Raw genomic sequence first — 72,089 nt, 5'->3', positions numbered from 1 at the left:
ATAACAATAGTTATCAGTCAAACATTTAGATGGCTCCATATGAGGCGTTATATGGGAGACAGTGTAGATCTCCAGTTGGTTGGTTTTAGCCCGGCGAGGCTAGGCTTTTGGGTACAAACTTGGTGTAGGATGCTTTAGACAAGGTAAAGGTGATTCAGGAGTGGCTTCGTACAGCGCAGTCAAGACAAAAGAGTTATGCTGACAAGAAGGTCCGAGATGTATCTTATGTAGTTGGGGAGAAGGTTCTACTGAAGGTTTCACCCATGAAGGGTGTTATGAGAGTTGGGAAGAAGGGTAAATTGAGTCCTCGGTTCATTGGGCCTTTCTAGGTACTTCGGAAGATTGGAGAGGTGGCTTATGAGCTTGTTTTCCCCCCCAGCTTATCGAGTGTGCATCCGGTATTTCATGTTTCTATGCTCCAAAAGTATATTGGATATCCATCTCATGTTTTGGATTTCAGCACGGTTCAGTTAGATGGTGATTTGAATTATGATTTGGAGCTAGTGGCTATTTTGGATCGTCAGGTTCGAAAATTGAGATCAAAGGATATAGCTTCAGTAAAAGTGTAGTGGAGAAGTCGGCCCATGGAGGAGGTTACCTAGAAGACCGAGTGGGAGATGCGGAGCAGATATCCTCACCTATTTGAGGCTTCAGGTATGTTTCTTGACTTGTTCGAGGACGAATGTTTGTTTAAGAGTGGGAGGATGTAACGACCCGACCGGTCGTTTCATGAGTTACCGCTCCGTTTCTCCCATTTCTGCTTTCTTATGTGTTGTTCAGCTACATTTCATCGTATCATGTCAGTTGGTTCGGGTTTGGAGTAGTTTTGGAGTATTATGAGACACTTAGTCTCTTAAGTTGGCCATTTAGTTGGAAAAGTTAACCAAAAGTTGACTTGTGAGTAAACAAACTCGGAATTTAGTTTTTATAGTTTGGACAGCTTCGTTAGGTGATTTAGGCTTAAGAGCATGATCGGAATGTATTTTGGAGGACCGTGGAAGATTTAGGCTTGAATTGGCGAAATTGGAAATTTAGCATTTTTCGGTCGGTAGTGGAAATCTTGATATCAGGGTCATAATGGAATTCCAAAAATTGGAGTAGGTCCGTAGTGTCATTTGTGACGTGTGTGCAAAATTTCAGGTCATTTGGAGTTGATTTGATAGGTTTCGGCGTCGTTTGTGGAATTTGAAAGTTTCTAAGTTCTTAGGCTTGAATTCGAGGTTGATTTGGTGTTTTAGTGTTAATTTGAGTGATTCGAAGGCTCGAATAAGTTTGAATGATGTTATGAGATGTGTTGGCACGTTTGGTTGAGGTATTGAGGGCCTCGAGTGAGTTTCGGGAGGTTATCAGACCAAATTCTTGGTTTTGAGAGTTGCAGATTTTTGTTGGTTTCTGTTGCAGAGGTTTGTTCTTTGCGTTCACGAGAGGGCTCTCGCGTTCGCGAAGGGATGTGAAGTGAGGCAAGTGAGTTGCTCTTCGTGTTCGCGATGTTGGTCCTGCATTCGCGAAGGTTGAGGCAGAGTGTGCATCACGAACGTATGGCAGAGCTCGCGTTCGCGTAGAAGGGTGAAACAGGCTTGGGTATCAGGCCATAAGGCATCGCGTTTGCGGCTAGAGGAACGCATTCGCATAGGCCAAGCTAGGCAAGGCATCACGTTCGCGAGGTAGAGTTCGCGTTCGCGAAAGAGGGAAAGATTGATCAGGGAATTTGTGCTTCGCAAATGCGAGGCTTTGACCGCGTTCGAAGAAAGGAGCACCTGGGCAGAAAGTATAAATAGAGGCGTTCGCGATTTATAGCCCATTTCTCACCATTTTTTAACGGTTTTGAAGCTTTTTGAGAGGGATTGAAGAGATATTGGAAGGGAAACATATGGAGGTAAGGTTTTTAAGCTCAATACTCGATTCTATGGTGATTTTTAACTAATTAGACATGAAATTAGTGGGATTTAAAGCGTAAAATTGGAGAATTATGGCTTGAAATTGGAGAGTGTAAATTAGGGATTTGAGGGGCCATTTAAGGTCTGATTTTGATGTTCTTGGTATGTATGGAATCGTGGGAGGATAAGAATTCTATTGATGTAATTTTTATCGGATTTCGAAACGTGGGCCTGGGGGTAGTGTTTGACCAGTTTCGGGATTTTTGATGTAATTTGATTATTTTTGCGTGAGCTTTGTTCCCTTAGCATATATTGATGTTATGGTTCAGATTTTGGTTAGATTCGGGGCATTTAGAGGTTGAATAGAGAGACAAGGGCATCATGGGCTAGAGTTTGGCTTGGCTTGAGGTAAGTAACGCTTCCAAACATAGTTCTAAGAGTTCGAAACCCCGAACTATGTGTTCTATGATTACTATTGAGGTGACGCAAATGCCAAGTGATGGGTATGTGGGCGTGCACGGTGAGAATTGCATCCTGGATCATTCCATGGCACCGCTTAGTAACTCTTTCTTGTTGATATTCCTGTTTCTATCATGTGATTAAGTAAATGTACTGAGAAAACATGCTAGATATCCTGTTAGGGCTTCACGCCGATACTGTTGAGACACAAGAGGTCGTTTCTTGCTATCATATCATTAGTTTCATTGATATTTTGTACTCAGTCATGTTCATGCATTTTATCTCATGTCTCAGTCTCAGTTATAATTATTTGGAACATCATATCATTTTTTCGGGCTGGTTCATTGTGAGTCCGTGAGTGTGAGACTGGAGAGTGATGACTGAGTCAGGCCAAGAGCCTGATTGTGAGTGACAGTTATGGGATCGGGCTGCATGTCGCAGTGGTTATGTTGATGATTATGATAGCGCTTGGGCTGTAGGAGCCTCTCTGGAGTCTATAACACATCCCCCAGTGAGCGCAGTTGATGATATTGAGGGATGGATCTTCTCTGGACATGGATCTTGTCCGAAGTATTTATACTTGGAGATGGATCTTCTCCACAGGGCTGGAATGCCCTTTCTCGATACTGGATGACTGCGGTCAGCAATATGTATATATTCCGGGATGGATCTTCCCTGGGTCGGATGGCCATATTCAGTACCGAGTGGTTGAGTACTTGTGAGAGGAGGTACATGGAACATTGATCATGCTCTCTGTGCATTGGTACATAGAGATCTCCTGACCTTTATAATCCGTACTATTCAGACTGTATTATTTACTGTTAAGTTTTTACTTGAACTGCAAGCTTGTTTATTTTTCTGTACAGTTTAATTGTATTACCTGTAGAGGCTTGGTTCGTCACTACCTGTCAGTCCATAGTTTGGACTTGTTACTTACTAAGTTGGTGTACTCATGTTACCCCCTTGCACCTTATGTGCAGATCTAGGTATCTCGGGTCACGGTAGCGGTTGCTGATCATATTAGTTGTGGACTTTCCTTGGAGATAGCGAGGTAGCTGCCTGGCGATCGCAGTTCCGCCTTCTCCTTCCTTATCTCCCTCTTAGTGTATTAGACTATGTTAGTCTTGTTTATTTCGAAGTTGTAGTATTTTGCTCATGACTTAGTGACACCCGAGGTCGAGCTTGTATTTTTCCGCTTTGTTAAACTGGATTTTACATCTTTATTAGATTTATGTTGAAAATTGGTTTATCTCAAGTTTTAAATGAAAATGTAGTTTGTTTTGGAAATGAGTTGGCTGGCCTAGTTTTATGATAGGTGTCATCACGATCGGGTCGTTTTGGGGTCGTGACAGAGTAGGACCCTATGGTTAAAAAGTCATTAGTTAGGGATTGGAGGCCATACACTACCATGGCTTTGAACTTTTCTTCTTTTCTTTTCTTTTCATTTCATTTTTATTTAAGAGAATGAGTAAAGAATTTGGAGGGGACTTCCCTCTTGGGTTGACTATTGATGCAGAACCATTTTAGTCTTTGCGTGGTTTGCTTTTGTTGCACCTTTTTTTGCAAGGTTGCTTTGAATTACACTTGTTTTCCTGTTTTTTCAAACAAAGAACAATTTGTCAGTTTAAGACAGTGGTTGGTTTTATGGCCTTGAGCATTTCAATCATTTGATCTAGGCCCAACTTCTTCGATAACGATCTCCATCGCTTGCTTGCTCTCTGGGGATTGGTTTCATTCCTAAATCTGGGGATCTTAACTTTTTCCAAAACTTTAACAATGATGGTTAATCATGTGGGACTTAACCTTTTCAACTTTATTTTGCCTTTTGTGGGCATTTGACTTTGATTTCCTTTCTTTTCAAGAGTTTCCGACTCCAAAGCATCAGCCATCATGGCCAGTCAAAGTCGACTCGATGCACCTGTAGAGGCTGGGTATCGTCTCGAATATCGACTTGTGTTAAACAAAAAATCCTGTAAACCAATCTTTCCATCTTTTCTTTATCGTAGTTTTGAAACACAATTAGACCGAAAGGGATTCAAAGAAAATCAAGCAATGAAACAGACAAATGAACTTTGCGGAGAGATATCCCTTTCAGGGAAATGAAAGAAGGACTTATCTGGAGTGCATGCGGACTTTAATGAACATGACATGCCTCTTGGACTGGACGCCCGATCTGTGTAAATCGTCCAATTCTCATAAATTCATCGTAACTCATACCTCAAAACTGAGAAACCTAGCCAGGACTCCGTCGATGCCGATGGCTGTGAGGATCCCCTTTTCGATAAGTGGTGCCCTGTGCGGGTTTTCACCAGTTGATCTATCTCATTTCTCTTCTCACCGTCGCCTTATAGTGCTCTTTGTAAGTTTTCACTAACAAGACTCTCTCATTTTCAATTGCTCTGCTTAGCATCGCCTTACGGTGCCCGTGTGGGTTTTTACCAATAGGACTCTTTCATTTTATTTCTCTCATTTGATTATATTAGATCCAAGTAACCATATCGTCCGATTTGAACATCTTTACCGATTGATCTTAAGGACTTGAACAGGATTTGGGTAAAAAGAATTTGAATTGAATTACAACTTTGGAACCTTTCAGGCAAGACTAATGCAGCCCCAGTTTCAACTTTGGGAAAATGTGGATTTTTGTTTTGGTGTGACTGAACCCTAGAGAGAGGCAGCCTACATATCCTTTCGGAATCAAGTCAAATGTAGTTCCAGGAAAACTTTGTTTTTGTTTTTCTTTTGTTTCTTTTCGCTTCATTTCTTTTTCATTTTTCATTTTTCATTTTTCATCATTTTTTTATCAACTTCTTGGTTCCAAAGAGGGTAATCAAAAAAGAGTAACTGGCTCAAAGGTTTTGCAAAGGATTGATAGTGTTTGGGTAGCGAGAAATGAAAGCCTTCGTCATCCCAATCAGAGAGTATTAAAATCGCATAAAAAAGGTCAAACATAATACCTTTTGACTGCATCAGCATTAACAGCTGTTTCGGGATCATTTCTTGTAATGTCTCCCAAATACAGTGCTCCTTTCGGCAACAGTTTTCTTACGATGTACAGACCTTTCCAATTTGGAGAAAATTTTCCTTTCGCTTCCTCATGATGCGGGAGAATACGTCTCAGAACGAATTGCTCCAGTTCAAAGTTTCTAGGCCACACTTTTTTATTGTAGGCACGGGCCATTCTTTGTTGATACAACTGCTCGTGGCAGACTGCGGCCATCCGCTTTTCATCAATCATGGTTAATTGTTCTAAATAGGTCTTGACCCATTCATCATCCTCAATCTCAGCTTCAACAATGATTCGAAGATAGGGAATCTCAACTTCTGCAGACATTACGGCTTCAATGCCATAAACCAATAAATAGGGTGTTTCCCCAATTGATGTGCGCACGGTTGTGCGGTATCCCAATAATGCAAAAGGCAGTTTCTCATGCCATTGTCTAGAACTTTGGATCATTTTCTTGAGGATCTTCTTGATATTCTTGTTTGTTGTTTCAACAGCACTATTAGCTTTGGGCCGATAAGGGGTAGAGTTATGATTTATGATCTTAAATTGTTCACATACCTCCCTCATCAAATGTCTATTCAGATTTGCAGCATTGTCTGTAATGATAGTTTTAGGAATACCAAAACGACAAATGATGTTGGAATGCACGAAGTCCACCACCGCTTTCTTGGTGATGGCTTTGAAAGTGACTGTTTCAATCCATTTTGTGAAATAGTCTATGGCAACCAGGATGAATCTATGCCCATTTGAAGCTTTTCGCTTGATCAAACAATTACATCCATACCACAAGCAACAAACGGCCAAGGTACTGACATAGGATGCAACTCTGAAGGCGGTGCATGAATCGGGTCACTGTGTATCTGACACTGATGGCACTTTCGGACAAAACTGAAGCAATCCTTTTTCATGGCCATCCAATAATAACCCGACCGAAGGATTTTCTTTGCAAGGACATATCCATTCATATGGGGCCCACATACTCCCGAATGCACTTTGTTCATGATCTTTCCAGCCTCTTGGGGGTCTACACACCTTAAAAGATTCAAATCTGGAGTTCTTTTGTACAAGACCTCTTCGATCAAGAAGAAACTGCTGGATAGCCTTCTAATGATTCTCTTTTGGTCTCTACTGGCTTGCTCGGGGTATTCTTTTGTTTTCAAAAATCTTTTGATGTTATGATACCATAGCTGAATATTTGGTTCTATTTCAGCTATATTGCAATAACCATGTCTTTCCCGAATTTGGATCTCCAATGGGTTAATATAGACATTACCCGGATATGGCAACATTACCGCCAAGGTAGCTAGCGCATCAGCTAACTCATTGTGGAATCGAGGGATGTACCCGAATTCAATCGACTTGAGCCGTTTGCTAAGATCTTCCACATGTTTCCTGTATGGGATAAGCTTGATGTCTCGAGTTTCCCATTCACCTTGAGCTTGCCGAATAATTAAGTCAGAATCTCCCGTGATTAACAATTTTTCAAAATCCAATCAACTGCCATATTCATACCCATAATGCAGGCTTCATACTCAGCGATGTTATTTGTACAGAAGAAACGAAGTCGGGCTGTAGCCGGATAGTGCTGACCAGTGGGCGAAATCAAAATTGCCCTAATACCGACATCTTTTGCATTTACATCTCCATCAAAGAACATTTTCCAAGCATTGGTGCCTTCTGGAATTACTTCAATTGAACTCACTTCCCCATCCGGAAAGTAAGTACTCAACGGTTGGTATTCATCATCAACTGGGTTCTCAGCTAAATGATTGGCGAAGGCTTGGGCTTTCATGGTCGTGCGGGTGACATAAATATGTCGAACTCAGTGAGCAGGATTTACCATTTTGCTAGCCTTCCTGTGGGCATCGATTTTTGGAATATGTACTTCAGGGGATTTAATCGGGTTATAAGATATGTGGTGTAGCAAACAGATAATGCTTAAGCTTCTGGGTGACCCAAGTTAGGGCGCAGCAAGTTCTTTCCAACAGGGTGTACTTGGCTTCATAACCAGTAAATTTCTTGCTCAAGTAGTATATGGCTTACTCTTTCTTCCCGGTCGCATCATGTTCCCGAGAACACAACCAAAAGAATTCTCCAAGACTATCAAGTACAATAATAAAGGTCTTCTAGGCTCAGGCGAAACCAACACCAGCGGATTTGACAGATATTCTTTGATTTTATCAAAAGCCTCTTGACACTCATCCGTCCATTTAATCACCGTGTCTTTTTTAGCAGCTTAAATATTGGCTCACATGTGGTAGTCAGCTGAGCAATGAACCTACTGATATAATTCAATCTTCATAACAGACTCATGACCTCTTTCTTGGTTCTCGGAGGTGGTAAATCTCGAATAGACTTTATCTTTGTTGGATCTAACTCGATACCCCTCCGACTGACTATAACCCCAGAAGTTTCCTAGATGGAACTCCGAATGCACACATAGCTGGATTTAACTTTAAGTCATACTTGCACATACGCTCGAAGAACTTTCTCAGATCCCGCACATGGTCGTCCTGTGTTCTGGATTTAATGATCACATCATCCACATACACCTCAATTTCATGGTGCATCATGTCATGGAAGATGGCAGTCATAGCTCTTATATAAGTTGCCCTGACGTTCTTTAAACCAAATGGTATGACCCTATAACAGTATGTGCCCCAGGGTGTGGTGAAGGCTGTCTTTTCTGCATCTACTTTATTCATTAGAACCTGGTGGTACCCAGCATAACAATCCACGAAAGACTGTATCTCATGTTTGGCACAATTGTCGACAAGAATGTGGATGTTCAGTAATGGAAAGTTGTCCTTTGGGCTCGCTTTGTTCAAATCCCGATAATCAACACACACTTGGGTTTTCCTATCCTTCTTCGGTACTGGGACCATATTAGCCAACCACGTGGAGTATCGGACCACTCGGATCACACCGACTTTTAACTATTTGGTGACTTCTTCCTTGATCTTATCACTGATGTCCGTCTTAAACTTTCTCTGCTTTTGTTGGACAGGTGGGCAACCATGATAATTTGGTAATTTATTTACTACCAAATCAACACTCGATCCTGGCATATCATCATAGGACCATGCAAACACGTCTTTGAATTCGATCAAAAGTTGGATCAATGCATCTTTAGTGCTTTCATTGGCGTGAATGCTTATCATGGTTTCCCGGATCTCTTCTGGACTACCCAAATTGACTAGCTTAGTTTCATTTAAGTTTGACTTAGGTTTATTCTCCAATTATTTGAGTTCTCGATTTATTTCCCTAAAAGCCTCATCTTCATCGTATTTCGGTTCTTGATTCATTATCTCACAGTTAGATAGCATGTTAGGATCTGGGCATGAAGTCCGCAAGTATGTCATGTTATTTAAGTCCGCATTATTAGAAATGAAAAGAGAAAGATAAGAAAAATAACAAAATCAGAAAGAATAATAGAATAAGATTTATAGATGATGAAATATTGATTTCATTTCATTGAATTTGAAGATAAGAGAGTTTACATCAGAATTTAAAAGGCAACAAACTAAAAATATTCGAGTTACACCCTGAAATAACTTAGAATGCAGAAAAGATGGCAAGACTGAACTACCAGGATTCCCGTCTGACAAGGAACGAAATAGCTTTCCAATTTTGAAGTTTAGCATTTGGCCCCGTGTATTGCACCTCAGCAGTTCTTGAGCCTTCGCCCGGTTGGACCATGTGAACCTCGTACAACATTTGCCTCATTGCTTCACAGATGTCCTCAATTTCCTCGGCCGTGAAGGCCTCTTCTTCTTCTTCTTCTTCTTCTTCTATATACCTTGGCTTGACAAACGTTCTGGCGAGGTTCGGAACTGGATGAGGTAGGGTCGACCCATTTTTCTTATGTTCATTGGCCAACTTTACGTCGGCCTCGGTAGCTTGAAAACCTCTGCCAAAGAACTTCTCGCTACAGTCAAAGTGACGGGTTCTGTGATGCCTTGTAAGGATACCCCGAGCTTTTACCCATGTTTGATAATTTCACTGGCAACCATGATTGATGCGTTCAATAAGCAGGGCTGTGGACACAGGGTTCCTTCCTTGTACTGGTGTCCGACCACGATTTCAAAAGCTTGGTAGACGATGTGTTCACTACACTCTCTAGCCTCTAATCATGGGACTGTCGGGTCCCTATAAATTGATTGTTCATCTTCTTCGTGGACCACTATTTATTGGTTTTCATATTCGAACTTGACCATTTGGTGGAGAGTAGAGGGCACGGCTCCCGCAGCATGGATCCATAGTCTTCCTAAGAAAAAGTTATAGGAAGTGTCCATGTTCAGAACTTGGAATGTTACTTCAAAATCTACAGGGCCAATGGTTAGGACCAGGTCAATTTTCCCTATCATATCCCGTTTGACACCGTCGAAAGCACACACACAAACGTTGTTAGGCCAGATCCTTTATGTCCCAATCTCCATCCTTTGTAATGTTGATAGAGGGCAAATGTCAAATCCAAATCCACCGTCTAACATAACACTTTTCACATAATATCCTTCACACTTGACAGTCAAATAAAGGGCTTTGTTATGGGCATCTCCTTCTGGAGGCAAGTCATTTTGGCTGAAGGAGATTCGGTTGACTTTAAAAAATCGTTCTGCCATTCTTTCCAACTGTTCAACCATGGTCTCAACCGGAACATACGCCTCATTCAGCATCTTTAGAAGCACTTTCTGATGTTCATTTGAGCACATTGGCAAAGACAAAAGTGAAACCTGGGAAGGAGTCTTTCTAAATTGATCAATTACAGCATATTCCGAAGTTTTCATCTTCCGAAAAAATTCCTCCGCTTCATCAGCACTAACTGGCTTCTTAAGTGGAAACCGTTTCTACTTGGTTTTGTTCAATTCTTTTGGATCATGATACTTCCCAGATTTGTTCATTTCATTTACTTCTCCTATAACTTCCTTTTCTTTGTATGTGACCATTGTCTTATTATAGTTCCAAGGGACGGCGGTGGGGTCTCTCATGGGATTCTATGGTGCACGGCTGATGACCAAAGGCTCATCCAAACCGGGTGAAATTATTGGCCTCCACGCTATGTACGTCCCTTTTGGTACATACATCTTTGGCATAGTCAGCGTGGCTTTCTTCTGTTCAAATCTTTTAGGAGGGCTTAACATGAGTTGTCCCCTCCCGGGGGCTCTTGGGACATAGAGAATAGCATCTTTAGCAGGTGCTACCCTTGTCTTTGTTTCTACCACCTTTTTTGCATCTCGGGGAGTGGAATGTATCTTCTTTTCATCTCTGACCTATTTTGACACGGTTTTAGGTTTCTTTTCTACATCAGCGATGGCAATAATAGATGTTAATACAGGGTCGAACTCTTTATCTTCACAAATCATCCCGATGACCGACTTGTTGGTGTGGGCCAGTAACGGGTTGTTGGTTATATTGGGGACTTCCTCGTCCCTTAACACTACATGCTTCTGTTCAATCAAGTTCTCAACTGCTCTCTTAAAGGTCCAACAATCTTCGGTGTCATGCCCTTTTGCCCCGGAATGATAAGCGCACCTGGTACCTAGCCTGTAAGATGGAGATTCTAGGTTCTATCTGTTTGGAGGTACAAGCTGTAATAGGCCCATTTGGACTAATTTTGGGAAGAGGCTGGAATATGACTCACCAATGGGTGTGAAGCTAGCTTTCTTGGGTGGTTTACAGGGACAGGTGTTATATTGGTAGTTATTCTCTGGTAGACATGGATTATATGGAGCTTGGTGAGGAGGGTTGTTTCTTGGAGGTGGAGCTCTATTCTGATTGTAATGTTGTTGTGGCCGAGTGTATGGCTGGGCATTCATTACTGCATAAGGATGACGGGTCATAGCATATGCTACATCCTTGTAGGGGTAGTAATACTACGGGGCCCTGGAAGGGGAACCAAAATAACCCAGGGGTTGACGAGAGTTTCTCAAGCTTGAAGCCATCATGGCTCCTTCTTCTTTCTTCTTCCGGTTTGCTAAACCTCTCGAACAGCTCTAGATGGCTTGGGAAGTGGCTCTTATAGCCGATTGACTCATGATGTGGCCTATTTTTCAGGCCGTTTTCTACCATTTCTCCATTCTTTATGGCCTCCGCGAATGGTTTGCCCATGACAGACATCATGTTTTGGAAATAATCGGCCTCTTGGGCCTGTAAGAAGACACTGACCATCTCGGCCTCATCCATTGAGGGTTTTACCCGGGCCGCTTATTCACGCCATTTGATAGCGTATTCTCGGAAGCTTTTCGAAGTTTTCTTTTTTAGGCTGGACAAAGAATTTTTGTCCGGAGCTATGTCCACGTTGTATTGGAAATGCCTTACAAAATCCCGGGCCAAGTCATCCCATATATGCCAATGGGAGATGTCTTGGTCCGTATACCACTCCGAAGCAATTCCAGTCAAACTCTCTTCGAAGTAGGCCATCAGAAGTTCTTCCTTTCTATCTTCCCCTCTTAGTTGATTGTAATATCTTTTCAAATGGGCGATCGGGTCTCCATGCCCGTCATATTTCTTGAATTTTGGCATTTTAAATCCAATGGGTAAATGCACGTGAGGGAACATGCACAGATCAACATATGACACGCTCTTCTAGCCACTCAGGCCCTGCATATTCTTGAGGTTTTGTTTGAGAGACTCATATTGTGGGTGGGGAGGATAGGAGTTTGGAGTAACACAAGCGGTGTCCAATTGGAATTGGGGTGCTTGGAAAGTGAAACTTGATGGTTTAAAGCTTTGTCGAGGCAGTGTTGGTTGCGCCACCGTAGAGACTGTTGGTGCAGTGGATACTGTAGAAGATACTCCCAAAAATAGTGCCTGGGGGCGAACCTCAGAAGGCATACTAGTGAAATTTGTCGACATGGTGGGGTACCCAAACGGGATGAATGGGTTGGTTACAGAAATAGGGACATTGGTAGTTCCGCTTGAACTTGGAAGCAGTTCAGGGAACTCGGGGATCGCACTGGGTGGTTCTTTTCCATTAGCCCAAGCATCCCACATCTCTATCATACGGCAATGCAATACTCTGTTTTCTTTAGTAGTTGCTGATTCTGACACTGGGATAACTAATACTGGGCTATCCTCGGAGGGATTAATGATTGGTAGGTGACTTTTTGATGTCATGGCTATACTTCCTTTAGATCTCATGAAATAAGGGTGCGAAGCCAGGTTACTACAAAATCAACCACCTAAAAATAGAATATGTTCTTAATAGTATACACAACAAACCGGTTAGTTTGAGACATTTAACATATAGGAAATCGCACATTGAGGGATGTAATGCACCTAAACAGTTAAACGTTTTTCTAAATGCTTTTACAATGGTTGTGTATTTCATCCCGGCCTTACTATTTCTTTTATCAACTTTCAAATCCTGAACCTTTTCTTTCTTTGCGCCCTTTTATTTATTCACTCTTTCCTTCTTTTTATTCAATTTTCCTTTTTTGTTTCTCTTCTTTCTTTGGTTTATTCTGGTTGTCTATAGCTATGATTGAATGAGGATTGCCTACGTATCACGACGCCGCATGAATCAGATCATTACGTAATTCAGGAAATAAATACGAAAATAAAAGAAAAGAAAATTTTGGATTTTCATTAAACAAAATATTTTTGGGGTTTTTGGATTACAGGGACTCAAAAGGATTGGAGACTATTAAAAGGAAACATATAGACTTAGAATAAACAACAACATAGATTTGAAAAAACATGAACAAAGTAAAGTACAAACTCGAAAACTAAAAACTTAAAAGTACATAAGAGTTTCTACTGGTATTCTGGGAGTCTGCGGGAAATTAGTCGGTCTTTGCGCGGGCCTTTGTGCAATATCTTCTTGGAGACGGTCTAAGTCATCTATCACCTAGAGAACGAAGGTCATCATGGCGACAAAAAAATATAGACCTAGTCATGTCTTCACATTCATGACATTTTATCTTTCTCTTGAAGCAGACGCCCAATTTACTATGCTCGGGCTTCCAACACTTGTGCGTCTGTGTTGTTTTGGTCCTGTAGTTGTTGCACGCTTTCTTCTAGTAGGCAAATCAATGTGTAGCAATGTTCTTTTTCTGCCTTAAAATCTTTTGTTTGCTGGACCATTTCATTTTCAAGGGCAAACAGCTTTTTCCTTAGAACAGTTACTTCTTTGTCATACTTCTGCTTCAACTGGTAGGCAAATTTGGCCAACTTTGTTTGAGCGTTTAGCAAATCCTTTTCGGCCTTTGTCAAGTCAGTTGCATAGTCATGTACCTTCATTCTCAGATTGTTGATGAGTTTTCCATCTTTCTCTCTCCTCACAGGCGTTTTGGCGGCTATCCTCATGTCCCGGAGTTGGACTCGGAGCGCCTCGTTCTCTCGGGTCAATTTTCTATTTTCACCTTCGACCACATGCGCCTGTAAGTCATTGTCAAATGTGAGGTTCCTCAACTTTTCATTTAAGGCATGGATGGTGGCTTTATACTTCTTTTCCTTTTCTCTCCAGGCCAATCGCTCTTGAACTTTATCATCAAAAGCTTGGATATGAGGCCTTTTGGCAGTCCTCTCAGGCTCGGGTTCTGGCTCCTCATTAATGCAGTTCCTTCTTTCAAATCATGTAGCATAGCCTGGATCTACTTCACCTTTTGCAAGATCGAGCACTTGGGTATCCTCTTTCAAGTATCGGCAACTATCCCAGATTTGTTGGACTAAAGCCTCAGGAATTGGGGCTTTGGGGTGTAGTTCAATAACTTGGACACTCATGTCTTCATCCTCAGGCACCATTTGATATTTTCCTATCTGCCTCAGGAACCTCTACGGCACATAGGGTTGGAAACTTCTCAAGCCCATCAATAGAAAATAATTCTTTGTGGCTAACATGTATATGACTTCCCTCATCGGGAGTCATCCCAAAGTCCACTCAATTTGATTTGCCCTTAAAGTTCTCAAGTGGACGATCCAAGCTTCGACCCCTTTCGGAGAGTCGTAATCTTTCACTCTTTCTTCATAGCTTTCAATGAAGTTGCTCTTACTTGGGCCGTAGTTCATATATTTTGGATGATGGTGAAGGTTAACCACATTTGTAGAAGGATATTGCAACCTTCGAAGAATGTCGCCCCCGACTTACACTATGTCAATGCCCGATAGATATCTGACAATATCAGTGGAGCAAGTGTGTGATCTTCCTTGGTAGTTAACACTTGCGCAATTTTAGCCATAAGGATATCAACTGTCCCTTTTTCACTTGGGAAGACCATGACGCCTAGAAATGCTACTATGAAGGCAAAGCGGCGATGAATCTTCCAAGTTTCTTTGCTTTACTTGTTGGTCCACCATTTTTCATGTGTTTCAAACCCTTATGGATGCCCATACCTGGAGTAGAGGAAGTAGAATGAACAGTAACCCTCGCTTACATGATTCTTTCTTATTTGCTTACTAATGTTCATGATGTCAAACAAACGGCGCACTGACATAAGCCTCGGGAATATAAGATGTTGATTTCTTAAGTCCCTACCGAAACCTGTATACCCAGCTATTTCCTCTAGGATGGGAGTGAGCTCGAAGTCCGAGAAGCGGAAGACATTGCGGACGGGATCCCAAAAAGTCACTAAAGCCTTGATTAGATTATTCTGGGGCTTGACTTTCATGATATCAGTGAGAGTACCCAGGTGTTCAACTACCCAGTTTTGCCCCTCTTGGTCCAAATCATACCACCACATTCGAAGCTATAGTGAAGCTTGTTCTACGACATTTAATGGCAGATTTTGGACGGTATTCATTTTGTACCTATGAGCGGGTAGGGTTAAGGTTGACTCTAGTTTGAAAGATAGACCAACAGACTTTTTGTAAGAACTATTTTCAATTTTTAAAGAGAAATCACCTAGAAGTGGCTACTTGTGCAACATTAACCAGAATGGTTATTTTTGCAATAGTGGCCCCTTCTTACTTTGGGTAAAGTTTTGAGGCCGAAGTAAGACACTTTTCTGGGAAAAGTGATGATTTATTGACAGACATGTTCGTTCTTAGCCAAAATAGCTCTTTGACAATGTAATGTGTTCTAAGGCTATTCCGACAAAAACGGCGCAAGACGTAACCGAAATTGGGTCAACTTTATTTTTTGACCAATGGACACATTTTATTTATTTGATTTGAAAAAATTGGGGTCGGCACCGATGAAGTTTACCTACGTATCTCACATCCGTCGAGAATCAGACCTGCGTAGTTCGGTCAGTTTTGATACAATTGAAAAATATGGTATTGACTTACTTCCGTTTTGAAATACATTTTTCTTTCCTTTTTTTTTAAAAAAAATTGGCAGACTTTCGAGGCATTTTTAAATACTGGGGTTATCAGAACCGGATGAATTCTTTATCCTACCTCACTTTTGATTTTTCTGTTGTTTTTCTTTCCTTAGCCGGTCAACAAACAAGCTGAAACAAATAAATGCACACATAGCAGGTAAGATGCATCATGATGGTCTTTTATTTCGGGTACACCTGTCCTAGACGGACCCAACCCATGTGTTGAGTCCCTTAAGTCAAATGTACGTGATTCAAACAAGCATTCCTACTAGGGATCCGTCATGAGGTTTTGTTATTCTAGGTTTAAACCTATGGATGTGTTCTAGACATGGCTTACTCAAGCGGACAACTTGAGCCGAAGTGGGAGCAACGTACCGGGAGCACGAAAGTCTACCCGGCCTAGTGGTTGATCCATCCTCGTTCTATTTGGTACGACCTCTAACAGAAAAGTGGGCCACACGAACGTGTGCACCATGTTTTTTAGAAGACTTAGAAGGGAGGCGTAAGAAGACAGTTTAATATAGTTCAAATAATATCAAAGCAGTAAATAAGCAGCAATTAGCACATTAGGCCCAAAAACACAGTAATATCAACAAAACAATAAAGCCAAGTACAGATTACATTACAAGCTCGAATTCTGAACCCTGAATCAGAGATTTTGGGTTCTTGTCCCCAGTAGAGTCGTCAGAGCTATCACGCCTTCTTTTTCCTGATGGGATAGGGAGTTTTTTCAATTAAAGTGACATTATTTGAAATGAGATTATTTATTTAATTCAGAGTCGCCACTTGGGATAATTATATGGTGTCCCAAGTCACCGATTTATTTTAAATCCCAAATCGAGAAAATTTGACTCAGTTTAAAAGTCTTCGAACCAGAAAAACTAAGTAAGGAATTCTGTTAACCCGGGGAGAAGGTGTTAGGCATTCTCGAGTTCCGTGGTTTTAGCATGGTCACGTAGCAATTTATACATGGCCTACTCTGTCTAATCACTCATTTTAGGACCTGTGTTTATTTTCACCTTTTACCGCTATTATTCACTTGATAATCCATATTTAAAGAATTAACTTAAGATGAGTTACGCGTACGTATACTCAATTCCTAACACTCAGTTTATTCTAAAAAAAGGTTTGGTCAAAGTTGCGAATACATACTTTGAATTTATTTGAAAGAAACATAATTATGATTACAATTTAAGAATCGCACCTAAAGTATTTCTACGAATAATTGATTAAGGCATTTTAATTAGTAAAACGTTTGACCATGGTCACGCGAACATATACCTTGGTTTATCTTTAGCATCACAAATATGTCACGCATGCGTATACATAATTGTAATAGTTAATTTAATTTAAAGTAGACCTAAAGTTATGATCATGTCTCTAAGCTAAATTCCCTATATAATGTAACTAGGTGTAAAGGTTCAATACTATGTGAGATATTCATTTGAATCAAATGATGCTAATAAATCGTATGATAACACTAATTCCTTATTGGCCTATTAGTGTCGAAATGAACATGGACTTAACGGAAGAGTTCAAACCCCATATGGTCTTGTGAGAAGTACTAGTAGGTCCATTTGACCCGGAGCTATTAAACGATCAGAGCATTGGGCTCATAGTCTTTCAATTTCAGGCCCATAAACAGGCCCAAATTCAAATATTCAAGGATTCAAATTGATAGCTAAATAATTTTCAGTCTACACAAAGGATTAGTCTTAAAAACCTCATCATATTTAAAACTAGTTTGAAGATTGTGCAAAAAATACTTTTTAGAACTGGGCCGCTTCGTTACTAGGCCCAAAAAAAATATAGATATTCTTTCCCAAAAAAAGGGTCTTTTCATTACTGGATCTAAAAACAAAACATCACGCCTACTAACTTTAAACAAAAGAGTGAATCTGCAAATTAAAAAATTCTGGAGAAAAGACATTATTACACACTTGATTTTAAATAAACTACTATATAACTTGGCATTCAAAATGTTCAAATTACTACTCTTATATTCTGATTTACACAATTGTGGTTCTCCTGCCTGCCTTGACTTCAAACAACAAACACATATTCTAGAAGATAACAATATTGAGCCATATCCTCGAAATTGTTTGAATGTTAAGTATAGTTCATTATGGACTTTATCAGATTCAAACTCAGAATCCAGCAAACAACACAAAACAACAAACAAAATAAATAGAAGGGAGTTTAACAGTTAAACATACTCGAGTTCATAAAATTAATCACAAAAATGGTTCGAACAAATCAAATCTCCATTTAAACATCCAAGTTAAAGATTACAGATGAACAAGACATACCTAATCAGCAGAAAATATTTGACAAAAGAAAATAAGTGTCTGGATTTGAGAAGAACGAACAGTAGGAAACCAAACAGCAGCAGAAAACCAGCAAGAATGAAGAACCATCAGTAAATGGAGTCAAGAAAACTCAACTTCAGATCCCAGAAAAGATAAAAGAAATATGCTTCTTTTTTTTTTCTCTAAAACTCTAAGGCTGGAATTCCAAAAAAGGTTTTCTAAAAATGAATATGCAAGGAGTGAGTCTCTGAGAATGCAGTCTCAAAATTAGTCTTAAGAGTCTGAATTTCAGAGAGAGTTTTTTTTGTCTAAATGAAAGAGCGTGTGTGCCCTTTTATAGAAAATGAGAGTGTCATTTTTTCAGAGAAATCACAACGTGTGAGGGATTTTTGAATAGGATAAGGCCAAAATCTGTTAGCCCTTTTTTAGGGATTAGGTGCTTTTTATACCAGAAAATGGACAACTGTCCCAACAACTGTCTATACAGATTTTTCATATATTTTTAGGTCCTTTTAATTTCTAAACTTACCCCTTTTCACCCAAATCTGACCTAATTTCAGTTATTTTATTACACTTTAATCCCTCCTAGGATCTTCTAGAACCTTCTAGGCAATATATACTTAGACTCCCCCACTGCATCGAAGAGTACCTATGTACTATGTTTCGGTTCACTGATAAGGAAAATAGCGTTAGGGTGGGGGTTTACGATGTGATATTAAAGTATGACCGGGGGAGATATATGCTAACTATGGGTAGGAAGCAGGAACCATTATGTAAAAAAATTCGGGGAACCAATTTACCCCCTAATATTTCTGTTCTTACCCAATCCCTTCATTTAAACATTCTCTAAATCCTCTCTTAAACCCTCTTTTTTTGTTTTGATTTTCAGACTTAAATCAGTTGATAATTAAAATCACTAAACTCAAAAATAATTAATCACTTCAACTAATAAGTAAAATAGGCATGGACATAGTGATTCGAACAAACCAAGCTTATGCAATCAATCTATCAACTAACTAAAAAAATAAATAAGAGAAAATTGAAGACTGATACACAAACACAGAATTAATTACTATTAGATCCTATTCGAGTTAACATGCTAAGATCAAACGCTTCAATAACTAACAAACCTAAATAAAACAAAATTAATTAAAACAATTTGAAAATCACAGAGTCATTAAGCAAAAAAAGGTTAACAATCGTACTAAAACGACTCAAGTAAGAGAGACAAAGGGGAAAAGAAAGAAAAAAAATCATGGAAGAGAAACAAAAACAGTAGTAAAGATCTTACCAACTCTGAGTCAACACGGATGAGAAGAGCTGTGACGCCTAAAATCCTCAATGCCTAACCATCAACAGGTCTTTTGTTTCAAGAGATCCGGCTTGAAATTTTTGGCTGGATCTTCTTGAAATGAAAAACTTGTGCAGGCTAGATGAATAGAGTGACTGAAACGGCCAATCAAAGGAGAAGAAAAAGAACAAATAAGAAAAACTAGGGTTTCAGTTTCTTAGATCTTAAATTGAAGGCGTTTGGCAGGGAGTTTAAGGAAATTGGTAGTAGGATAGTGATGAGGGGAGGCTGGAGATTGTGTGGTTAAATTTTGGGGTGGTTTGGAGTGTCCGCCGCCGTGAGCGATTTTCGGTGGGCGGTGACGGCGGTTGGCAACTGGGGTTTCTGTGAGTTGAGGGAGATAGAGAGTGAGAGATGGTTTTATGGTTTGGGGGGTCCGTTCGGACAATTATAAGGGTTTGAGTGGGTTAGTTCTCAGCCGTACGATCGAAGGAAATCAAAGGTTGGCATTGGTCGTTGCTAAACGGGGTCGTTTTGGTTTAATTGGGGGATTGGACCGGACTGGGTTATGGGAACTGGGCTGGATGGTTTGTGAAGGGGAATTTGGGTCATTTAGACTGGCTCAATCCAATTTAACTTCAAAAATAAGCCCCTTTTCCTTTCTTATTTTTTCTCTTTTTGACTTTAAAACATAATGAAATAAAACCTAAATTGAGTCCTAAATTAATCTAATTGGTAAAAACTAAAATTATTTATTTATTTTCTACAATTAATTAACTTAAAACTAAAGAAAAATACTAATTTTAAAGACTAAAAGTTTAAATATGTAAAAATAGTCATTTTTGTGATTTTACTTGATAATGTAATTTATTCCTAAATGCAAATAAAACTAAAATGTTATGCAATGAACTTTTAGACATTTTGGATATTTTCTTATAATTTTAAAATATTAAACATGCAACCAAAATGCAAACAACAATTAGCAAAAAATTCCTAAAAATTCTATAAAATTAAAATAATTAAAAACAAATCTATTTTTTTTGTGTGTGAATATATAGGAGTATTTTTCATCGAGCAAAAGTCACGTGGTCACAGAGGGCTATTACAGGAGATGGAGGACCCGTCACTTAAGTACATCTTTAGGAAGGCAAATGAAGTAGCAGACAAGCTGGCTAAGCAAGGAAGCTGCTCGGATGTTTTTGGAAGCCTAAATTTATTTTATTTCCCCTACTTTTGTTGTATCTACTTTTGAAAGAGACGAAGCGGGCACTATGTCGCCGAGACTTGTCTCCATATATAATAATTCTTAACTTTTTAAATTTATGTCTTCATTACCAAAAAAAACAGAATAACTTAAGGTCGAGTGACCAGAAAGAAAATGAAACAATAAAAAAAATAAAAGTATTTCTAATTAAAAAGCCTGAGGGAGCAAGTGTGGATAAAACCCCTGACTTTGGAGGTAAAGGTGCACTCATTAATCATTAAGCCAAAGTGCTCACTTGAGCATGAGTTCATGCATGCTTATTTAAAAATGAAATCTAAAAAATACAAGTGCTATACATAATTTAGGGAGGGAAGCAGGGATTTACGCGAATCCATCCCCTCCCATACAGATCCGCCTCTAATACAAATTATATTACTATATAAGTTTAGTACTATGCATTAATAAAGTGAAAATATTTTATACAATTAAGTTATTTAAATAATTATAAGTAAATTGATAATAATCTTCTATTATATGTTAAAATATACTATTAATACAAAAAAAATATTTATACTATTAGTGTATATAACTTAAATCACGTTTGAATAACAAGTTGAGAATAATCCCATTTCAACAGTGTGTGCCTGTCTGGTAAATAAAACAAACTCGTGGGAGTATAACGAAAATATCTTTCCTCGAGCATATAAAAAAATAACTAACTGATGACTGACGATCGACGACTGACGAAGCCATACGCTTCTGCTTACTGAGCACTGGCTTCGCAATTTCCGTCAAAGCCATTACTGCTACATCTTCACTTCCACATCTTCTCTCTGTTCGTTGTCATATTCTTCTCTCGTCGATGGCGTCTATATCGCCGTCGACACTCTGTCTCCACTGCGCATCCGCCGCATTCCACCACCAGCTCCAGCTGCCTTGCCTGCTCTTATCTCTGCCCAGCCACAAACTTGCTGCTTCCTCTAAATGTTTCCTACCGGTACGCCTTTCGGACTCTCGCGAGACCTTTCACCTTGCTGCAGCCAACACTTTGACGTCCAATTCTGTCCTGGTTTGCTTCCTTATCCAATTCTACAATCCTGATTGAACTCTTAGCTTAGGTTAGCTTAACTTAACTTAAGCAACTCTATTCTCTTTGAATGTACTTATATAGTAATTTGGCATATCTTCACCGGCACATACGAATTATAGGATTTGAAGTTTCTAGAAGGTTTAGAGTATTTGATAAACTTCTTAAGCACTTAAAACTTAACTCATTGTGAAGTGATAAAATGACTCTTAAATTATGTGCTGGTTATGATTATACTTATAATTTAAATTAAAAATTGTGATTTATTAATTAAAACCGAGACATGAACATGAAGTCGATCAATCATTAGCATTAAATAATTAACTATTAATGAACTTTAAAAGTTATCTCTATATGTGAAAGCTTAAAGCTACATAGTTACTTTCTGCATACGTGGATTTAGTTAACAGGCATTCATGCTTTTTGAAAAGTGCGTTAATAAAAAAGGCAAGTAAAATGTAGTGCTTCCTCTATCTAAAATTGACAATCCTTAACTCTTTTTTCAGTTATGCTAATAAAGTCAAAATGCATAAAAATCAGCTTGACCTTCAAATTTTGGATAGACTTCTAGTTGATATGGTAAAGGTTTGGCTATTCATTTACATGTGGTAAGTTAAAGCAGGGTGCTTGATATAAATAAAATTATGTTTTAAAATGATATTACTTGCCTGTTAGTCTTCTTCTTCTTCACTCTTCAACATTGTATTAGATGGACTTTTTGGAAAAATTCGATTTAATTCCAAGGCGGTAATATACATAATATAAAAATAAACAGAAATCAACAAGGTCAAAACCTTTGGCAATAATTTATTATATGGCATTCAAGGGATCCTTAAAAGTTTGAATAGTGATAAACTGAGTTAAAAAGTAAAAACTCAACAGAGCTTTGCATTCCCTTACCCTCGCTCCTAAGTCTAAAAGTTGTGACTTAAGGGAAACTGCATTCAATCTCATTTGATTGAGAGAAGAGCTCCATGTGAAATGTAGCAATTGAACTCAAGCAGTTTTAACGTTATTTCACAAAATTCTTGGCCAAAGTGAATATTCCCAAGGTTAGTACAATTTTGTAGTCATAGTTTCTTGGTATGTATTTTTATCCAGATTAATTTGAAGGTAGCCTCAACCTATGGATTGAGGTAGAGAAGAAAAGGTAAGGTTGCAATTTGGCATAGTTCAAATTTGAAATATGCGCAACATAACTGAATGTGGAGGAACCATGTAACTTTTTGCTATTACTTTCACTGAAAATGAGATAGGTATTTAGAAAAATAAAATTAGATATTTAGGAACTGCACTGAAAGCATTATAAATTATAATGGCATTTTATTTCAGAATGACCAGAATACGTTTAAATGTCTTATACAAAGATTTATTTATTTGACCCTTGGGAGCAGACATGGATTAAAATTTTGGGACAGAGAGATCAATATGTATTGGCTCCTCATGTGAATTTCTTGCTCACGAGTTGTTGCTTGAACAAAACTTGGTGCTAAATGTCTTGGATCTGTTTTTTTCCGAGAGCCCTTTTGTTTTCGAAAGTTAACAGTAAATGATTTGTCCCTTGCATCAAGAAGTTCCTTTTCCCCATGAATGTCCACCAAATCATAAGCTTTTCCACTTGTGGCAGCCCAGAAATGGTGTCTATACAGTAGGTGATTTCATGACTAGAAAAGAGGAGTTACATGTGGTAAAGCCCACAACATCAGTAGATGAAGGTACTTTTGTACTCAAATTTCATCTTTACTTGCTATACATGAAGTCTATCTGATACATGATAGTTCCTGCAACAGCCTTGGAAGCTCTAGTGGAACACAGAATCACTGGTTTCCCTGTAATTGATGATAACTGGAAATTGGTAAGTTCTGATTTGCAATATTAGCTGCTATATCCAGTGTAGATCCCACTTTATTGAGTGCAAGTACCCCCTATTCGATGACTCTTTCCCAGCTTATGTAGCACTTGTGAACATCTCTTAAACTAACTTCATACCTGAAAGCTAATTTGCCATTAAGTTTCAGTTGAATTAATATCATCAAAGCTGGGCATTAGGAACCTTTAACTTCTTTAAGTGTCTATCTTGTGCAAACTGAAGTTTGTTAAACACAGAAGATAATTTAGCATATCAAACCCATATAGATTACTATTGACACTGCACATAACTTTTGTTTATTAGACGGCTAAGCTAGTCATTTACAATGATGGAGGAATGTTCACGAATGTTAAAAATAGATCATCTAGTTACTACTCTGGAACTTTTAGGATAGTAGTTGCTGTGCATGTGATTGGGCATGACCATTAGGATAGATTTTTAATTTGCATCATATTCTAATCAACAAGCTCTTAGTTAATAATATGATAAACATACTAGAGACTAATTCATGTGCTTTAGCTCTCACACATTGATACATGCTTTTTCTTGACATGTTACATTAAAATATTTTAAGTCATAAAATTTGTAGATCTGTTATAGGCTTATAGCTACCATCCAAATTAATTAGTACATCAAAAGCTTTACTCGGGAGATGTTATCTTCTTCTCATTTAATGTGCAATCACATGTTTTCTTTTCTGGCTTATATTTGTGAATGGATTTTTAGGCTTATAGCTATCATCCAAATTAATTAGTACATCAAAAGCTTTACTCGGGAGATATTTTCTTCTTCTGATTTAATGTGCAATCACATGTTTTCTTTTCTGGCTTATATCTGTGAATGAATCATGTTTCAAACCACAAAGCAGGTAAGGAAAAGCTAATGCTAAAAATTCTTATGGCAACTAATATTTGTTTAATTCCTCTTCTCCTTTGTTTCGTTATTATAAGATGACAACATGAATCTGTTTTTAAAACATTGGTAAAGTAAATCTGATGCTATAGTGTCTTCTGGCAACAGGTGTCTGTAGAAAAGTTCTTTTGTTTTGACAGCTTATTACTTGAAATATTTTGACTGCATACCAATACGAATTTCTTCTCTAGCTTGTATGGTTTCCATCCACTTTTGGTAAATCAAATATTTAGTGGATGATCCTTTTATCGGGTATCTAGTATGCATCAAAACTATTAATTATGAGAAATTTATTAACTGAATAATGCAATATGTAATTGCAGTACTATAATGCAAAAGGTATGGCCACTTCTCTATAGATTTGATTCAGGATATTCAGTTCAAAGATGTGCTAAGGGTAATATTATTTTGTCTCATCAAAACACTCAAAAGTCAGAAGCTCTTTCTTGGTACAGGTTGGTCTTGTTTCTGACTATGATCTATTGGCGCTTGACTCTATATCAGGTAAATTTTCTTAAATGGTGATGCTATGATGATTTTCATGCGGAGATTACAACAAATTCTATCGGTATTTGGCCAATATTTTTTTCTGGACCGTTTTCGTTGAAACCTTGAACGTGTTTGGCAAGTAGCTGGTATGTTTGCTGTGGACTGGCATATGGAGAAATGGAATATAGTCCACTATACCCGTCTACAGACAATGTTTAGATTTTAAGTTTTGGGATTCTAAAGTCTTCCATAATTTGTTTGCCTTCATACTCCAGGCAAGCTTTATGTTCGAGATGAGTATAGTGCATCTCTTTCTTTTTTTTCCTTCGTGAACATGTACCAATTACATGTCTCTCTAGTTTGATCCCACCTATCTTAGTGGTGAACTTTCTTATACCTCGAATATTTTGGCATAATATTTGTGACTTGGAATGTCCGTCAAACAGGAACAAATTCCAAATCTTTTTTCTTGCAGTGTTTAAATATGTTGTTATCATATTTGAGGTTATACTCAGTTATAAACAGAGTGTGTTTAAATATGTTGTTAGCCTTACTTTATGGTTATAAGTTGAAAATAAATTATGGTTTCCTAATTCCTTATTTTATTTTGGATCTTTATGAACTCTAGCTAAAGTTCTAGTAAAAACTTGGTCTGTTCAAATCTTCTGGTTATAAGGTGAAAAATAAACTAAGATTTCCCTAATTCCTTATTGTGCTTGAACTGCTTTGGGACTTTTTATAACTCTAGCCGAACTCGTATTGAAAGCCTCTCTGGGGCTTATCTTCTCTCTTTATTTGGATAACATTATCCAGTACTGAAAGTTTATTTGGATTAAGAATATGTGGTTTGTTTTACCCCTTGTGAAGGTATAGTGCATTCCCATTCCACATGTTCATCTTATATTTCATTTATCCTGTATTTTGTTTTTCACTTTGATATCATTCTTGCCTTGAAAGCAATCTTTCCAAAAGCACAATTAGTTCTCTCTTGGTGTACTGTGCACTATTTGCTCTGTCCCCTTTAATTAGCCATGCAAGAAACATGTCACTACTGCACCAGCTTAGAACCCCAACCTCAGGCAGTGGTCGAATGATAAAAGGAGCAGTTGTTTTTTTCTTCTTTTCTACATCTACTTCCTTAGATTTTGGTTATCTGAAAATGGAATTTCCTGAAAAGATTCATTCTTGCTGCCTAGAAAAGTTCTTATATGGAAAACTAATTTACTTATGCAAGAGGAGTATTGATATTTACGGGCATCACAACAACTTGATTCTGTGGATGTGGGGCATGAAAGAATAGGCTTAACAGTTAACAGTTACAACATAGTCCCCTAACATTAAGTCCAGTTTGGATTGTTCAAGATTGAATTTTTTATCCCATTAGTTGAGTAATCATTAAGAAATTAGCATTTGAGCAGCTAACAAGCTGGCGTTCTTGATAAGGATGGAAGAATGGAACTTTCTTCTCTTTTCTGGTGGGTTTGTTAATCCTCCACTTTTTCTGTATTCCCCTTCTCCATTTGATTAAACTGATATACTAAAATACTGATATGATGTTAATTGTCCAAATACTTCTCTTAGGTACAGGAACAGTTGATGCAGACATGTTTCCTGAAGTAGACAGCAATTGGAAAGTAAGAAAATTTTAATGCCCTTTTACTGTTTATGGAGTACATACGTTTGTAAAAATACTTGACGGTGCTAATTCCATACAAATTTTTATTTTAGACATGAAATCCTTTACAAATATTTGATAAGAGTTTGCCTCACATGAGTGCCTTAAATATTCCTATTTCAACCACAAGAATTCAATATGTGGACTTCAAATTCATCGTTGCACACTGATCTTGCATATGGATGCTCCCGACTTCTAACATATCACATGAAGTCAACTTTGTGCAGTTTAGGTGTTTGTGGCATTGAATTCAGAAAAAAAAGGCCTGTTATTTGTAAGATGTAATTAATGGCTGATGAAACCTACTGAACTGCCTCTGGGTTTTGCTGTAGTATCTAATAATGCATCTATCCTATTTCCAATCTCATAATGATCTGTCTGCTGATTAGCTTCTATGGTCGTACTGAGTTCATCTTCTTACTGCGGGTTGATTGAGCATGGGTTTCAGGAAAACTTATGATCTTAAACCTTCCATGACATTTTTGTGGCTATAATTAAAAACATGCTATCTAGGGTAAATGAAAATTTTAAAGTTAAAATTGCTTTCAAATATAGAGATGTGTCATTCTTTCTACAACGGACTACTAAAAAAAATAGTGTCACATGAAATGAAAGTATTTTGACTAGATGCTCCATGTTTCCTGTTGTCCAAAAGTTGGGTCTGCTTCCCCAAAGATAGACCTTTTACCCTAGACTACCTTCAGTTCACTCCTGTAAAAGCAATTTTCAGGCCTTTCGGCGTCCTTGTAATGGTATTAATAAATGGGGTGGCTCGCTTGGAGTTAGCCTGTCATCTTTTTGCTGTGTGGAAGAACAGCTAAAATGCAATTGATTATGTATCATGTTAACTGCATCACACAGTATACCAAAGCTAATCAAGCTTTGTCTCATTCTGAATAATAATTGCAGACATTCAATGAGATTCAAAAGTTGCTGGGGAAAGTGGTTGGTGATCTGATGACACCTGCTCCATTAGTAGTTCGTGAATCTACCAATCTTGAGGATGCAGCAAGGTTCTGTCATTTATTTATTACTATGTTCCTTCCGTTCACGTTACATGTTGTCTTGCTTTTTATTGGATGAGACAGCAAACAGTTTAATGTATTTCTTTCTTTTACTGTCAGACTTTTACTGAAAACGAAATATTGCCGGCTTCCTGTGGTAGATGGTGATGGTAAGCTCCTCAAGCTTTGTTTTGTTGCATCTTCTCTAGCCAGTGATCTTTTAATCAATCAACTGTTGTTTAATGAAGGTGGGAATAATAACAAGGGGAAATGTAGTAAAATACTTTTGTACTACTTTAAAAAAAAAAGTTACATAAATGAGTAAAACGCAGTATTATACTGCGAATTACTTTAACGGAAATTTTGCCGTTAAAGTAATTCGCAGTATAGTACTGCGTTTTACTTAAAAAATTATTTTTTTTGTAATTCGCAGTACTATACTGTGTTTTACTAAGATGTTGGGCCCAACTATATTTTATTAAAGTTGTTCGCAGTATTATACTGTGTTTTACTTAAAACGCAGTATAATACTGCGAACAACTTCAATAAAATATAGCCCCTTCTTCTTCCTTGGACCACTGAACCGAAGAAAACCGTTTACCTTCGATTCTGCTACCCCCCCCCCCCCCGCGTCAAACTTCAAAAAAATAAAAATTTGGGCCCCACCCTTCACCTAAAGAGCAAGGAGTGTAGGTCTCACATACAAGACAAGCTTTGGATTCCTTCTTTCGGGTGCAAAAATTCGATTTCAATCAAATTTAAAAAACTTAAATCGAGGTATTTCAATTTTGTTTATGTCGAAACTCGTATAGTACATGCATATTTGTATTGTTTAATGTGTTTCCATGTTAATTTGTGTTATGTTTGTGTTTAAATTTGTATCTTATTTATACCCGGATTGATTTATTAGCTTTGGTACAAAAAATTGTTAAAATTTGATAAATTATTTGTATTGTTAAAAAATTAATATTATTTATTTTGTTTGTTGTTCATATTTGTATTTTATGTTAGTTGTTTTTATATGTAATAGTGACCTTTTAGCGTAGTAAAATAAATAGTCTTTTAGCGTAGTAAAATATAGTCTTTTAGTGTAGTAAAATATAGAGCCTTTTAGTGTAGTAAAAATATATAGCCTTTTAGCGTAGAGTCTATGTAGTTTAAGTATGTAGTAATTGCAAACTCTATCCAATTACACTTTACAAAATTAATTATTTAATTTATAACAATAAACTTACAAAAGTAACAAATGCCTATATGTTGTATAATTAACTCAAATATTGAGCCTGGAACCCATACATAATTATTCAGTCCAATTTTAAACATAATTAATTATTTAATTTATTAAGCTAGCACACACAATTCTAAAAATGTTAAAATTGACACGCATAATAATTAGGGATAACTCGGTGCTACCGGGCCTCAAAAATCGAGTCTGGAACTCATACATAATTATTCAGTCCAATTGTAAACATAATTAATTATTTAATTTATTAAGCTAGCACACACAATTGTAAAAATGTTAAAATTGACACGAATAATAATTAAGGATAACTCGGTGCTACCGGGCCTCAAAACCTGATTTCTTCTTGGTGGCACGCAACATCCAGTGACAACCCATAAAGTCTCTACGGCATACAGCCTTGTATTTCTCCGTAGTTGACTCACTTACCGTCATCTCACGACACTCTCTTATACTGTAGATTTTTACAGCCCTAATTAGGCGAGCTTTATCAGGGAAATACATGCCCTTTGTCAGAACAGCTGGTCTAGACTCATCCCACATCGCTGACCGAAATTCATCATCATCCCTTGTGAGGGCATCCACGTTCGACATGCTTGGCAAATTATCAAGGTAGGGAATATTCCGCTCATGAAATGGCACGTGGGACTCGTATACTCTTGGTCAAGCTGGAGGTGGAGGAACATGCTCCCTCGTCAACTCAGGTTCAACATTCACTTCCTCCTCATCATCACCCTCATCATGGAAGGGTGTGTCATCCCCAGACTCATCCGCATTGTTGTCATAATCACTATCATCTTCCTGACTCTGCGCATCTGCCAAATCACGAGTAAATACGTCGTCTATGGGCAACTGTGTGAGGTCAGGAGCTTCAAGAAGCTCGTTTTCACTGCACATAAAGAACAAAATGATAAGTTACCCAACTAGATAAATACTTTAGATATAGCTATATCACTTTACTTACAAGTCGTACTGTCTTGACGTTTCATGATGGATATTTTCTTGTTGGTGATGACTCCCAGATGGACCACCATGGTCCAATACTCCAGAACTACGCATATTCCAACTAGGGGCAGGGTCATAACTTGTAAAATTCATATCCGGACGGTACCCCCTATGAAAAATATGAGTGTTAATACAAATCCAATTAAAACATAAATTAAACATCGCTAAAGCGTAGTAAAATTGAAGTTTACCAGTCGTCTTGTTGATTATCTAAAGTCGAAAAATTATTTTGTGGCTGCTCATTCGCCGGTGGTGACAAGTTTAAATCAAGGCAAGCTCTTTCATCACCAATCTGTCCGGCAAAAACTGCTCCAGAATAACCACCCGATGACTGGGGGTTATCCCTACTATGCACGCCCTCATTATTGGGAACGTCTTCCACCTTGACGTACATTTCCAATAATTTTATTACAATAAATTCCCTATATTCATCCGGAATCAGCAAAAAATCTCTAAGAGTTTCATCATCCTCGATGTTAAACTTAGAATAATAAGCAAACCCCTACGGAGTCACTGAATACCGAAATCTACCGATTATTTTAAGGTTAACCGAACGCCTCCTCTCATTCATTTTTTTACGTAACAACGATACCAATTTATCGTACTCCACAGTAAGCGGCAATTTAACATGACATTGTGGAGGTGAGCAATACCTCACAGAGTTATTCTCCAACACAACCTCACCCTCCCCCCCCCCTCAATATAGTGAAACCCTTATTTTTGCCACTTTAGACATTGTAAAAAAATAATTGATAAGAAGAAGAGAGAAGTATGAACGTAAGTTTGAAATAAAGTATTGAATGAATTTTTATAAAATTGAAACGCCTTTAAATAAGGCAAGTCCGACGTTGGGGTGTAGAATTTTTCTATGTAAAACGTAGTACAATACTACGTTTTATGTATTGAATTATTGTTATGTCAGTTCATTATACTTTGGGGGCAAAAACTAGAGTACAACACAATTATTTAATGTAAAACGCATTATTATACTGCGTTTTACAAATGTATCTTAGTAAAACGCAGTATAGTACTGCGAATTACAAAAAAAAATTTTTTAAGTAAAACGCAGTACTATACTGCGAATTACTTTAACGGCAAAATTTCCGTTAAAGTAATTCGCAGTATAATACTGCGTTTTACTTATTTATGTAACTTTTTTTTAAAGTAGTACAAAAGTGTTTTTTGTCCAAAAAATGATTAAAAAAGTTTCTGACTCAAGTAAAGCGGGCCAACGAAATGGAAGGTTGACATGTACCCAGCCCATTTGGCCAAGCTGCAAAAATCAGCTTATTTTGAGAAGTGTTTTTTTTCAAAAGTACTTTTGGTGAGAAACAGTTTGTGTTTGGCTAATTAGTTTGAAAAGTACTTCTGAACAGCAATTAGTGTTTGGCCAAGCTTTCAAAAACTGTTTCTAAGTGTATTTTTCTCAAAAGTGTTTCTCAAAAAAGTGCTTTTTGAGAGAAGCTACTTTTTTCTGCTTCTCCTCAAAATCACTTTTTTTACTTCCAGAAGCTTGGTCAAACACCTCAAATTGAGGCTAAAAGTGCTTTTGAGAAAAGAAAAAAAAAAGCACTTTTGCCCCAAAATAAACTTGGCCAAACAGGCTATTAGTTAACTGTATGCACTTTTACTAGCAAGAGTCATAGTTTGTCCCTTCTTTCAAAGGATCTGCTCATCGAGGCAAACTTATACCAAGTGCGGTTCCCAACCATACACAGTATGTCAGAATCTAGGATATCTATGTAAATCTACAAACTTGTATAGGAGATTTCATCAGCGAATAAGATATTGCAGAGATCATTCTGGTAGATAAAATGGTTCAAATGTTACGTGCAACATCAAGGCCAAGTCACCATCATCATAAGTTGTATCCATATTTTGCAAATCTGTGACCAACTTATTGAAACTGGTGATATGTTCATTCATCGTGGTACCAGGAACATAGGTGAAGTGAAACAGTCTCTTCTTCATGTACAATTTATTTTGACTGTTTTTCTTCAAAAATTTATCCTCCAGTGCTTTCCATAATTTACTTGCAGAAGTTTCCTTTGTGTATGGATATTTCTGCTCTCTAGCAAGGTAGGATCGAATGGTACCGCAAGCAACACGGTTGATAATTCTCCAATCTTCTTCTCCAATAACATCTGGTTTCTTTTCTTCAATGGCCAGATCTAGCCCTTGTTGAAAAAGGACATCTAGAACCTCGCCTTGCCACATCCCAAAATGTCCGGACCCGTCAAAAATTTCTACCGCAAATTTCGCATTTGACACAATTCTTGTCATAAGCGAAGATGCCAATGATGACGTATTGTTGACACTTGATGTAGATTCTTCTTGTTTATTGTCCCCCATATTTGACACAAATATTATTTAATAGCTGACGACACAAATCAAGATTATTTCCTTTCTGATGTAGAAGATCAGACTAAGCTGCAACTACAGAGCATACTCAGACAGAACCTTGACTCAGTTACCAAGATAAATCTTTTCTGATGTGGAAGATCAGACTATGCTGCAACCACAGAGCATACTTAGACAGTACCTTGGCTCTGATACCAATTGTTGCGGAAGCCAAATGTATATAGTGTGAATAAGTCACAACTACTATACCAAAAATTATGACAGCCACCAAATAATAAATAAGACAATAAAGCAACAATAAAGGGAACACCAGAATTTACGAGGTTCGGCTAATTTTGCCTACTCCTCGGACACAACCAATATTTTATTCCACTCCAAAAATACAAGTGAAATAATACTAAAGAGAGAAGATACAAATGCCTTAAACAGATGAGAAGGCAAATGAGAGGTGTGTTTCAATCCTAAACATTAGGCCTTCTTTTATAGGGGAAAAATCCCCCCCAAACTTAACTCCCAACCAATGTGGGACTTTGGCATTTTGCCAAACTTCAACAAATCTCCACCTTGGCAAAATTCCACATTTTCAATTCTCTCTCAATAACAAATTTTGGTTGTGTCTTCATCTTCAATCTTCAGTGTTCAACAATGTTGATCAAATCCAAACAATGTTGAAACTTGACCGCAGTCACCACCTTTGTCAGCATATCAGCAGGATTCTCTGTAGTATGAATTTTCTTCACCGTGACTCCACCTTCTTCTATGATTTCTCGTACGAAATGATACCGAACATCAATGTGCTTCGTCCTTGCATGATAAACTTGGTTCTTCGCTAATTGAATAGCACTTTGACTATCACAAAAAATTGTGATACCTTTTTGTTCAACACCAAGCTCCTTTAGCAATCCTTGAAGCCAAATTGCCTCTTTCACAGCCTCTGTAATAGCCATGTACTCTGCCTCTGTTGTAGACAAAGCAACTGTTGACTGCAAAGTAGACTTCCAACTAACTGGTGCCTTTGCAAAAGTAAACACATAACCAGTAGTTGATCTTCGTTTGTCCAGATCACCCGCAAAATCTGAGTCACAATATCCAACTACAGACTGATTGTCTTCCTGCTCAAAAACTAACCCGACATCTACAGTATTATGAATATACCGTAGAATCCACTTCACAGCTTGCCAATGCTCCTTCCCTGGATTGTGCATATATCTGCTAATAACTCCAACAGCTTGTGAAATGTCAGGCCTTGTGCAAACCATTGCATACATCAAGCTACCAACAGCATTTGCGTATGGTACCTTTGACATATACTCTCGTTCAGCTTCATCCATTGGCGACATAGTAGTACTTAGCTTAAAATGGGAAGCAAGTGGAGTACTAACTGGCTTAGTCTTGTCATCTATGCCAAAACGTTGAAGTACTCTCTTCAAATATTCCTTTTGAGATAAACAGAGTTTCTTTGAACGTCTATCTCTAATTATCTCCATGCCAAGAATTTTCTTTGCCTCACCCAAATCCTTCATCTCGAACTCCTTCTTCAGTTGAATCTTCAACTTATCAATTTCTTCCAAATTCTTGGAAGCTATCAACATATCATCAACATATAGGAGAAGATATACAAAGGAACCATCTTTAAGCTTGTGCAAATACACACAATGATCGTATTTGCTTCTCTTGTACCCTTGCCGCAACATAAACTCGTCAAATCGCTTGTACCATTGTCTAGAAGATTGTTTCAATCCGTACAACGATTTTTCAAGTTTGCACACCATATTTTCTTTTCCAGCAACTTTGAATCCTTCTGGCTGAGTCATGTAGATTTCCTCCTCCAAGTTTCCATGTAAAAACGCAGTTTTTACATCCATCTGAACTAGTTCCAAATCCAATTGTGCTACCAAAGCCAACATAATTCTAATGGAGGAATGTTTTACAACTGGAGAAAACACTTCATTGTAATCAATTCCCTCCTTTTGAGCATATCCTTTGGCCACCAATCTTGCTTTGTAGCGAACATCTACTTGGTTAGGAAATCCTTCCTTCTTTGCAAATACCCATTTGCACCCAATTGCTTTCTTTCCCTTCGGGAGATTGGCCAATCTCCATGTATGATTCTGATGAAGGGACTGTATTTCATCATTCATGGCAATCCTCCACTTATCTTCTTCTGAACTTTGGACAACGTCTTTATAAGTAGTAGGAACATCATCAGCTACAATTGAGGTTGCACAAGCAACCGTCTCTATGAGACGAACAGGTTTCGTTATTGTTCTTTTTGGCCTGCTGGTTGCTATTGATTCAAGTTGTTGTTGAGGTTCCTGAGTTGGAATCTCCTCTACTGGCTCTCCTTCCAGAGGGTAATCTTCATTTGTTTCCTCCTCTGCTTCTTGTGTAGGAAAAATAAATTTTCCCTCAAACTCCACCTGCTTAGAAGCACCTTCATTTTGTTTGGTATCTTCTGTTACCTTATTTACCATAGCAGATTCATCAAAGGTAACATCCCTGCTGAATATTACTTTCTTTGTCATAGGACACCATAAGCGATATCCTTTGACTCCAGAAGTAATTCCCATAAAAATAGCCTTCTTTGCCCTTGGATCCAATTTTGACTCTGTCACATGATAATATGCAGTTGAGCCAAACACGTGCAAAGAGTCATAATCTACAGCAGGCTTTCCATACCATTTTTCAAATGGTGTCTTGCCATCAATAGCAGCAGATGGTAAGAGATTAATGAGGTGGCATGCATATGTAACTGCTTCAGCCCAAAATTCTTTGCCCAAGCCAGCATTGGACAACATACACCGTACCTTCTCCAGCAAGGTTCGGTTCATACGTTCTGCCACTCCATTCTGTTGTGGTGTATGTCTAACAGTGAAGTGTCGGACGATGCCATCATTTTTACAGACCTTATTGAAATGATCATTTTTGTATTCACCTCCATTGTCTGTGCGAATACACTTGATCCTCTTTCCTGTTTGATTCTCCACCATCGTCTTCCATTTGAGAAAAATTTCCAACACTTCATCTTTGCTCTTCATTGTATACACTCATACTCTTCGGGAAAAATCATCAACAAAGGTTACAAAATAGTGCTTCCCACCCAATGAAGGTGTTTTGGAAGGACCCCAAACATCAGAGTGTACATAATCCAAAATGCCTTTAGTATTATGGATCGCTATACCAAATTTAACCCTTGTCTGTTTCCCTTTAACACAATGCTCACAAAACTCCAAGTTGCAAGCCTTGACTCCTTTTAACAATCCTTGATCTGATAGAGTTTTCAAGGATTTTCCTCCAGCATGTCCCAAGCGCATGTGTCATAGCTTGGTTGCTTCTGCCTCTTTGTCGTCACTGGATGTCACTGTCGCTGTCCCAATAACTGTACTGCCACGATAGCGGTACATATTATTATTCTTCCGATTAGCCTTCATTACCACTAGTGCACCTGAGCATACTCTCATCGCTCCATTTTCTGCAATGATTTTGAACCCTTTTGATTCAAGGGCTCCCACAGAGATGAGATTCTTCTTCAAGTCTGGTACATATCGAACATCTGTTAATGTTCTGATCATTCCATCGTGGTTCCTTAATCGTATTGAACCAATCTCATATGAGGTAAGAGGGTTGTTATCCGCTGTGTGAATGATTCCATATTCTCCTTCTTGAAAATCTACGAACTAGTCCCTGTTGGGACACATATGATAGCTACAAGCCGAGTCCATCAACCATATGTCTGATGATGTTGATGACTCTATTGTAACTAATGAGAAGTCTGAATCATCACAATCAGCTACATTTGAATCCATAATGGCCTTTCCATTATTATATTTGGCCTTATTCTTCAACTTCGGACAGTCTTTCTTCCAGTGCCCTTTTTCTCGACAAAAGGCACATTCATCTTTGCTGGGTCTGGATCTTGACTTGGATCTTCCCTTCTTTGTCCTCGTTTGATTTTGAGGACGACCCCTCACAAATAGTGCTTCTCCTTCTCCGCCCTTCTGTTTTTCTCGCTTTCTTTGTTCATAGCTGTACAAAGCCGAACAAACTTCTCTGAGAGAAACTTCGTCATTTCCATGGAGTAGAGTAGTTTCAAGGTGCTCGTACTCATCAGGAAGTGACGCCAACAACATCAAGGCCAAGTCACCATCATCATAAGTTGTATCCATATTTTGCAAATCTGTGACCAACTTATTGAAACTGGTGATATGTTCATTCATCGTGGTACCAGGAACATAGGTGAAGTGAAACAGTCTCTTCTTCATGTACAATTTATTTTGACTGTTTTTCTTCAAAAATTTATCCTCCAGTGCTTTCCATAATTTACTTGCAGAAGTTTCCTTTGTGTATGGATATTTCTGCTCTCTAGCAAGGTAGGATCGAATGGTACCGCAAGCAACACGGTTGATAATTCTCCAATCTTCTTCTCCAATAACATCTGGTTTCTTTTCTTCAATGGCCAGATCTAGCCCTTGTTGAAAAAGGACATCTAGAACCTCGCCTTGCCACATCCCAAAATGTCCGGACCCGTCAAAAATTTCTACCGCAAATTTCGCATTTGACACAATTCTTGTCATAAGCGAAGATGCCAATGATGACGTATTGTTGACACTTGATGTAGATTCTTCTTGTTTATTGTCTCCCATATTTGACACAAATATTATTTAATAGCTGACGACACAAATCAAGATTATTTCCTTTCTGATGTAGAAGATCAGACTAAGCTGCAACCACAGAGCATACTCAGACAGAACCTTGACTCAGTTACCAAGATAAATCTTTTCTGATGTGGAAGATCAGACTATGCTGCAACCACAGAGCATACTTAGACAGTACCTTGGCTCTGATACCAATTGTTGCGGAAGCCAAATGTATATAGTGTGAATAAGTCACAACTACTATACCAAAAATTATGACAGCCACCAAATAATAAATAAGACAATAAAGCAACAATAAAGGGAACACCAGAATTTACGAGGTTCGGCTAATTTTGCCTACTCCTCGGACACAACCAATATTTTATTTCACTCCAAAAATACAAGTGAAATAATACTAAAGAGAGAAGATACAAATGCCTTAAACAGATGAGAAGGCAAATGAGAGGTGTATTTCAATCCTAAACATTAGGCCTTCTTTTATAGGGGAAAAATCCCCCCCAAACTTAACTCCCAACCAATGTGGGACTTTGGCATTTTGCCAAACTTCAACAAATCTCCACCTTGGCAAAATTCCACATTTTCAATTCTCTCTCAATAACAAATTTTGGTTGTGTCTTCATCTTCAATCTTCAGTGTTCAACAATGTTGATCAAATCCAAACAATGTTGAAACTTGACCGCAGTCACCACCTTTGTCAGCATATCAGCAGGATTCTCTGTAGTATGAATTTTCTTCACCGTGACTCCACCTTCTTCTATGATTTCTCGTACGAAATGATACCGAACATCAATGTGCTTCGTCCTTGCATGATACACTTGGTTCTTCGCTAATTGAATAGCACTTTGACTATTTTGAGAATTATTTATGCGTCCAAGTCAATTAGAGGCTCGACTTTCTTCTCCCTATCTTTTAGCCTTCTAGACCCCTGAAAAAAATAAAGAAAATTGAAATCAAAAAAAAAGAAAAAAGAGAGAGAAATTGGGCCATCTTTCCCGAGAGAGGCAATGTACCAATTGTCTTTCATTATATTTATTTCTTTTATTCTCCTTCCACTTAGCAATGAACTATTAGAATAATAATGTAGAACATGATTAAATCTATAATTAGGAAAATAAGAAAAAGATAAGTGTTGTGTAGTATTTTTCCATATGCTGTATACTTGTAGACTTGCAGTTGTCTTGTGAACTGTCTTCTTTCTTCTCATGGCTTCGTTTCCGGCTCCTCGCACCATAAATTAGCACAAAGAATTATGGATTCTCATTCTTTAATGAAATGAAGAAGACAAAAATAAGACGACTATAATTTTCTTCACATGTATGACTTATCTAGATGAAATATTAAGAGAAAATAAAAAGTCACACTCTAGCACGCATTAAAAGCATTTTAACTCGCTTAGTTATAAAATAAAACAAAATTAGAGGAAAAGTAAAAACAGAAAAAGGAGAAAAAAATTATAAAATCAGAAATTAAAATTCTAAGATGACGAATATGAATTATCAAAGAGATTTCTTACCTTGGAATCGCATTATACTAATTCTTTTCTTTTGGTTGGGACATTATATAACTTACCTTATTCTCATCGGCCTATGTTATTTATTTCAGCTTTTTTTCATAATTATCCTCCTATTTTATCTTTGTACAAAATTGTCCTTCAGATATTTTACCAAACATTTCAAAGAATTTAAAATATGATCTACAAAAAAATCCTATGTGTGTGTAGGCCGTCTATTCGCTATTAGCAGCTAACCAATTAACTAACCATCCTTCATAATTTAATTAGTTTCTAACATATATTCTATTGTTTTAATGTGTGTGTAGAAAGAGTGATGGAAATTGGAAGGGAACATACTTGTTAAAGCAATTCAGTATAAGTATTGACTAATTGAGAGTGTTCACAAATATTAAAATGTGGCACACTGGGTTATCTTTAGTCTTAGGGGAAGAAACGGTTGTAACTTTAGTAGTAATGACCGTTGGAGTTATTTTTCATCACTGAAGGGACATGCTTTTTGGACTTGTAACATAAATTGGAATGACAGAAATTTGAGAGGAAAAAAAGGGAAAAAGTTATGGAAATGATAAAATCAATTCATGATAATGAGACTTACTATATAACTGGAAGAGTCCACAATTATGCATATATAGATAGATGGATGGACTGATTTTTTTTGTTGTTATAAGTAAATTAAATGTATATTAATCCTTGTGCCATTGCTAAAAGATTTACACACAAAACAATGTTGTTTTATAACTGAAAGAAGGAGAAGTTATAAAGAAAAGGGACAATAAAAGGAAATATGAACAAACCACAAATTAGTTAGCCTTGAACCTCCGTAAAGAGCATCTGAAAACATAGAAAATCAAAAAAGTTAAATGCCATAAACACAAAGTAAAGTAATAACTGTCATAGCCGCCTCACAGTAATATTTTTAGAGAACAAAGTTGATAATTTAACATGATCAGGAAAAAATCAACAAAAATGAAAGCATATATTTTGGTGAGTGAGTTAATGAAAATGAGAAAGAAGCAGGAGTTTAAGAGAAAGAAACCTCCACCTTGGGAAGACGTAACCCTTTGAAAGGAAAGTAACTCCTCTAAAAACTTTCATGGCATACTCACAGTTGCCTCAATCTCACATTTACACAACACCATTTATAGTTTGAATAGAGACATAACTTATACGTTACATTCTTTCGGGGTTACATCCGTTATGTCTTTTGGTGTAGCCAACCGTTTATTTACATTTTTTTATCCTCTGATTTTGTAGAAAAATGATAGTAAAAAGGCCAAAAATTTGACAAAAAAGATAAATGCCTTTCCAAGGCAAAGAGAGGTGCCAAGTCAGCACTTTTTCCCCCTCTTATATGTATATGTATATATATAGATAGATTGTCGGGCAGGAAGGTAGGCACGGTGCTCGAAGGAGCTTTGGACGCATTCCATTAATTTCTACCTGTTATAAAATAAAGATTATAAAGTAAAGACAAGTATAGAGAGAAACTGATATATTATTCGAATTCAAACTGATGTACATAATGAACTGAAATCTCTTCTATTTATAGAAGAAAGGAAGCTGTTGTGTAAGCTACTACTATACCAGATATGGATAATCTTCTACTGAGAGCAATGTTTATCCATAACGAAGTACTGAAAAGATAAGCTTATTATACCTGATATGGATAATCTTCTATCGGGGGTAATGTTTATCCATAACTGGGTACTGAAAGGATAAGCTTATTATATCCGGTATGGATAATTTTCTACCGGGGGTAATGTTTATCCATAACTGGGTACTGAAAGGATAAGCTTATTATACCCGGTATGGATAATCTTCTACCGGAGGTAATGTTTATCCATAACCGGGTATCGAAGTGATAAGCTTCTTCAGGAAGCTTATTTCCAATAGAGTACTTAAATATATAAACATATTTACGGTGGAGTCCCATATGGATAAGCTTCTTCAGGAAGCTTATTTACAACGGAGTACTAAATGAATATCCATAATATAATATATTTATAACGCTCCCCCTTGGATGTTCATTAAAGATAATGTGCCTCATTAAAACCTTACTAGGAAAAAACACGTGGGAAAAAATCTCAGTGAAGGAAAAAGAGTACACATATTTAGTAATACGCATTACTAGGTGCCTCATTAAAAACCTTATAAGGAAAACCCCATGGGAAAAAACCTTAGTAAGGGAAAAAGAGTGCATCGCGTATTTTACTCCCCCTGATGAAAACCTTGTTTCAAATATTTGAGTCTCCGCATTCCAATCTTGTATACCATCTTCTCAAAAGTTGAAGTTGGCAAAGATTTAGTGAATAAATCTGCTGGATTATCACTTGAACGGATTTGTTGCACATCAATGTCACCATTTTTCTGAAGATCGTGTGTGTAGAATAATTTTGGTGAAATGTGCTTCGTTCTATCTCCTTTTATAAATCCTCCCTTCAATTGGGCTATGCATGCAGCATTGTCTTCGTATAAAATTGTGGGTCTTTTATCACATTCCAACCCACATGTTTCTCGAATGAATCACTGATCTCAATCATATGCACTCCCTGCTTGCCGGTTTGAAATCGAGCTTTATGGGTATCGGATAAATAACCTGCATCTGCATTACCAATACGATCTGCACCACTTTTGTTAGCATTAGCAAGATAAATAAGTGCACCATCTACACCGAGATAGAGTATTTCAGGACCAAGGAGCTCCTCATCCTCTTCTAGAGGTTGGAACGGATCCTTATTCACTTCAAGTGATTGAATATTCATTGGTGTACTTAATGGGTACACTTTGTCCATGTAAAAGTATTTTTAAGACCCTCTTGGAGCTCTTCCGGAGTTCCAATAAGATTTATGTCACCAACATAAACAGCAAGTGTAACAAATTTTGATGACATTTTCTTTATAAAAATACATGGACAAATAACATAATTTATGTAACTTTCTTTCAGCAAATATTTACTGAGGCGATTATACCACACGCGCACAGATTGCTTTAAACCGTACAAAGATCTTTATAATTTGATCGAGTACATTTCTCAAGACTTTGAATTATATGCTTCGGGCATTTTCAATCCTTCAAGGATCTTCATATAGATTTAGCCAAATAAGTCATATAGGTTAAGACTTGTATCTAAATGGTATGACATCTTCAAGTGTCTGGACTGCTAGTCCGATCCTCACAATCTTTTATAATATTGTGCACTATATTGTATCAAATATATCGTCGACGATCATTTTGTGTCAGTTCCGAAGCGACATAACTTGTGGAGATCTCATCACTTTCTTTATTTTCAGGTACCTGAACTTTTTCGGGAGTTTCATGAAATGTTATGTCGTGGGCTCTTCTAGAGCTTATTTCCTCCTCATTATGATCATTTTGATCATTAGCTCCTACTATTTTTCAAGGATTGTTACCTTTGGAACCGATTGGTCTACCACGCTTCATGCGTACAGTAAACTCTATCCTTCAGGGACTTTAATTTTAATAGGAGCATTTGTAGCTGAAATATGATATTTAATTTTGGATCAGCAAATGCTTCTGGCATTCGACTTGAATTATCTTCTAAGTGAGGATCATATTAATGATAATTCGATTCATATAGCATATTTTTCAACTGTTTATTCCATCCCCCAAATGTTAGAAAAACTAACATATATCCCCAATCATCTTTGGGAAACATATCTTTGTGTATTATGGTAGAGAAAATTAATCATATACCACACAACAAAAGATAGTAAAAATATTTGGTTTCCGATCCTAAACCAATTGTGAAGGGAGGACTTATCATATATTGTTGATCTGATGCATACAAGTGCTGCTATATGCAATTTAGAAAATCTTAGACCAACACATGAAGCTTTGTTCTCATAAGCAATGGTTTAGCCATTAATAGGAGGTATTCAATGCTAAACCAGCTTGGATATAAACCAGCATTATCAAGATGAACTGTCTTGATTTCATAATCTGAAAATTATGCTCTTAATCGAGAAAAGCAATTCCAAATGCCAAACTGCAGGTTGACAATAATTACACATGTAACCATCTCATATATGCACCTATAAGTGGTTCACATGATAGGTGAACGGGCCCATATTCACCTTTTATATATTTCAGAATCAGGGGTCTTAGTCCCAACTTTAGCTGGTATAATCAATTCATTATGAGAGCAAGCAACACATGAGAATTCCTGAAGAATCTTCTAGTTCTTTAGTATATGCTTATCTGAATTCTCAAATAGCTCATTTAAAAATGGCAAATGAAAACTTCAAGTTTATCATGTCATGTGCTATCTCTTAGTAAACTTCTGGTTTACTATGGCATAAACTTTTGCTTTAGTAAACTTCTGGTTTACTGTGATACATGATATAGTACAAATTAAAGAATAAGACGGGTAACTTCTCACATACATATTATTTTACCCCCTATGATTGTGGAAACATGAAGATTATCAATCTTCCAATCATTTGTAGTCTCAATATGATAACCATTTGTATTAGTAAACTTCAGGTTTACTACAACATATGTTTTGACCATAATCATATAATATGAATGACATATTTGTATATAAGCTCTTCGAGAGCCTTCATTTATTATCCACAATCTAATATTTATCGGGCACTACTGGTGTCATGTATCCTTTAGGCAAACAGTTAGCTCTTCAGGAGTTGTTGATACATTTTGTACTATCAAATATTTCTCATACACTTCTGGTATCATGAGAGAAAATCACAATCAAATAAACAATGTAAAACAATTGTTTAATCACAAGAAAACTCTTCTTCATAATATTTTCCTACTTCAGGTGGCAATTTCAATTGTGTTACTTCTTCAGGAGCAAATTTAAAATACAAAATATTGAGTATATATTCTCTCAATTATATTACCTCTTCTGAAGGTGAATTGTGATATATTCACATCAAGAGTGCGTTCATATTTACCCGATTTATTAATATTGTCACATTCACTTCAGGGAATGGATTAATATTATCCAAAGTTCTCATCCTTCAGGAAATAGAACATAATTATCTGAATGCGCATTAATCACATCAAATTGTGATGCCTCAATCTCTTTTAAAATATTTACTACTTCAGGAGCAAATCGAGGCGTGCATTTAATATAGAGAATATTTATGTAGCTTATCTTCAATTGTAACCATAGAAAGCCTAAATTATCACTTTTTGTGATCATAGACATATACCACTTCTGGTGGTTAACAAAATATAATTACAATGAGATATATGAAATATAACTACTTCTGGTGGTTGTATATTTCTTGCAAACTCTGCTAGAGTTTAAGTTGATCTAATAATATTATCCATATTCTTCAATATGACATAAATAAGATATATTATAATAAACATCATTATCAAATCATAATTTTTTCTTTATGTACAACAATTACATAACCATACTATCTATTACAAACAACAAAAATTAAAATATTTACATTTCTATAGATTCACCACCGATTACATGACTTGTTTCTCCTTCTGGGAGTGCAAGGTAATCAGTTACATCCAAATGCATGAAGTCTAAATTATCTTCAGAAATAAAATTTGCTTCAGCATTTTTCTCTGTCTTCTTTAGGGAGGCTTGATAAAGCTCAACCAGGTGCTTTGGCGTACGACAGGTACGTGACCAGTGCCCTTTTTCTCCACATCTATAGCATGCATTTTCTGCATTTGGTGCTTGCACCGCTTCATGCTTTTGTTCCTTCCTTTTCCACTGCTGGTGGTGAGGAGTGTTCTTTGGTGCATTATTATTACCATGATTAGAGTTTCTTTCCCGACCACGACCATGACCACGACTGGGGCCACGACCTTTTCCACGTTTAGCCTGGTGGAAGTTCGTCTCATTCACTTCATGGACAAGAACCAGTAGGTCGGCTTTCATGATTTTTCATTAATAGCTCATTATGTTGCTCGGCTATAAGAAGATGTGAGATAAGTTTAGAATACTTTTTAAATCCCATCTCTCGATATTGCTGCTGCAGGAGCATATTCGAGGCATGAAAAGTGGTGAAAGTTTTCTCCAACATATCATGATTAGTAATATTATCACCACATAACTTCAATTGGGAAATAATTCTGAACATAGTAGAATTATATTCACTGATAGATTTAAAATCTTGTAGCCTTAGATGAGTCCAATCATATCGTGTCTGTGGAAGAACGACCATCTTCAGGTGGTCATATCTATCTTTCAAATTATTCCACAGTATGACTGGATCTTTAACAGTAAGATATTCCATTTTCAGGCCCTCATCAAGGTGATGGCGTAGGAATATCATTGCTTTGGCACGGTCTTGGTTTGATGCCTGATTTTTGTCTTTGATGGTGTCTGCCAGACCCATCGCATCAAGATGAATTTCAGCATCAAGCACCCAAGACATGTAGCTTTTGCCCGATATATCCAGGGCTACAAATTCAAGTTTAGAAAGATTTGACATTATTTAGGAAAAGAAAGTTCTTACCTCAGATACTTTCAAAATATTTGCTCGAGATGGCAGAGTCTCGTGCTGATAACGTGTTATAAAATAAAGACTATAAAGTAAAGACAAGTATAGAGAGAAACTGATATATTATTCGAATTCAAACTGATGTACATAATGAACTGAAATCTCTTCTATTTATAGAAGAAAGGAAGCTGTTGTGTAAGCTGCTACTATACCAGATATGGATAATTTTCTACTGAGAGCAATGTTTATCCATAACGGAGTACTGAAAGGATAAGCTTATTATACCCGATATGGATAATCTTCTACGGGGGGTAATGTTTATCCATAACTGGGTACTGAAAGGATAAGCTTATTATACCCGGTATGGATAATCTTCTACCGGGGGTAATGTTTATCCATAACTGGGTACTGAAAGGATAAGCTTATTATACCCGGTATAGATAATATTCTATCGGGGGTAATGTTTATCCATAACCGGGTATCGAAGTGATAAGCTTCTTCAGGAAGCTTATTTCCAATAGTGTACTTAAATATATAAACATATTTACGGTGGAGTCTCATATGGATAAGCTTCTTCAGGAAGCTTATTTGCAACGGAGTACTAAATAAACATCCATAATATAATATATTTATAACACTACCACTATTTTTACATATAATTAGTTATATTATATCTGGTCCATTTAGAATGAAAAAAGACTTGTTACTACTCCCAGACACAATCCTATGGTCCAATAAACTCTTGTCAAACAGCCGTGAAAGCACTTTCTTCTCACCTCATATCATTTGTTTCTATTGTCAACTAAAGCATATTATATTTATTAATTTATATGTATATGCACTCTTTTATTCTAAATATATTTAACATTGTTCACCAAAATTGCTGTGTTATATACATCATTTCAAAATTTAAAGATTGAAATTTACTTAATTAGTAATTAAATTCTTATTTAATTGATAAAACTCTAATTTACTGTTTTCGCAATCAATTTAAGTCTAATGTTTATAAAAATTTCTACTACTTGTACAAAGGCAAGTGAACATCTTGTGGCAGGTCAAAAATGTTACATTAAAAAGAAGTATTCTATTGCTAGTGCATATGCGACAGTTTTGATTTGACAATGAAGTTAATCTCTTTATACATAAGAGGGACTATGGCAGGCAAGCGGGAATGGCTGGGGTCCAGCCTCTGGTGGCCCATAGTCTCGTCATCAACACTATTGAAGATTGGGGTATTGGAGAATAAGGGGTCGTTTGGTAGGGTGCATAAGAATAGGTGTATTAGTAATCCTGATATTAGTTATGCTTGCATTAGTTATACTGGTATTAGTTATGCTGACATATTTCTTATTCATTGTTTGGTTTGATGTATTAAAGTATTGCACAATTCTAAAAGAATTGTTTGTTTACAAAAAATGCCCTCAAAACTAGTCCACACTCTAATTTTTTAAAAGAAACATATGTTGAGAAATGTCTTTATATGAAAAAGTTTTAAAAAAATTATTTTGTTTGTCTACCTATATTGTAAAATAAAATTAAATATTTATTTATAAAAAAGGAAATATGAAAAAGTTTTAAAAAAATTATTTTGTTTGTCTACCTATATTATGCATAGGATAATACCAAATAGGATGTATAACTAATGCATATATTTAAAATGTCTACCAAAACAATGTATTATTAATACACAAAGTCAATGCATTTATTAACGTATCCTACCAAACGACCCCTAACTGTGTTCTAAAAAGTCTATCATTTGATCGATTCAGGTATGTTTTTCTTTTTCTTTTCCATGACTCGGATATATCCAATGATAATATGTGTAGATTGTAGAGTGTTCAACAAAAACAAAAGGTTCAAATTCAACTGAAAATTCGAGTCAAACCAATTTAAATTACTTCGTCTAATTTAGTTTGGTAATGACCAAGAAAAAATCAAACCCAATTGACATATGGATATTTTTTTCCTTGAGTATATAAAATTTATATTTTTTTTTCTTTAAGATTAAGTCTAGGCAGATTCGTTAACTTTGCTTGAGATGTAATCCATTATGTAACTAATCTCGGCAGATTCGTTATTTCAATCTCTGTCCTTTCGTTTTACTAATGAAAATTTATTAAGCTCATATATCTTGTTTGGTTTTAAGATGAAAATCAAACCAAACCATGACCAACCCAACAGAGGCGGATCTACGTTTTCTAGATCATGGGTGCCCGACTAAAGAAAAGGAAAAAAAAAAAGTATTTAGTGGGAATTGATCATTGTACCTTTGGCAAATAACTCAACATTCAACCAAGTGCATCATTCAGTCTTTGTGGAGCATGAGTACCATCAGACGATATTAGACCAATTCTATAAAATATATACATAAAATATCTAATTTGACGACTATAAAATATATACATAAAATATCTAATTTGACGAAAAGACCGTGGGTTATCCTATAAATCCGCCCTGCACCCCAATAATATCTGTCGAAAAGAAAATAGTGAGGAAATTACTAGTTGAAATATTATTAGGAGAATTATTATACCGAGGGTGAATCGAACTCAATCCCTGCTACTACAGTAACAACAAAATTGCAAAATCAAACATATGTGTACTTGAAAAAATGCTACTGTATTTTAGTATTGATAAACACATTTATCCGCTACTTATATCAGTGAAAAATAACATTTGACAGAAATAATTGAAGTGCATTTAAATTGACTCAAACTTCATCATTAGAAGTAAGAAAATATGTAACAATATAATTAAGGTAGCTTATCGTCGTTTGGCCAAGATTCTAAAATTAACTTATTTTAAAAAATAATTTTCTTAAAAGTACTTTTCAAGCAGTATATGTTTAGTTAATTAATTTGAGCAGTACTTTCAACAACAATTGTTGTTTGACCAAGTTTTTAAAAAGTGCTTCTAAATATATTTTTCTCAAAAATACTTTTGGGAAGAAGCTATTTTTTCTGTTTCTCAAAAACTGTTTATAGCATGTTTGGCCAAGCTACTTTTGGCCAAAAATATTTTTTTTGCCAAAAGCACTTTTGACCAAAATTTGAGGTGTTTGACCAAGCTTTTGGAAGAAAAAAAGTGCTTTTGAGGAGAAGCAGAAAAAAGTAGCTTCTCTCTAAAAGTACTTTTTTGAGAAACACTTTTGAGAAACATACACTTAGAAGCAGTTTTTTAAAGCTTAGTCAAACACTAATTGCTGCTTAAAAGTGCTTTTCAAATTAATTAGCCAAACACAAACTGTTTCTCATGAGAAACACTTTTGAAAAAAAGCACTTCTCAAAATAAGCTGATTTTTACAGCTTGGCCAAACGGGCTATTATACTCAATCAAAAGCACTTTTTTCCCTTAAAAAACTTGACTAAACACCCTAACTCAGAAAAAAAGTACCTTTAGGCTTAAAACCCCATTTTTGGACCAGTATTGGCCAAAAAGCTATTAATTGACTCGGATAACACTGTTAAGAGTAGTTCATTTTTGTTCACAGTTAGCAAAACACAAAATCACATATTACCCACTTGCACCAGACTCGAGCCATTGTAGGGCCAGTGTTGTCTTCCTCATCCTCACCCTCTCCAAGTGGCCGCGGCCGTTCCCCACTTGGATCCACCCGGTCCAGAAGTCTTTTTACAATTCAGTACGTAGCAATCGTAGTGCGATCGGATGTTACAATAATCTAACAAATATCTTTTCCCTCATCCACTGTTCATGATATCAACCACTACACAAATAATTAAAAACAATAAAAGACTTGACTACAAGTAGTAACAATTTAACACCCCATTCCCCTTTTCTGTCGCCGCCACACACGCTCTCCTCACTCCTCAATCATCATTCATCATTTCACGCCTAATAAACAATTGGCTAAGTCTTTAACATGACCAATATGCATAATTCACCCTACCATTTGCTATCCATTTCCCCCCAACCCACCACCACCAAGGCCCCAAGCAAAGTACAATTTGAATTGCGAAAGACAAAATATTAACACAAATCACCTTTACATATTACAACATGAAAACTGTTTGAGCTCAAAAATTTCTTTAAAATAAGTAAAAATAAAAATAAAGAGGTGATTGTTTTGAGAATATAACAATCCTAGGCTACCAGCTAGGAATAAAGACAATCTGGAGCGGCGCTTGTATTCTTACCAATGTACCCCCTCTTCCTCCCCCCAAACAAAAAAAAATTACACTAGCATAGTTACTATACTATTATTATAAGTAATAATATTGTAACTAAATATTACCAGTCCTCACCAGTAATCCAGTTCTGGGTCTTCGGGCTCGGGCTTTTCGTTTAAATCGGGCTTCTCCTGAAACCAACATGGCTTCAATTCAGACGGGCTTGCAGTCTCACAGTGCACTTTTTCTTCTGGATGGTCGTGGTCGTGGCCGTGGCCGTGGCCGTGGTTGTGATGAGTAGCAAGTGAGTTCTGTATCGCGTCAACTTGAGCACCAACTTCTATGGCCTTTTTACGAATTGAAGCAGCAGATAAATCATTAAGCCCACCATCACCACCCAACAGCTCAGGAAAATTCAACCGGGCCGAAGGACCGCGTAAATAATACACCGCCGTATCATAAGCCCGCGCCGCCGCCACCGGCGTTGAATACGAGCCCAACCAAATTCTCGAACGCTTATTGGGCTCTCTAATTTCTGCAACCCACTTTCCCCACTTCCTCATCCTTATTCCTTTGTAAGGCCTTTCGTTTTTTCTCTTAGCGCCACAACACCCCCCTGAACTTGCAACTCCTCCACTTTGAATCCCATCACCCACCTCCATCTTCGTCTTTCCCTCTATATCTTCCTTCTCTTTCTCTCTGATTGTATAATTATGTGAAAATACAGGGGCTTAATTACAAAATTTTTATTTCCCTGTAATCTAGAGCTTGACTAGGAGGAATAACAGAGAGAGAAAGAATACCCATGAAAAAGGCAAAAGCTGGAAGTGAAGAAAGGTTATGGGGTGCGGTTGTGGCTACTCTACGTTGATTTTCTTAAAAGGAATTATTTTTTTCATTCTCCTAAAATAAATAAAAATGAAAAAGCAAATATCTTAAAAGCACCGACACAATCAATCTTCTTCTTCTCTCTCCACAATAATAATAAATACAAGTAGTAACTTGCTGGATGAGTATAAAAACAAGTTTTTTATTGGCCCCTTTCTTTATTCAAAAGCTTAGCTGCTCATACCTCATAAAAAATGGTGGTTGTTGGCCATCCGCCATTTTAATAGCTCCTCAAAATTCTCAGACCCTCCATCTGTAGCTATAAATTTAGCTGTAAATACCCCTTTTTTGAATCAAAATTGTAACTTTGTTTGTTTTTGTTTCTATTTCTGTGATGGGGGTGTCGGGTGGGGGTGGCGTAGTATGTGAGCTAAGGGAAATTTAGGGACTCAATAATGGAAAAGCAGTTGTCATTTGGCTCAGTGGTGACGACAGAGAAAATGGATTTTTTTTTCTAAGCATATAAAATAGGAAGAAGGAAAGATGATTACAATAATTCAATGAGATTGTTAATATTATTATATTATATGGTTGGAATTAATAATTTTGTTGTTTATGTAATACTCCAGTAGGAATTTATGTGTTTGGGTAATTTAGGGAATTTAAAAACAGTGGTGGGAGAGTTAGGTCGGTGGTCGGTGGATGGAATAGATAATGTTGTGACTTGGACTTCCAAAAATGCCCCCGCCAAGCAATAACGATTTTTGTGAAGTGACTATCTTGCCCTTATCCACATTATTTGGTGCCTAATTGGTGTGGTCGGAGATTCCTATGCTTCAAAACTATCATGGGTGTACTACCACTCTGTCTCCCATTTGGTTCGAGGAAAAAGAATTGGTACATATTGTACTTTGTCTTCAAATTTCTATCCATATGGTCTTAAACTTTGCCCCATATACACCTGGGATCGTTTCATAGATCGTATTAGTATAATTAATCACAATATAAATTGTCATATAAAATAATACAATATTTGATTAATAGTGTAAAAAAAATAGTTTTTACGTAACAAATGCATGCCGTTTTTGGTCGATCGTATAAAATAATTGTTTACCCTAAAATTCGAGTAACAATTAAACTTATATTGTGGTTTTAGGATATGTGATTTAATTCAATATCAATCGATAGATAAGGAATTAAACAGATAAATTAAGCGATAGGATAGATCAAACCAGTATGCGAGTGGAGTCTCGACCTCGATTCAAGATGATCTCGAGATAGAGCAATAACAATAGTAAAGAAATGAAACAACAATGATGAACAGTAACGAATGGTAAATGAGATACAAATGAATAGGATTCCTCCTTATATAATAGAGGAGTTCTAAACAAGGTACGCTTCTAATTATAGTAGGAAATCATATTGACAACTGATTAACCGCCGAAGATCAATCCATTTCGAAATTCATGCCATGATCTTCGATCCGTCACGGATATCTCGCTCTTTCTGTTACTGAACTATACCGACATCATTTCGACGTATGCCCTTTCCTGACTTCGATTAGTGATGTCGACCTTAATCTCGGAAAGCAACTTCGATCACGAACTCGATGTTCTGGCTTTTCGACATGGTATCTCTTTTTTAATCGAAGAATGAAATCGGGCCGTATACAGATAGTCCCCTCGTTTCTTAGAGTAAAATGATAAGAACCGACTTGAGCATCGATTTTCTGGAGACCCCGATAGTGGCATCATCCCCGTGGCGTAAGCGGTCAAGGCAACCGAAACGTCCCGTCGGAGTTTCCCAAACCATTAATGCTTGCCAGAGGATGGTCGACCACTAGCACCACCGAACCGTCGCTGTGAATCTATAAATTCAGGCCTTTTGGTTGAATCAAATTTTGCTTTCACCTCTCATCAAGTTTTCTAAGTTCCTTACTCTCTCCATCTCTTCTCTTTCACCACCCATTGAGTTAATTTAATTAGTACCAAAAATACCAATTTTCATCTTTTTTCGCTTCCTTCTACCTGAATCAATGGCGAAAACCTCCAAGACCGTCCCACAAAGGAGAAAGCTTCTTCCTCTTCTTCACGGCCTGTCGGTGATAAAATGCCGGTGGAACCGCTCCCTCACGAGTATATTCCCGGCCCTTGTGTCTTGAAAACCGACTTCAAAGTCAAGAACCCTCCATTGGTCCCTGGCCGATGCGAACATGTGTCGAGATATATCTGCTCGATAATGGCGAGCAGTCTCGAGGCTGTGAAGAGAGACTGTAACTGGGGGGCCGAGGTCGTGGTACAGATACCCGCCCCTGAAGAGAGTATTACCACCCATGTGGAGGGGTTTGTAAGTGTCTACACTTATCCCTTCACATTGGGTCCTCTTGACCCGGTTATCATTGATTTTTGCAAGAGGTATCAGGTTACCCTCGGCCAGGTTCACCCCTCATTCTGGCGTATAGTGATCATGCTCCTCTACTTTTCCAGCAAGGCCGAGGGACTGGAGTTCACCCTCAACCACCTCATACGGTTATATCGACCTCGGCTTTTTCAATGGTTGATCAAGCTCCAACGCCGAGCAATGAAGGCCTTTTTGCGAGCATCGATGAGGACAAGGACCGGGGTTGGATGAACCGGTTTGTGAGGGTAAGGACCTGCGACCTCATCCTAAAGGAGAAACTGTCATTCCCCGAGAAATGGAACCCTGATCGTAAGTAACGTATTACCCATTAGTCTTCGTACTCCATTTTTTTGCTTTATGTAATGCTTTTAACTGTTATGCAGCGGTTGCTTGGATGCTCGGAGCAATCCCGAACCTCGAAGGTTGGGTCCGGAAGCTGGCTTTGACTTCTACACATGTTGAGCGCTCGTGGCGCGATCTAGCGAGGGGCCGATGGGAGGCCAAGAATCACGGTAAGCTTATCCCGTACGCTTTCGATGCTTTTTCCTCAAGAGTTTCCTTTTATTTATACTTGAATCCCTTTTATACAGGTCTCGGGGATGTTGCTGAAATGAGGCCGACCCCGCCTGGGGAAGAGGTGGCTCCCAAACCGGCTAAGGACAAGAAAAGGAGAAGGGCCTCGCCTTCTGATATCCCGAAGCCTAAGAAGAGTAAGGCTTGCAAGCCGAAAGATGACTCTGCTGCTCTATCTGTCGATGTAGCCCAAAAGTTATGAGATGAAGAAGAGGAGGGGGAGGACGCTGGTTGTGAGCTGGTGCCTCGAAAGAGGGGAAGTGTCGAAGCTTCAAAAGCAGCTGGGCCGGTGATGGTCGAGGAGACTCACCCTCGGACCGAGGAGATCTCGGAAGGGGCTCCGAGCAAAGTCCCCAAATCATTGGGGGCTGAAGATATTTCCTACCGTGATAAACAACCGGCGAGTGTGCCCGAAGATTCCGGTTCCAGGGACCTTCATAAGGGAGAGACTGTCCCAAGTGACTTACTTGGGCCAATCAATATTGATGATTCGCCACCCGGCCCTAAATTTTCTAAAAGGCAATTTTGGGAGGCTCGATCCATAGAGACCCCTGATGTGGGAATGGCCCACGATGGGGAAGACATATTTGGTGGCTTCCTTGCGGGGGCCGATGATGTTTTAGACCTAGACGCGACAATCATTTTTGATGAGGCCCAGCATCTCCTGAACCAGGTAAATATCATCCCCCGTTATTATGTTTGCTTTTAATTCCTTCTATCTGATTTCTTTCTTTTCTCCATAGGCTGTGAAGCTTCATCGAGAAGTGTTCACTAAATCCCAAGTCGAGTTGAACCGTTGTGAGGCCGATCTCAAAAGGCTTACTGAGGAGAGAGACACCCTTAAGTGCCTCTATGTGCAGAAAGAAGAGGAGATCAGTGACCTCCGAGCTGAATTGGCGACAGCCCATAAAAAGCAAACCGATCTCATCGAGCAGGTGATACAAACTTTGAGGAACTTGACATATCAACTTGATATTAGCCACTAACACTCAGATCCTGCAAGTTCAGCAAAAGGCCGAGAAAATCGAGTAGTTTCGTGAGGAGGCAGAGACAAAAGAGGCCGAGACTTTGAGGTAGAAGCAGAACATGGTCCGTCTCGCCTCGAAAAAAGATGCTGCTTGGGCCCAATTATCTTCGATTAAGCGCCAACTTCAAAGCATAAGGGAGGAGAGCTTGGCTCGAGCCAAGAAAATTGAAGAGCTCGAGACTCGGCTGGCTGATGAGCTTGCACAGGCTGCATCTATAGTGGAAAAGCAAAAGCCGACGCGGAGGCGGTTGTGGCTGTCTACCGAGCCAACGTTGAAGCCGCTAACGTTCGAGTGAAGGAAATTTGTGATGCCGCTCAGGTTCGGTTAGAGCATGCCAAATGTTAGTCTCGGAGGGAGACTCTCGAGGAGGTTTATGCCCGTGGCTTTGACCTTACGGTCGATATTAAGAATGCAAAAGCGCTGGAAACCGAGGCCGAAGCTTTGCTCTCCGATGATGATGACTCCAGGAGTGTGAGCAGATTCGAGAGCGGAGAAGATAGAGATGAAGCTCCGGGGGAAAATTAGGAACTTAGATTTTTTTGTTGAGATTTTGTGTAAGGCCCTTGTCGGTCTCTTTTACATGTTTTTGTCTATATAAAGAAATTTCTCTTTGAATGCCTTCTAAAATTTTGTCTTCGATCATGTTTCGTGCCTTGTAAAAGTTTAGAACATTTTTTCGCTTTAAATAATATGTTCGATACTTTGATTTTAAATGACTTGGTCGAAGTATAATACTGCTTTAATAGTCGGGCTCGAGTGAAAACTGAGCTTGGAATAAAAGTACCTTCAGGTTTGTTTTGAATGATAACGAACCTCGATCTGTAGTCGAGTAGTTTCTTATTCAAATTCGAGAGAGTGGGACCCTTAGGTTCGAATCGAGTAAGAACATGTTCTCGAACTCTAAGTGTATTGGCCCTTGGGTTCTTTGAATCGGGCCGATATGGCCTCTAAAGAATGGCTATTTTTCCCCTCTTTTGGCTCAAAGACTTAGTAAAATTTTCTTATGCCTTAGCATGTATTTTTTGTACCCATTGGTTTGTCGATCGAAACCCCTTTGTTTTTTGTGCCTTAGCACAAGTTTGTAGTTGAATAATTCGATACCTCTTAAGGTTTTTCGAGGGTTGATTTTATCGAAGTCCTTAGATTATTTTGCTGAGGATAGCCTTTTTTAACCGGTTTTTAGTAAATTCGAAGGCCTATTTTTATTGCGGGATTCGAACGTCTCCGAGCCGCATTAATTTGGCTGTAGCCTTTGGGTATGCCTCTTGGGCTTATTCCCCAATAACACTTCGAACTTGTTCGAAATGTTAGTCCCTGAGACTGATGGCGCCTATAGGTCGAGGGGTGCCTCTTTGAGGTCTTATGAATTTGAGTTTGGATAACTTGAATATGTCGATCATCGACGATAGTCCCGAGTGTTCGAGGCGTATTTGCGCTTGGCCCTTGAGTCATTTCTCACAAAATCACAAGTATGGAGCTCGTTTAGTAGAAAATTTTCTTTGAGACACAAGATGTTTGATATAGAAAAAATGCTTCTTTGAATAATTTATACATGCGTACATGTTTTTCCATCGGGGCTCGACTAATCTATATGTACACGGTTCATTCGACCGTTTGGCCCATTATGGAGTTTCCCTATCGATACCCTTTGGCATGAAGTACTTTCCTCGAAAATATAACATCCGAGGGTGATGCCCCCTAATATTCGAGGTTGATTGTAAAGAAGCCTTGGATACTGTTGAATTTTTCTCAGGTAGCACATAATTGTTGCATCGTCAAAAACCTTGCCGGAAAAACCTATTTGGGATAAAAAATGATATAAGGGAAAAAGAGTGCAACGCGTGCTTTAAAACCTAAGGTCCTCGTGTTGAAGAGTTTCTCTACGTCTTCGATCGAACACCTGCAATAAGTTAGTATCAAATACAAATGGAAAGGGAGAAAGTTATACCTTAGCAATAATATCGTTTGAGGAGTGATATATTCCAATTGTTTGGCAATTGTTTGTCCTCCATTGTGCCAAGTTTGTAAGATCCCTTTTCGATGACACCGAGGACCCGATATGGTCCTTCCCAATTTGGGCCTGGTTTCCATCCGTTCGGGTTTCGAGTATTGAGGGTGACTTTTCTCAGAACTAAGTACCCGATTTCGAAATGCAAAGGTTGGTTCTTCTATTATAATATCTCTCGATTCTTTGTTTTTGCGCAGCCATGCGAATGAGTGCAACTTCTCGTTTTTCATCCAATAGTTCGAGGCTAGTATTCATAGCCTCGTGATTTGATTCTTTTGTTGCATGTCAAAATCTGGCGCTAGGTTCCTTGACTTCAACTGGAATCAAGGCCTCGGTGCCATATACTAAGGAGAACGGGGTTGCCCCCGTACTGGACTTCGATATTGTTCAATACGCCCAAAGGACCTCGGGTAGAATTTCCCTCCATTTTCCCTTGGCGTCGTTCAATCTTTTCTTTAGATTCTAAATGATAGTTTTGTTCGTTGACTCGGCCTGTCCGTTTCCACTTGGATGATACGACATCGATAAGATCCTTTTTATTTTATGTTCTTAGAGAAACCTCGTTACCTTGCTGCCGATGAATTTCTTTCCATTGTCGCATACGATTTCGGCAGGTATCCCGAATCGGCATACGATGTGATCCCAGATGAAGTCTATAACTTCTTTTTCTTTGACTTTTTCGAATGCCTGTGTTTCCACCTATTTAGAGAAGTAGTCAGTCATAAACAAAATGAATTTAGCTTTACCTGTAGCATATGGCAGAGGGCCGACGATATCCATCCCCCATTTCATGAATGGCCATGAGGATAGGACTGAATGAAGTTGTTCTCCAGGCTGATGGATCGTCGGTGCAAACCTTTGACATTTATCACATTTTCGAACAAACTCCTTAGTATCTTTTTCCATGTTATCTCAGTAGTACCCTGTTCTAACGATTTTGTGAATCAGTGATTCGACGCCGGAATGGTTCCCACAAGTGCCTTCATGGACCTCTCGTAAAACATAATCGGTGTCTCCTGGTCCTAAACATACTGCCAATGGTCCATCGAACGTCCTTCTGTATAATGTTCCATCTTCAGCCAATGTGAATCGAGCAACTTTGGTTCGTAGGGCCCTCGACTCTTTCCATTCTTCAAGTAATCAATATATTTATTCCTCCAATCCCAGGTTAAGCTCGTAGAGTTTATCTCGGCATGACCTTCTTCGATTACAAATTTCGAGAGTTGAACGACAGTCCCCGACCTGATCTCGTCTTCCTCGACCGATGACCCCAAATTTGCAAGTGCATCGGCCTCACTGTTTTGTTCTCAAGGTACATGTTGTAAAGTCCATTCCTTGAAACGGTGCAAAGTTACTTGTAGCTTGTCAAAATACCTTTGAATTCTATCCTCTCGAACTTTGAAGGTTTTGTTTACTTTGTTCACCGCCAGTAAAGAGTCACACTTGGCTTCAATGACTTCTGCTCCCAAGCTTTTAGCTAGCTCGAGACCTGCAATCATGGCCTCATACTTGGCCTCATTGTTAGTCAACCTGGAAGTTTTGATAGACTATCTAATAGTGCTACACGTGGGCAACTTCAAAACGATGCCTAGCCCAGACCCCTTCACATTCGAAGCACCGTATGTGAAAAGGGTCCATACCCCCGATTACGTGCTCGATTTTAACAAGAGTTCCTTTTCAACTTCGGGTACGAGGGTTGGCGTGAAATCGGCCACGAAGTCCGCTAGAATTTGAGACTTGATGGCCATTAGGGGTTGATACTCGATATCGTACCCAGTGAGTTCGACGGCCCATTTGGCCAATCGACCCGATAGTTCGGGTTTGTGCAAAATATTATGAAGTGGGTAAGTGGTTAACACGCATATGAGGTGACATTGAAAGTATGGTTTTAACTTTCTAGAAGCGCTTATCAGGGCAAGTGCCAATTTCTCTAAGTGTGGATATCTAGTTCTGCTTCTACTAAGGTCTGACTCACATAATAAATGAAAAATTGCGTACCTTGCTCTTCTCGAACTAGGACACCACTTACTGCAATTTCTGATACTACCAAGTATAAGTAAAGTTTCTCATCTGCATTTGGAGTGTGAAGTAGTGGTGGGCTCGACAGGTATTGCTTTAATTCCTTTAATGCCTGTTGGCATTCCGAGGTCCAGACGAAATCGTTCTTCTTTTTGAGTAGAGAGAAAAATTTGTGGCTTCGATCCGACGACCTCGAGATGAATCGGCCTAAAGTAGCTATTCGTCCAGTCAGCCCCTGCACGACTTTTACACTGTCCACGATGGTGATGTCTTCTATGGCCTTGATTTTATCGGGGTTGATCTCGATCCCTCGAAGCCCAGGAATTTGCCCCAACCGTCCCAGAAAGCACATTTATCGGGGTTGAGCTTCATATTATATTTCCTCAAAATCTCGAACGTTTCCTGCAAATGAGCCAAATGGTCCTCTGCATGCTGGGACTTAATTAGCATGTCATCAATATAAACTTCCATTGACTTACCTATTTGTTCTTCGAACATCTTATTTACTAGGAGTTGGTAAGCAACTCCTGCATTTTTTAGCCCGAATGACATTACATTATAACAATATGTTTCATACTTGGTGATAAATGAAGTCTTTTCCTGGTCTTTCGGGTTCATTTGAATTTGATTGTACCCGAAATAGGCATCAAGAAAGGTAATGATCTCGTGGCCAGCCGTGGCGTCGATCATGCGATCGATGTTAATCAGTGGAAAAGAATCTTTGGGGCATGCCTTGTTTAAATCTTTATAATCTACAAACATTATAAGCTTGGTTCCCTTTTTTAGGGACTACGACTACATTGGCTAACCATTTGGGATATTTCACCTCCCCAATGGATCCTATTTTGAGAAGTTTAGTTACCTCGTCCTTTATGAATGCGCACTTTACCGCAGACTGGGGTCTTCTCTTTTGCTTCACTGGTTTGAACCAAGGGTCCAGGCTTAGCCGATGCGTTGTTATCTCCAATGGGATCCCTGTCATGTCTAAATGGGACCAAGCAAAATAATCTATGTTATCAATAAGAAATTGAATAAGCCTTTTCCTGAGTTCGGGAGTTAATCCCTTTCCCAGGTATACCTTTCGCTCAAGCAGGTACTCGATTAATATAACCTGTTCCAGCTCTTCGACCGTTGATTTGGTGGTGTCGGAATCTTCGGGAACAATAACGGTTCAAGGGGTTAGAAAATCCTCATCTTCTTCTTCTATCTCCTACTTCCCCAATTCGGTCGAGGCTGGTGGCTGTGATTGCTATTTGGCTTCCTATTTACCTTTGATGCTCGATCTTTCCAAGGTTGATAACGTCGATATCGGTGTTACATCGTCGAATGCAAACATTTCCTTTATAGCATGCTGCTCCCCGTATAATGTTTTAACACCGTCCAATGTCGGTAATTTCATCATTTAGTATAGATTCGAAGGGATTGCCCTCATATTGTGGATCCAAGGCCTTCCGAGTAGGGCGTTGTACCTCATGTCGCCCTTGATCATATAGAACTTAGTATCTTGAATTGTTCTAGCCACGTTCACCGGTAGAATAATCTCCCCTTTAGTTGTTTCACTTGCCATATTGAAGTCGTTTAAGACCCGAGTTGCGGGCACGATTTGATCTTGTAGGCCGAGCTGCTCCACGACCCTCATTCGGATGATATTCTCTGAGCTACCTGGATCCACTAAAACATGCTTAACTTAAACTTTATTCAATAAGATAGAAATTACCAGAGCGTCGTTGTGGGGCTGAGAAATGCCTTCTGCTTCTTCGTCGTTGAATGATAAGGAGCCTTCGGGCACATAATCTCGGGTTCGTTTTTCCCTAATGATTGATACCTTAGTGCTCTTGAATATGGGTCCATGTAGAATGTCGACCCCACCGATGATCATATGAATGACATGTTGGGGTTTCTCCTGTTCATTTTTCCTGTTGGCGTCTCTTTCTCTGAAATGATTCTTGGCTCGATCGCTGAGGAACTCTCGAAGGTGGCCCTTATTGAATAGACGGGCTACCTCATCCCTTAATTGCTTGCAATCCTCGGTCCTGTAACCATGCGTGCCATGATACTTGCACATCAAATTTGGGTTTCTTTAGGAAGGATCGGTCTATAAGGGTCTGGGCCACCTAGTATCTTTGATCCTTCTGATTGCCGATATAATGCTCGATGCGTCGATGATAAAATTATATTCCGATAATCGAGGTGCCTCTGTGAGATCGGCATGCTTATCAAAACTACTTTTGCTCATAAGTCCCCGAGAATTCTATCCTCGATCACTTCTTCTATCATTCCGGGCGAAATTGCGTCCTGAACCACTGTTCTTTCGATCTGCGGTATATGGTTGATATCGTTCTCTGTTTGATCTTGGCTCCCTGTAGACGTCCCTATGGATTTTAACTACTGGCCTATTTGGATGTATTGACCCAGAAGGGGCTCCTAATTGGTCATCATCGACCCTAATCTTCGATTGATATCGATTGTGCACATTTGCCCAAGTTACTGCTGGATACTCGTTCAAATTTTGTTTCAACTGACGTGATACTATCGAAGTCCAGTCGTTCAACCCTTGGGTGAAAGCTTGAACGGCCCAATCGTCTGTGACCGGTGGCAACTCCATGCGTTCCATTTGAAATCGGGATACGAACTCCCTCAGCATGTCGTTATCCCTTTGTCTTACCTTGAAAAGGTCCGATTTTCTCATTGCAACCTTTATGGCCCTGGCATGTGCCTTTACAAAAGAATCTGCTAACATAGCAAATGAGTCGATGGAATTTGGCGGCAAGTTCTGATACCAAATCATTACTCCCTTTGAAAGGGTCTCTTCGAACTTTTTCAACAACACAGATTCGATCTCATCATCTTCTAAATCGTTACCCTTGATGGTGCATGTATATGAAGTAACATGTTCGTTGGGACCCGTGGTCCCATTATATTTGGGTATGTCTAGCATACGAAACTTCTTTGGAATAAGCTTCGGAGCCTCACTTTGAGGAAACGGGTTTTGTACAAACTTCTTCGAATCCATCCCTTTCAAGATTGGTGGTGCCCTTGATATCTGATCAACTCGAGAGTTGTATGTCTCCATTTTTTTATCATTAGCTTCGATTTTCTTCTCTCCTGACTCGATTCTCTTGGTGAGCTCCTCGAGCGTTTTCATTACTGCAGGATCGGTCCCCGATCTGTTACCATTCGACCTCTCTGGCACTAGCTCGGTACGGAGAGTGATTTTCGGATCAAACCCACTCGGAGTTCTATGTTGATTTTGAAGCTGAGCAATAGCGGCCTGCTAAGCCTGTTGCATCTCAAATATCACCTGGAGACTAACTCCCCCATCTCTTACGCCTTGTGTACCTTGGCCACCAGATCAGCCTTCCCTGCGCACACTCCCTTCGGGGTCCGTGCCTAGGTTCGTATTTAAGGCAATGTGCGAACTGACATCGACTGGCTCGGCAACCGTTGCTCCCCCGAGGTTAACCGGTGGTACCCCGGCTCCTGGAGCAATTACATTGTTGTTTTTTGCGTGAAACCCGAGGCCATCGTTACCATGTGTAGGTGCATTTTGTGAGTTTGACATGTCTTAACCTAAGAAAAAATAATTGACAAGAACAAGCGTGAAATAATGTATGTTATCAAAATCAGCATCGAACAATCACTATTATCCTTAGCTCCATGGTGGGCACCAAACTGTTTACCCTAAAATTCGAGTAACAATTAAACTTATATTATGGTTTTAAGGATATGCGATTTAATTCAATACCAATCGATAAACAAGGGATTAAACAGATAAATTAAGCGATAAAATAGATCAAACCAGTATGCTAGTGGAGTCTCGACCTCGATTCAAGATGGTCTCGAGATAGAGCAAAAATAACAGTAAAGAAATGAAACAACAATGATGAACAGTAATGAACGGTAGATGAGATAAAGAAAGCAGTGGATGTATGTATTCTTATTCGTGAATGATCATGCTTGCAAATGAATGGGATTCCTCCTTATATAATAGAGGAGTTCTAAACAAGCACACCATGATCTTCGATCTGTTATGGATTTATCGCTCTTTCCGTTACTGAATTATACCGGCATCATTTCGACGTATGCCCTTTCCTGACCTCGATTAGTGATGTCGACCTCAATCTCAGAAAGCAACTTCAATCCCGGACTCGATGTTCTGGTCTTTCGACGTGGTATCTCTTTTTCAATCGAAGAATGAAATCGGGTAGCCCCGATATCCACCGTATACAATAATATTTATATAATTAATGCAGTGTTTGTCAGAGGTATCAAATAATCTCGGCTTTGCATTAAGTTATTCTAGAAATTGTACTTACTCTGTGCGAGATAAAATGTGATATCAAAATAGTAAAACAACTGTAAATTGTTTAAAGACAAAAATACTCTTGAAGTAAATTATTCTATGTAGCAACCCCCTCATTATTAATTACATCATAACAATCCTTTTATTATAATTACCCCGTAATGATTTTTTTTATTTTTATTCATTACACATACAATTTTTATACTGTTATGATAAAAATCAAAATATGGTGGATGTCTACTCTTCCTCCATGATCTTTCTCTCAAATGGTTAATGACATATTCAATGACATATTTTCTATGTTCAATGACATATTCCATGACATATTTTCTTCACTTTTCATGCCTATATAAAGGCCTTGTAATAGATAGGAAAATACACACAATTGAAGAAGAAAATCTCTTCCTTCTCTCTATCTCTATTTCTTGTTCATGTTTTACTAAATTGCTTTTATTTCTTGTTCATGTTTTACTAAATTGCTTTTATTTCATAACACGTTATCAGCACGAGTCTCTAACTAATTGTATATATATATATATATATATCTACAAAAAAATTTCTACATCCGGAAAGATTACAATTAGAAGCCATACATATCATCACATGGTTAAATGTAAAGAGAAACTACATATGGTAAGTAATGAAATGTAAGAAGGTATGATTATCTTATACTTGTCATTCCTTTAAAATCTCATATGCACACAACTTCGTACTACACTTGTATTGCATAAGCACATATTAATATTACATCTTTTATATCACATGAATGGAATAAAATTTTCGAAGTTCTATATGTGAAAATCATAGTAGCAGTTAATTGTTGATATGATGCATGTCATGGTAACCAAGGATATTTTATATAAATTGTCCTATGCATATTTATGTGTTAACTATCTTCAATCTGTCCTGCCGCTTTAAACATTTTCTTTTACTTGGATGAATATTTTTTTCTTTTGGATTTTTACACTTGCATATAGTACCAAAAAAAGGAATAAAAAATAAAATAAAATTGGTCATACTGATTTAAAGCATAAATCATCTTGAAGAAAATAAGAAATACTTCACATCTTTATCTAGGTTGATTAATTAGTACTTCTTTGATATTTAGAAAACAAACCAGCTATTTGAAAGTATACTTCATAATTTATGGTCGTATCATTTAAAAGCAAACAATGATTAGTATGATTACTAGAAGAGGTATTTTTGAGTATCCATGACCTACTTGATGTTTGCTACTGACTTACCATTTTTAAGTATTTTATATGAATGATGCACAAGCTACAACTGGTAAGTTGTTACCTATAATGTCACTTTTCAGGTAATATAAATGCTGAATTTATGTATTAGTATTATATATGTGTTAGGTGTACTTTTGATAAATTTATTCACTAATTGCTTGGTTGAATTGAGTGAAGGAAAGTCATGGCGTTAAATCAAATCCAATAGGTAGGGTATACCCCGAAAACAATAATATTTTTGAGAGAGACTCAATAAATATTATGACAATGATTTTATGATCCTTTTAAACTCTTATAGAATTTAGAAGAAATATTCTGACTACAAACAGTTGTATTTCATATAGATGCTACAAATTAATTAATAAAGATTTACACTAATTTGAGATTTGTACACTTATTTAAGAAAGCAAATTTAATTTGCTAAGTTGCAAATTAGTTGTGTATAACTTTCTTGGCATGTGATTGAAATTAAGGCTTGAGAATCAATCTCAATATTGTTTAGCCTATTATGCCATTGATTGAGGGTAAAACATGGGGATCAAGTCCTAATGCTCCATAATGATAAGAGTTGGGTTTGAGTCCCAATTTATTATGGCCTAACATGCTTTTATATTGGTAAGACATTGGGTTTGAGTCCCAATGTACCATATTGATGATATAATGATGACTAAAGAAAAATAATATATTTTTCATGAAAAGGCATGAAAATTGTCCCACTTGATTTGTTCCATTCTTGAAGTGAATGTGATAACAATGCATAATAAGTTTCAATGAAGACAATTGGTTGAACAATGAACGTGGGCGTTCCAAATATCAAAATAATAATAATCATCACTATGATTATAAAAAGAGAACAATAAGGGTTCTCAAAATAGTCCTTCAAAATGTGAAGGCAATGCTTACCATCAAATTGGTATGAAAATAATAAAGCACGTCGCTGATTATGATTCATTCCTTGAAGAGAATGTGACTTATGATAAGCATTGAGAATGCAAACCCATTCCTAAAGTTGAATGTGACAATATGTGATAAAAGCAATGAATAAAGACATGCAATTCATGATTATATGAATACCACACAACTCACCTCTAAGGGAGGTTTGAGTAAAATAAAGAGAATAAATATTATTGTGTGGTTACATGAATATGTCATTGGTCGCGTACATGTGATATGCCAAATATTATTTTGCCATGCCTTATAAAAGTTATTAAAGGCAAATTAAAGCAAGAAATGATTTTGCTTATGATGATTTTGACCATGACAATTTATTATGATATAATTTTCTCCGTGAATGAGACATTTACCATATGAATGGTATGATAAAAGATCTTGTAGTACAAAAGTTGTTAAGAACTCCGGAAAAACTAATTTGTTACTACCCGGATGAATAAACTTATTCATGACATTGATATTGTAAAGTCTCAAAAGAAACTTTTTGAGTTTCAAATATATAAGTCAAAGTGATTGGCATATTGAGACTATAAATGAAAGGAAGATTGAATATCTTCATATTTCTATAATCATACCGGGTAAATATGAAAGGTTACCCGATCTTCTTTCTATTTGTACTACACAAATATAAGCATGATGCTGGAATCATATGCCACAAGTAAACTAGAGATTTACTAAAATAAATATTAATTGGCATGACCGGTTGACCATATCGGTTCAATTATGATGCGAAAAATTAATTAAGAATTACATTGACACATATTGAAGAATAGAAGATTCTTCAAGAATTCTCTTGTGCTGCTTATTCTCATGATATACCAGTTAAAGGTTGGGATTGAATCCTTTGATTTATGGAAGGAATAAAAGGTGATATATATATGGGCCCAATCACCTGCCATGTGGACCGTTTACTATTATATGATTTTAATAGATGCATCTATTTTATGGTCACATGTGCATTTGTTATCAACTTGTAGTTTGGTTTTTGCAAGATTGTTTGCTCAAATTATTAGAGCACAATTCTAGAATATAAATTATGATGATTTATCTTAATAATACTGGTTTAAATCCAAGTTGGTTTAGCAGAAATTGTATGCCTCCAATTATAGCTAAATCATTGGTTATGAGAACAAAACTTCCAAAAACAAAATTTGGTATGAGATTTATTATTTAATATACAACAGCACTTGTACGCATCTAGCCAAGTTATAAAAATTTCTCCCTATCACAATCGGTTCAGGGTCAGGAACCAAATAATTTCTATATAGAAATATGGATGTGCTATATGATTTAATTATGCCACCAAAATGCACAAAGATGAGTTCCCAAAGATAGTTGGGAAATGTGTTGGTGATCCCAACATTAGGGGGAGAAAATGGTCAGCTGAGAAAGTGATACGTGAAATGAATTATTATGAATACATATAGATCCTCGCACAAGAAAATATAAACTTGAAGTTCAAGTGATAATTCATTTACAAATTATTGCCAGACGCATTTGCTGACCCAAAGCTAAATGTCATATTTCAGCTGCTAATGCTCCAAATAGAATAAAGTCCATGAGGGACAGAGTCTATGGCACGCATGAAGTGTAACAGACCAATCGGTTCCAAAGATAAAACTCCTTGAAGAAGGAGAGGGGCAAATATTCAAAATGGTCATAATAAGGAGGCAAGTGCCCTAGAAGAGCACCACGACATAACACTTCATAAGACCTCATGGGAGAGGCTCAGGTACCTGAAAATAATGAAATAAAGAGATCTCAATAAGTTATGTCGTTATTGGGTAATAATGGAACCGACATAAAATGATTGTCGACAATATTGTTAATATAATGTAGAGCTCAATATGATTAATATTGACGAGGATCTTGAAATCAAATCTATCATGAAATTTGGACGGATAAAAGATTGGCCAAATAAAAAATACGCAATGAAATTGACTTCACTTGAAAAATGTGAAGTCGGACGGATAGTCCAACACCTGAAAGTATAAAGTCAATTGAGGTATAAATGTGTTCTTGTGCGAAAAGTTCAAGTCGATAGACATAAAGACGACTTGTGGCACAAGAAAATTAGTAAATATCCTCACATTGATTATATGGAGACATGTTCTCTTATAGTGGATATAGTCACTTCAGGTTTTAATCTGGCAATATATGAAAAACTTGATATGCGTATAGTGGATATCATTGAAAGATTTAAATTGTCTTGGAGCATATTAAGGTTTCCAAGAAATTTATTAAATAAAGCTTCAAAAATCCTTATACGGATTGAAACAATCAGGGCGCATGTGGTATAATCGCCCGAGAGAGTACTTGTTGAAAGAAGGGTATAAGAATAATTCAATTTGTACTTGTGTCCTTATAAAAGGATATGGATTTGAATTTGTTATAATCGCCATGTATGTTGATGATTCAAATATCATTAGAACTCCCGGAGAGCTTCCTAAAGCAGTAGACTATTTAAAGAAAGAATTTGAAATGAAAGATCTTGGAAAGACAAAATTTTGTCTTGGTCTACAAATTGAATATATGAAAGATAGAATTTTTGTCCTTCAATCAGCATACACTAAAAAGATTTTAAAGAGCTTCTATGTGGATAAAGCACATCCATTAAGTACCCCGATGGTTGCGAGATTACTCGATATAAATAAAGATCCACTCCGACCTCATGAAAATAATGAAGAGCTTCTTGGTCCTAAAGTACCATATCTTAATGCAATTGGTGCGCTAATATATCTTGCTAACACTACAAGGCATGCCATAACTTTTTCAGTTAATGTCTTAACAAGATATAACTCTGCTCAAGGAGAAATTGGAATAAAATCAAGCACATATTGTGTTATCTAAGAGGGATTACCGATGTGGGCTTATTTTATGGCAATGATTGTAATACCGATCTTGTTGGTTATGTCGATGTGGAGTATTTATCTGACACACACAAGGCTTGATCTCAAATATGTTATGTGTTTACATGTGTGGCACTGTCATATCTTGGCGATCGACTAAGCAATCAATCGTGGCTACTTCTTCTAATCATGCTGAGATAATTGCTATTCATGAAGAAAGTCGAGAATGTGTATGGTTGAGGTCTACTATACATCTTATTCGAGACAAATGTGGTTTGAGGTGTGATAAACTACCCACAGTTTTGTATGAAGAAAATACAACATGCATTGCCCAATTAAAGGGAGGATTCATAAAGGAGTTAGGACAAAGCACATTTCACCTAAATTATTGTTCACACATGATCTTCAAAAGAATGGTGATATTAATGTGCAACGGATCCGTTCAAGTGATAATATGGCTGATTTGTTCACCAAATATCTACCGGCGTCAACCTTCAAGAAACTAGTGTACAAGATTGGGATACGAAGGCTCAACGATGTGAACTGATGATCTCATCAGGGGGAGTTAATACGCGTTGTACTCTTTTTCCCTTACAAGGTTTTGTCCCATTGGGTTTTCCTTGCAAGGTTTTTAACGAGGCAACCAAAAGGCGTATTTCTAAATATGTGTACTCTTTTTCCTACATTAGGATTTTTTTTCCCATAGGGTTTTTTCCTAATAAGGTTTTAACGAGACACATTATTTATGGACATCCAAGGGGGAGTGTTATGATAAAAATCAAAATATGGTGGATGTCTACTCTTCCTCCATGATCTTTCTCTCAAATGGTTAATGACATATTCAATGACATATTTTCTATGTTCAATGACATATTCCATGACATATTTTCTTCACTTTTCATGCCTATATAAAGGCCTTGTAATAGATAGGAAAATACACACAATGAAGAAGAAAATCTCTTCCTTCTCTCTATCTCTATTTCTTGTTCATGTTTTACTAAATTTCTTTTATTTCTTGTTCATGTTTTACTAAATTTCTTTTATTTCATAACATATACTATAATTTTCGCATAATTAACTAGTATATGAACCAAACATGCTTCAGGTGGTCGTTTGTTCGATATCCGTAGCCGCGTGGCCAGCGATTGCATCGTACGATATGTAAGTCAAGGTGTGAAACTGGGCTGTCTATTTCGTTTGACGCCTTCTGTACCCCCTCTCTAACCTCTCACTTTTAATATCCATATTTTTTTATTAATAGAGACAAAGAACAAACCACGTGATGTTACACCCCACGTTTTCATACGTGAGAGTACGTCATAAGCCATTGATATAAGCTCGAAAATGAGATTATATTTGGAAGCAAAAAAAGTAAGTTAATCATGTTACCTTGGAGGTTACAAATATTTAAGATCATGAATAACGAGTACCAAGAGGATTGGAAAACTTAGAATCTAAACCAATTGAAGAAAATAAGTTTCGTCGAAAGTCGACAAGTTTGCAATGTTATAACATGTACTTTGGGGTGAGACTCTGGTTCTTAACATGATAAGGAGGCTATATTATGAGTTATTTTAATCGCATGATAGTCATTTGCTAGGTTTTGAAGGCAAGCAAGTTGTGGAACAAGAGTTGGCAAAGGTCATCACAAGTTACATTCATAATGTGCTGAAAATTAGGTCAAATGTAGCTGAGCTTTTCTCTAAATATACTTGGAATTATGGGGTGATCTACCTACCAAATTGAATATCTACGAGTCTAGTTTCTAATGCATTAAATTGTTCGTCTATACAACATCGGAGTAGAGAGATATTTGCATTTTTGCGAGACCGCGCAAGCAGCTCCCAATGGGACACACTTAGGCGGTGGTTGACCTACTTCACTTTATAAACGATTTGAACGCCTATTTTTAACTCATTTTCAACTCAACTTCGTATCCAAACTTCTCATAACCCTTCTAAACAGATACCGCAAGGGTTTGAAGTGATTCCAAAGTGATTACATCATATTTCAACATCAAAACTTAGTTCTAGTGAACAACAACACTCCTTTGAGGCTGTGTTTTTATTGAGGATTGTTGGGGGTTGTGTTTGGCTAAAAGTTCAAGTTTTTGCTACTGGCTAAGGTGAGTATAATGGCCTACTAATTCTTCTTAAGCTTGCTTGTATGTTGGTTAAGTTGTTAGGATGATAAACTACAAGATAATACTTGGATTAGCTTAAGTCACTTCTATGATGTTGTATTGCCATTGAGGGTTGTTGTAAGCTAAATATAACTTGGATTTTAACTTGAAGCTACTGTAGGAGGTATGTATATTGTGTTCTTGTTTGTGCCTAAGGTTATCTTGATGTTGATTAAGTTAAATGGATGGACTAGACATGAACTAATGAATAAAGTTGCTAATTGAGGATAGTTAAAGTTGTGGATTGTGTTCGTTGTTATAAATATATAGTATAAGGCTGGAATCATTGATTAATGACTTCATTATCATGTTAATGATACCGTTAAGGTAAATTAAGAAGTCTATAAGGGGTGATATGGGGTATACGGATTCCAATCAGAGCTTGCCGCTCGTCGTGAAATAGTTGTGACTTGTTATTGCTATATGGTGTCTTGTCATTGATATTTATATGATACTAAATATCTTTGGTTGTTGTTGTTGTTGATATATGGAATTGGAGGAGGCCTTTGTTACCGGGGAGATGCTGCCCAAATTTACATAAATGAGCTACTAGTTTAAGTTGCGGACTTAGCCTTTACTCAATACTGATTTTGAAACTCAGTATGCTATGGTAGATTGAGTTGAGTTGTTTGAAGAATAGCTTGGAATGTATTAAGGACTCAAAGGAGTTAAGGTATGTTAAGGCACTTCCTTCTTTCTTTTGTCATGATCTAAAGTGAAATTAATACGCTATTTCATAACGGATCTACTCCTATCAATTAAGGTTGCCCATGTTGTTCTTTCCTTATAAAGTTATTCTAAGCAAGTATGTATGATCTTTGAATCCTACTAAGGTTCATATTGATGGTATGGACGTCCATAATAGTAATCAAAGGTGCAACGACCTTAAGTCATTCCGAAAGGTTTAGAATGTGATTCCATGAGTCTAGCATGCATTATATATAGTATTTATTTTACTCTAATGAGCCACGCTATAGTCGGTCGGGTGCGGCACCTATTGTGAACCATTGATTAGTTAGGTTTACCGAGCTCCATGTGGCCGGGTACGATTCTACCGAGCCTTATGATGGCCGGGTACATTTTTACCGAGTCCTCTATGAGGTCGGGTACGATATGATGATGATGATGCCCACATAGGCATATGTTTTTAAAAGTTTATGTATATATATGCATTATGCATTTCATGTCAGTAGCCCTAGAGGCATTCAGATATTGCAGGTTGTATCTCTTCTATCTCTCTTTACATTACTGTTCTTGTTTATATGTTCGTGCCTTACATACTTGGTACTTTATTCTTACTGACATCCCTTTTGCCCGGGGACGCTGTGTTTCATGCCCGCAGGTCCGGATAGACAGGTTGACATTCCTCCTAGTAGGCTATCAGCTCAATGGAAGGTGTTGGTGCACTCCACTTGCTCTGGAGTTGCCTATTTGGTCAGTATGATTTGGACATGTATTGATTAGTATGGCAGGGTCCTGTCCCGACCTTTATGATGTGTATGTACTCTTAGAGGCTTGTAGACAAATTTCATGTATATGAAAGATTGTATGGCCTTATCGGCTTATCTTCAGTGTACGAGTGTTTATTTTGGTCTTATAGGACTGTATGTCACATATATAAGTTTCTACACCATATTGGGTCGTCCTATGTCTAGTATTCTTTTATGTTTTATTCTGGTTATCTCATGATGACCCTTTTGGTCCATTTACCCATGATAGTATGATAAGAAAGATAAGTTACGTTGATACTAGGTTGAGTAAGGTATCGGGTGCCCATCGTGGCCCTTTGGTTTGGGTCGGGACAAAAGTGGCATCAGAGCCAGGTTCTGTCCTAGGGAGTCTACAAGCTGTGTCTAATAGAATCTTGTTTATGGGTGTTTTGTGCACCATATTTATAAGCAGGAGGCTACGGGGAATCTAGGTCTGTCACTCTTTCTTCTTACTCTAGATCGTGTAGTAGAGCTCAATTGTAAAGATTCAAACTCCTAAATTTTATTTTATTCATAATACAAGGATACCGGCATCCACAAAGACGGTTGGTAAGAGATTGAATGTGGTTGTGGAATTCGATTTTACATCATGCTTATGATGCGTAAATATTATGTCTTCAGCAGATCATGTGTATACTAAATGTGTGAGCTTATTGATAAAAAGCCCCAATGCATGAATATCTATCTACCCATATGGTAAAGAGCGACGAGAGAATTAGGAGGTGAATACAAGTTTCAATAAGTATTGAAAAAGAGTACGAGGTACCCAGCTAATGAAGATTATCAGTATTTGCAATTCAGGCAGAGAAATTTAAGCATTTTGAGTTACCTCCAACAGTAACAGAGGTATGTACAATTAGTCACACCCATCTCAATTATGCCCTGTGGGAGTTGTCATATATAGTTTAAGAGAAGAAAGGGATAGCAAGATGCAGTTGGGGTTAGAGTAACCCAAAATGGTAGATGGATGATTATCATTAGCTAACATTTCCGAAGGATATTGCAAATGTGGTGATAGTTCTCCTTATGAGACACTCTGATGGTGCAATCTAGAATAGTACATTCAGATATAAATACTAGAATGTCTGGAAAAATTTAGAAGATTGGCACTGAAATCCTAGAAGGGATAAATATTTACCTTAGTATGATTCCCGTTCCTAGTAAAAAAAAAGAAGGAGAGAGTATGTTAGGCGTCCTGAAGAGCTAGTGAGATGAAGAAAGGGGAGATAAAAGTGAAAGAACGTTTTGTTGAAGTTTTTAGAATAAAGTGATCGACAAAAATATTAGCTGGAGAATAAGAAGAGAGTAAATGAAGTATTATGAGTAAGATGTGATAAATAGGTGATAACGGTAAATCAAAATATGACATGACAGAGTCTATTGTCAAGTGAAGAAAAAGTCGAGTGGTGACAGGCCTT

The 72,089-nt window shown here is 37.6% G+C and overlaps 3 protein-coding genes across 3 annotated transcripts; 1 reads left to right on the top strand and 2 right to left on the bottom strand.

Moving 5' to 3' along the window:
* Window positions 1-3,840: 3,840 nt before the first annotated feature.
* On the bottom strand, window positions 3,841-7,135 carry LOC138885406 (uncharacterized). The gene is made up of 4 exons (XM_070166352.1): window positions 6,856-7,135; window positions 6,376-6,775; window positions 5,294-6,079; window positions 3,841-3,928 (listed from the first exon to the last, which is right to left on the bottom strand). The coding sequence occupies exons 1-4, from the start codon at window positions 7,133-7,135 to the stop codon at window positions 3,841-3,843; spliced, it is 1,554 nt and encodes a 517-aa protein (XP_070022453.1).
* A 14,007-nt stretch (window positions 7,136-21,142) lies between these two features.
* LOC104224458 (CBS domain-containing protein CBSX1, chloroplastic-like) lies at window positions 21,143-38,590 on the top strand. The gene is made up of 9 exons (XM_070168130.1): window positions 21,143-21,478; window positions 23,124-23,211; window positions 23,275-23,351; window positions 24,734-24,782; window positions 26,186-26,242; window positions 26,349-26,401; window positions 27,352-27,455; window positions 27,567-27,616; window positions 38,526-38,590. The coding sequence occupies exons 1-9, from the start codon at window positions 21,272-21,274 to the stop codon at window positions 38,561-38,563; spliced, it is 723 nt and encodes a 240-aa protein (XP_070024231.1). The 5' UTR covers window positions 21,143-21,271; the 3' UTR covers window positions 38,564-38,590.
* Window positions 38,591-48,645: 10,055 nt separating this feature from the next.
* On the bottom strand, window positions 48,646-50,198 carry LOC104238295 (ethylene-responsive transcription factor ERF011-like). The gene has a single exon (XM_009792946.2). The coding sequence runs from the start codon at window positions 49,462-49,464 to the stop codon at window positions 48,934-48,936; it is 531 nt and encodes a 176-aa protein (XP_009791248.2). The 5' UTR covers window positions 49,465-50,198; the 3' UTR covers window positions 48,646-48,933.
* Between the last annotated feature and the right edge of the window lie 21,891 nt (window positions 50,199-72,089).

The sequence above is a fragment of the Nicotiana sylvestris genome, chromosome 2 (assembly GCF_000393655.2).
Source record: "Nicotiana sylvestris chromosome 2, ASM39365v2, whole genome shotgun sequence".
In the NCBI taxonomy this organism is placed as follows: domain Eukaryota; kingdom Viridiplantae; phylum Streptophyta; class Magnoliopsida; order Solanales; family Solanaceae; genus Nicotiana; species Nicotiana sylvestris.
Note: the sequence above shows the minus strand (reverse complement) of the source record. Positions and strands in the feature narration are given on the sequence as shown.

Bases quoted from the DNA above. Each gene is read 5' to 3' on its own strand.
- LOC138885406 (XM_070166352.1), bottom strand. From the start codon at position 7,135: ATGAAAGCCCAAGCCTTCGCCAATCATTTAGCTGAGAACCCAGTTGAT. The intron at 6,080-6,375 runs GTGTGTAGACCC...AAATGGGCATAG, and splicing joins CCAGATTTGAATCTTTTAAG to ATTCATCCTGGTTGCCATAG. The intron at 3,929-5,293 runs GTATTATGTTTG...TTGAAAAAACAG, and splicing joins AATGCTGATGCAGTCAAAAG to GAAAACAAGTGTAATTCAAA.
- LOC104224458 (XM_070168130.1), top strand. From the start codon at position 21,272: ATGGCGTCTATATCGCCGTCGACACTCTGTCTCCACTGCGCATCCGCC. The intron at 24,783-26,185 runs GTAAATTTTCTT...GCATTTGAGCAG, and splicing joins GGCGCTTGACTCTATATCAG to CTAACAAGCTGGCGTTCTTG. The intron at 27,617-38,525 runs GTAAGCTCCTCA...ATGTGTGTGTAG, and splicing joins TCCTGTGGTAGATGGTGATG to AAAGAGTGATGGAAATTGGA.
- LOC104238295 (XM_009792946.2), bottom strand. From the start codon at position 49,464: ATGGAGGTGGGTGATGGGATTCAAAGTGGAGGAGTTGCAAGTTCAGGG.